The 72,089-nt window shown below is 34.1% G+C and overlaps 3 protein-coding genes and 1 long non-coding RNA gene across 4 annotated transcripts; all 4 read left to right on the forward strand.

Annotated features, from left to right (window-relative positions):
• The first annotated feature begins 7,928 nt into the window (after positions 1-7,928).
• Positions 7,929-9,972, forward strand: LOC144575054 (xyloglucan galactosyltransferase KATAMARI1 homolog). The gene is made up of 2 exons (XM_078325177.1): positions 7,929-8,504; positions 8,849-9,972. Exons 1-2 carry the CDS (start codon positions 7,963-7,965, stop codon positions 9,882-9,884), a joined length of 1,578 nt encoding a protein of 525 aa, XP_078181303.1. The 5' UTR covers positions 7,929-7,962; the 3' UTR covers positions 9,885-9,972.
• A 9,021-nt stretch (positions 9,973-18,993) lies between these two features.
• LOC144575203 (xyloglucan galactosyltransferase KATAMARI1 homolog) lies at positions 18,994-20,514 on the forward strand. Its single transcript, XM_078325317.1, has one exon. The coding sequence runs from the start codon at positions 18,994-18,996 to the stop codon at positions 20,512-20,514; it is 1,521 nt and encodes a 506-aa protein (XP_078181443.1).
• Positions 20,515-25,123: 4,609 nt separating this feature from the next.
• Positions 25,124-27,821, forward strand: LOC144574515 (uncharacterized). The gene is made up of 3 exons (XR_013518243.1): positions 25,124-25,347; positions 27,145-27,212; positions 27,552-27,821. It is a non-coding gene; the product is annotated as an uncharacterized LOC144574515 (long non-coding RNA).
• Positions 27,822-66,011: 38,190 nt separating this feature from the next.
• Positions 66,012-67,499, forward strand: LOC144574914 (xyloglucan galactosyltransferase KATAMARI1 homolog). The gene has a single exon (XM_078325017.1). It carries the CDS (start codon positions 66,020-66,022, stop codon positions 67,454-67,456), a length of 1,437 nt encoding a protein of 478 aa, XP_078181143.1. The 5' UTR covers positions 66,012-66,019; the 3' UTR covers positions 67,457-67,499.
• Positions 67,500-72,089: the final 4,590 nt, after the last annotated feature.

The following is a 72,089-nucleotide window of genomic DNA, read 5'->3' on the forward strand; positions in this document are numbered from 1 at the left end:
TTAGGTGAACGGTTAAATGAACCATTATATCAAAAAAGGACGGCGGAAAATACATTTCAAGATGACAAAGAGTGACAACAACCTCATTCTGCAGAGCATCCAGCGTATCAGGATCATTTACTTTGCAACATATAGCGTTAAAGAAAAAGCAAAGCTTCGTGATAGTCTGCCTAACACACTTTGGCAATATGCCCCGAATTGCAACAGGAAGAAGCTGTGTCATTAAAACATGACAGTCGTGAGACTTCATTCCTGTCAATTTTAAATCTTCCAGTGAAACTAGGTTTTTAAAATTCGAAGAATATCCAGATGGAACTTTGACACCATGAAGTCATTCCAATAAGCTTTTCTTCTCTGCTTTTGACAGCGTATGCATTGCCGGTTTTAGATATGTACAAGTTTTCCCATTTTCTCTTTCTTTCTGTGTTGGTTGTAGATCCGACCGTATGTTCAAGAATTGCATGTCTTTCCGAGCATTGATACCGTCTTTAGTCTTACCCGGAATATTCAATAATGTTCCAACCAGGCTATCACACACATTTTTAACCACATGCATCACATCGAGACAGTGTCGGACATCTAAGTGCTGCCAATATGGTAAATCCCAGAATATTGACATCTTCTTCCAACTAATTTTCGGTGCCCCTTTCTTTCTCACCGCCTTTTTTTTAAATTTCCCAAATTGAACTTTGATATCCTTTACTCGCGAGTAAACAGCTTTACCGGTCAACGGATAATTTGCTCTGGTATTCTCGGTATTTCCATTGAATTCTTTCTTTCTTTTTCGGTGTACGTGGTTGGCAGGAAGAAATCTACGATGACCCATGTACACGTTTTTAGAGGAGTTAGGTAGCCATACATCGACTGTATCGTCCAGGCAAACAGGGCACGCTTTCTCTCCTTTGACACTGTAACCCGATAAATTTCCATAAGCCGGAAAATCATTAATGGTGCAGAAAAGCATGGCCCGTAAAGTGAATTTTTCCTTACTGTATGCATCAAATATCTGCACTCCGGGTTGCCATAATTCTTTTAAATCCTCAATTAATGGTGCTAGATACACATCTATGTCGTTCCCGGGCTGTTTGGGTCCTGATATGAGCAAGGTCAACATGACGTATTTGCGCTTCATACATAACCAAGGCGGAAGATTATAAATGCACAATAGAACCGGCCAACTGCTATGCTTGCTGTTCATGCTACTGTACGGATTTATTCCATCTGCACTCAGTCCAAGCTTTAGATTTCTAGGGTCACGTCCGAATTCGGGAAACTCTCTGTCAATATTTCTCCACTGAGGAGAATCAGCGGGGTGCCGTAATTTTCCGTCTTTTTTCCGGTTATCGGCATGCCAACGCACTAATTTTGCATCTTTAGCATTTGAGAACAAACGTTTGAATCTCGGTTTCACGGGGAGGTACCACAATGCTTTTGCCGGAGGTCCTTTATTCAGTTTACAATCATCACTTTTACCGCTGGTTATCTGCTTTGGTTTGTAACGTGATACACCACATTTGGGACACTCGTGAAGATCTTTATACTCATTTCGATATAATATACAATCATTTGGGCACGCGTGTATTCTTTGAACTCCCAAATCAACTGGGCACAATATTTTCTTCGCTTCGTAAACATTAGGTGGTATCTCGTTTCCATCCGGTAGCATTTCTTTCAAAGTTTGTAATAGCTCAGTAAAACTTCTGTCACTCCAACCGTTAGATGCTTTAAGGTTATACAATTTTAATACACCTTTCAATTTTGAAAATTTCGAACAACCAGGATACAATTCCTTATTAGAATATTCGTACAAATTCTCAAATAAACAATACTGCTTATCATTATCAAAATCCTCTTCTAAATCACGTAACATTTGATCAAAATTATCACATCTATCTACCACCATATCATCATTTTCTTCGGTATGATATTCCTGGTGCTCGGTACGAGTGTCTATGTCGGTTTCCAATCCCTGTAGATCGTTCCCGTCATTTCCATCGGTATAGTATTCCTGATGCTCAGTACCTATGTCGGTTGGCAAACTCTCACCGTGCCATAACCAACACTTATATCCTTGCTTGAATCCACGACGGAATAAATGGTTCCTCACTTGGTTCGGGTTGGAAAATTTTTGACTATTGTTACAATCACGACAAGGACAAGACATCAGTGCACTCCCCTTGCTCGCCATATCTTCCATAGCAACTCGGATAAATTCCTCGACACCTGTCATATATTCATCAGATAGACGTGATGCTTCGTACATCCAACTGCGGTCCATCTGCAATTATAATAAACACAATTAATTAAGAATAAGGTTTGGGGTACTCAATTCTGTTCACAATAGGGCTTACATGGGGCCGGGTTACCATCCTATCCCACTCTCTGAATACTTTGTCTCAGTAGTGACCACATGTTAGTCGTGTTTTAGCATTTAAGAAAATTTCGGCAGCATTTCCCCTTAGTTCCCCGAATACTCGGGGAACTAAGGGGAAATGCTGCCGAAATTTTCTTAAATGCTAAAACACGACTAATATGTGGCCACATCCTAAATGAGACAAAGTATTCAGAGAGCAGTCCCAAAATGGGGACTATTCAAAATTAATCCCTAATGGATTAATTTTGAACGGGTATCATGACCTAAAGGCATTAATCATGCGGTTGTGGCTCATAAAACAATACTCAAGCTAAATATCTACACAAAGTATATACATCTACGTACTCTAGTTATCAAAATACACATTCATACACAAAACTAATTAATTAAACATGAGTTTTATGCATGTTGTACTTACAACTTTCTTAGATGTCGTACCGAGTGAGATGAAGATCGCTGCACCAAATCTCTCGATAATAGCCAATCTACAAAATTAAACCGGAAAATCGGAACCTAATTAATAGATGTACATATAGCATATATCCTACAAGTTGAAATAAAAAAAAATGCTCATATAGCATATATATAGCAAACTCAAAAGCATGTGCATGCAACTTTTGAAATAAGAAGATCGAGGTATTCAAACTTGTAAAGAAAATCTCAACATATAAATAATATATAGGTCATATACAGCTAATATATTTGCTCATAAATTACACATATAGCTTGTGCATCAAAATATCCCTATTTAAAAGAAACCTTGAAATGAGAAGAGGTATATTCAAACTTAAAAGCTTGTGGAACCAATAAAAAAGCCAAATGAAAACTTATAAGGTTTAGATTTTGAGCGGGGCCGGATCATAGCTAGTAACCCACTTGTATAGGCCGAATTTAGGGTTTAGGGTTTGAATCAAATCATAGCTAGCTAATAAATGGAGCATGCTTCATTAATATCAAATTTGAGAAAAGAGATGATCAAAAGTACCTGAGATAAGAGAGCTGAGATAGCTGAATTAATGGAGGGCGAAATAGTTATTGCGCTAATTAAGAGAGGCGAGACCTAGGAAGAGAGACGAGATTCTGACAAAAATCGGACTGATTTCAGCCTTATATGCACTATTAGGATCGGTTGTTAGAAACAAAACCGATCCTGATACTATCAGGATCAGTTCTTATAAACAATTGATCCTAATACTCAACTATTAAGATCAGTTTTTTCCAAGAACTGATCCTGATAGGCTCTGAATAATTTAAAAAATTTATAACATAAACATCTGGATCGGTTTTATACATTATAACCGATCCAGATACCTTCTGGATCGGTTTTGTTTATAATAACCGATCCAGATACTATCTGGATCGGTTATAAACAATAAAACCGATCCTAATAAAAATTCAGCAATTCAAAAATAATAAATATTTTCTAGATCGGTTATTATGTTCAGAACCGATCCAGATGCTTTTTTCTGATTTAAATTGATTTATTATATGTGGTTGAGATAAATCAAAGATACAAAAATAATTAAATAAATAACTTTACAAAAAAAATGTGGAATCTTAAGAAATATCTGTAGAAAAGTAATTTATTTTTAACATTTGGATCGGTTTAATGAATTCAGCTATTGTTCTTTATGAAAAAAAATAATAGATATTTTTTTAACAAACTAGAAAGATATAATTTTTTTTAATTCCATAGAATAAACATATGAACCAATGTGTACGGTCGTGATAATATAATCATGATATGTAAATGAATTCTCCAGTCATTTCCATTAAGGGCTGGAAGAGGGGACAAGTGGGTGGTTCTTCCCTTTTGGTGCCAGTAGGATTTACCGAGAGAAATATGAAGATACATACTTTAATAAAAAAAAGAGTTGAGTAAAAAGTTAGTTGAAGGATCATCAAAGAAAGGGGAAGAGATGGATGAAGGATCTTTGGAGTCAGATGAAGAACCAAATGAAGAGTCAGACTGAAAAAAATTGGTTCTTTGAATTTTAGATGACTGTAGCTCTGAAGATTTTTACTCTGTTTTGTAATTTAACACTGTTTCTTAATGAAACTGGACCTAGGCTTTTTACCAAAAAAAAGAAGTGTAATCTTATATGTTTTGGAATTCTAGATTTATGGTGGTCTTGGTGTGTGTTTTGTTTCTTTTGGAGGTTTGTCATCAGCAATGCACTTAATGAGGGGACAGGTGCTGTGATATGCTGCTTGCAATTTAGTTCTCTATTCTCTGGAAATAATGTATCTCTTTCTTGTTCCAATTTGCCAAATCTTACATCGAAATCATTTATAACTAATATGTATATTCATGGAATAAAAAAAAAAATTATCTTTCTAGTTTCTTAAAAAATATGTATTACTATCAGGATCAGTTTTATTTAAAACAGATCATGATAGTATCAAGATCGGTTCTAACCAATAACTGATCCTAATAGTTCAAACTATTAGGATCGGTTTTTGTTGGAAACTGATCCTGATACTATCAGGATCAGTTTCCAACAAAAACCGATCCTAATAGTTTGAACTATTAGGATCAGTTATTGGTTAGAACCGATCTTGATACTATCAGGATTGGTTTTTAGTAAAAACCGATCCAAATGATTGAACTATTAGGATCGGTTCTAAAATAAAACCGATCCTGATAGTATCAGGATCCGTTTCCATAGAAAACCGATCTTAATAGTAATAAACTAGGATCAGTTGTTACTAAAAACCGATCTGAATATTTTTTAGGATCGGTTTTTTTAAATAAACCGATCCAGATACTTATTAGGATCGGGTGTCCATATAACCGATCCAGATAGGCCGATCCTGATTCCTGTTTTTCCACTAGTGACAATATCCATATCATTTCATTTCACACAATCATATCATTTCTCAAATTCTCATAACACACGATCATATCATTTCACAAATCAAATTCGAACCACAGACCCGCTATTCCGTTAAATATGCATCATAATCCAAACCCAATTCAATTATCCAATTCAAAATGCAATTCAATTAATCAACCAAAACGAAAACACAGATTATAGAGAAGTCCAGTTACCTGATAGTGATCAATCCAGAAATCCAAATCAGATTGCAATAATTGTACATAATCAGCGCGACGTAGTCAGAATTTCAATCGGACGGATTATCAATATCATAACAATATTTCTTTTATAAAAATATTTCTATTTTTTTTTCTCTCATTCTTTCGCTTTCTGTTTCTTTTTATTCTCTTCTGATTTTATTCAAATGGAGAGATTAAATGTATTTAAGATATACAAATGAAAGTCGGTTAAGAGTGGGGGTAATTCATGCATGGGGCCCACGTGGTAAAAATAATGCCACGTTTTCTTTTCAAAAATAAAATGGACTATTTGTGTTTTAAACCTTCACATTTTTCATAATTATAAATAAGTAAATAAAAAAAAAACTAAGTTCAGAGGTATTTATAAAATTACGGATGTTACACATATGCATCAACAATTAAGCATCTTCTAAATTTCTAATTAATTATATTCTCTGTACAATAAAATTTCTAATTATATTTGCAAATTAGGAATAAATAGACAAGTAGGTAATGGTAACAATACTTTATTTTGGTTAGATAGATGACAAGGACAAAGTGCACTTTATTGCACCTACCCTAATCTCTTTAAGATAGTTTCAGATCCCCTAATTACTGTCTCAGATGCCTTTCCCAATAATTCCTTATCAATACAATTCAATAGACAACTCACTGGGGTCCTACTTATAGAATGGAACCATCTTTATGCATCTTACTCCCTATCCCCCTGTATTAGTAGTACAAGTCCATATACAATCTATTGGAGATGGTCAACAAAAGGCCAATTCACTGTCCATGCACTTTATAACTGGTTAGATTACGGAGGTATCAAGGATAAAGAATATAAAACACTTTGGAAAAAAAAAATTCCACTCAAGATTAAAATTTTCATTTGGTTAGTCAAAGAAGGTAAAATATTGACCAAAGATAATCTTGCTAAAAAGGGCTGGGTAGGAGATCACACGTGTTATTTTTGTAATGAAGATGAAACCATATACCATTTGTTTGTAACATGCCCTATTATATCAACCATCTGGTCTTAGATAGCAACCCATAACAACTTTACATTTGACTGTGTTACCATTAGTGATCTTTGGATACTGGATGCATTTATACCTCTCAAAGACAGTTTACTTCTAGAATTAATTAGAGCTGCAACCCTTTGGATAATCTGGTTGAATAGGAATAAAGTATGCTTTAATAACACCACAGTACCAACTTTAGCATCTCTAGGCTCTCAAATTATAGCATTAACTTCATACTGGTGTAAATCAAACAATGATGAGACCTTTTTAAACTAACCATGATTCTACCAATGGATGTTACTCAATTGTATCAAGCATGCACCATTATAACCCTGTCGGAGACAGATACATCCACAGGGGACAACAGTATTTGGGATTCCGAGGAAGATCATATTCATGGTTTAGAGGGGTCATACCTATCTGACTATCTTAGAGACAGAGAAGAGATTGATGCTATGGATGCTGCCTTCCTGCAAAACCCCACTGCCAACTCATCACTAGCTACAAGTTCATTGGATGATTAGCTACTACCTATAATTGGCTTAGTCTGTTATGCATATTTCAACTCTATGTTTTGTATGATTTGTATGACATTCCCCCCTATCTGTTAGTTGCTGATTAGTGTTTGTTCATTCCCTGGTTGCTTAACAATCAGATAGATATCTAGCCTACTAGCTTTGTTATGCTTTTTGAGTACTGTAATTGCCAACATGGCACATTTTGTAAGAACAAATATAGTTTCTAATGAAACTGGTGGCACAGGCCACTTTTATCAAAAAAAAAAAAATATCCGCAAATTTTAATTATATTATCTGTACTATAAAATTTCTAATTATATCCTCAAATTTTACATCTGTTATGTAACACCCGTAACAATTACAACAAACAACATGCTACAATTAAAAAAAATATGCCACACTATAACTATTTTTTATTTTTGAACAAAGTATTTGATTACGGACGTTCACTTCAAGTTCAAGGTAAGCCCGGGTCACGATGCCTAAATCCTAATAAATTACAGCACTAATCTTCTGTGATCATTACAGTACAACACAATGTGCTGTGAATTTGTGATGTTGAAGGTAATTAATGAACAAGTCAGTAGTCAGAACATATGAACACATGTAAACATTTTGTACTATGTTTTATTCATATATATATTTTTTCTTTTATTTTCATCAGTGTCCTCCACTAAATTAAATATATTCAAAGTAAACTGCCAACAGTACATACCCGGTACACAAGTTGCAGCATTTGTAACTGACAGAGAAGTAAACTTAGCAATTTAATTGGGATTCCCTGACCCTCATATATTCAAAGTAATCAGTCGCATGATATCAAGGTCAACATGATAAAAATATTATTAGATGGGCTTCGATCGAGTTTGAAGTAATTCCAAGCCCGGACTCATTTTCTTGCTCAGAATTCAGAACACAACTAAGTTTTATTTTGACTAAGTGGAGATGAGCAATAGCAAGGGCAAGGGCAAGAGCAAGGAGCGTATAATGAAGAATCTCTTCTCCTTTGTTCTTCCCCTCTCTCTTCTCATAGGCTTCCTCCTCTTCAATGAATTCCGATCCTCTAATCACCTCCTCACCACTTTTCTGCCCTCTGGCGCTACCGCTGCACCACCGAGTTTCACTACCACCGAGCCTTTGCTGCCCTCTGGTGTTACCACTGCACCACCGAGTTTCATTACCACCAAGCCTTTGCTGCCCTCTGGCGTTACCGTCACACCACCGAGTTTCACTACCACCGAGCCTTTGCTGCCCTCTGGTGTTATCACTGCACCACCGAGTTTCACTACCACCAAGCCTTTGCTGCCCTCTGGCGTTACCGTCGCACCACCGAGTTTCACTACCACCGAGCCGTCATGCTCCGGTCGCTACATCTATATGCACAAAATACCAGAGAAGTTCAACACGGGTCTGCTCCGCCAATGCCATAATCTTTCGTCATGGAAGGATATGTGCTGGTATGTCTCTAATTCCGGCATTGGGCAGCTACTTAATGATACTGACGGCACCTTGATTCCTACCACTGCATGGTACTCTACTTCTTTCTACATTATCTATAAGTATGATCATTTCTAATTAATAAACAATTTACTTTAAGTATGAACAACTAGTTTTCAATATATTATATCATAAAATTGCTTCCTTTTGTGGGTTTGTCAAGTCATGCAATCGATCAACTTTCTCATTCTTATAACATATTTAGTTAACCAAAAAAAAAGAACTTCACATTAATTAGAATTCAATTGGATGTCTAAACTAACAAAAGTATTAATTTTCTCTTTAATTAACATTAAGGTGTCTCCACTTCAATTTGTCCCCATGGCTCTCTCTCTCCGATTTTTGCTATTAATTAATTAATTGGAAATTAAAACAGGTACGACACCCATCAATTCATAGTAGATGTCATATTTCACAACCGCATGAAACAGTATGATTGCCTCACTGAAAACTCATCGGAAGCCACAGCAATATACGTGCCATACTATGCGGGTATCGACATAGGGCGGAACCTCTGGGGCAGACGGCCAGTGGCCGTGCGTGATTCTATGATGAAGGAAGTGCTACATTGGGTGAGAACTACGCCTGAGTGGGAGGCAAGAGACGGACGGGACCATTTTATCGTGTCAGGTCGCACCACATGGGACAGCTGGCGTGCAACGGACGAAGCTTCGGATTGGGGTACCAAGTTCATGCTCTTACCGGAGACTAGAAACATGACTGTGCTTGATGTTGAGTCTAACAAATGGCACTCCAGTGAGTTTGCTATACCGTACCCAACTTACTTTCATCCTTCTAAGGAGGCTGATATAATCGCTTGGCAAGACAAGGTACAACATGCGACAAGGCCGTACCTTTTCTCTTTTGCCGGTGCCAGGCGAAAGAACCATTCTGCATCAGGGATCCGGAACCTAGTCATTGACCAGTGTATTGAGTCGCCGGGGTGTAAGTTGCTAGATTGTGGGTCTCACTCTGAGAATAAGATACTGAAGTGCCACTCCCCTAGTAACATAATGGGCTTGTTCATCAGCTCAATGTTTTGTGTGCAACCAAAAGGTGACACGCTTACACGCAGATCACTGTTTGATTCGATGCTGGCTGGGTGCATACCGGTGTTCTTCCTTCCTGGTTCGGCATACGAGCAGTATAGATGGCATCTACCGAGGGACTATGAGAAATATTCAGTGTACATCCCGGAAGACGAAGTACTCAAAGGAGCGGTCAAAATACAAGACGTGCTGCTGCAGTACACTGTCGAGCAAATTAAAGAGATGAGAGAAGAGCTAATAAAGATGATACCTACACTAGTGTATAACAATCCGAGATACAAGGTACAAGGTGTAAGAGATGCTTTTGATGTTGCTGTTGATCGGGTGATTCAGAGAACACTGCAGTTAATCGCTACCAGCTAGCGAGTTATTTAGCTGATTATTTAAACATGAATGCTTCTTTTTTATGTTTCCATTCTTTCATATTTGTTTAAATTAAGAAGTCTATTTAAACATACATGTAGGGGATATGGAACATCTTAATTTTTGGCTCATCTAATTTGCACTTGTTTTCTTTGTATTCTATATTTTATGATTTAAATAGCAATGGATGCTTCTCTTATTTTGAAGTTCCTTAACAAATTACTAATTAATTAAAGTATGCTAATAGCTAATTGAATTGATGAACACTATATTTTTTTGGGTCTAAAATGCCCTTAGCTGATGGAACACTAATTAATTAAAGCAGGATTCTCACTTCTCTCTGGGGCCCGCCCGAAGCCCACTTTGTGTTTCGTTTACTCTTGGACCCAAATTTAAAGGGCCTATTAATCAGCTTACTATATGGATTAATTGCGATCCATATATCTTTTATTAATTATAATTAGGAATTTGGGATTCAATTTGAGTTGCCATTGACTTGGACCTCCCTGACCCTGCTTGCTTACGTACTCGGCTTTTATTTTATTTTAACTATAATTTAATAAGTGCAAGTTCACGCATGAAATGAAGGAAACATGCATATATAGCTGATTCATATTTCTAAAATCTACATTGTTTTGTTTGACATTGTCATCAGGTCTGTATAAATTATATGAACAAATTAAACGGAGAGTATTGGAATTCAGATTCCAAAAACAATCTCTGATTGTCATTACTGTTTTTTTTTAATCTTTTAATCTTTTTCTTTGAGAGTGATTGGTGGCGGCTACCAAAGTTTTAGAGCAATTAAAGCTCCATACAAATCATGCATGATTGTCATTAATGTTATTAGCTTAATTACATTGCGTAAATTTGTTAGCGGCAAACTTAATTACGTACATTGCATACATTTGCCGCTAACCATAAAAAAGAAAAAAAAAATACATTGCATGTATGTATGTGCTCTTCCTTCTTGTCTCAATACAAATCTTAATTAGTTTCAACCCTGAATGCAAATCTTAATTAATTTATATAAATTGACATAGCACCGGTTCCATCAAACAAAGTGACCAAGCTACAAGATTTAACTTGTCAGAATCATAACTAATTCTACCGTACTAGATGAAATCTGCTCCCCTGGTATTAATTACTAACCTAATTATCTCAAATTGTCATAAACCTTGGTGCAGGTACTTCCGTTACCATCATTCTGTTGTAATCCTCCGATTAAATTTAGGGAAAATTTCCGGTGTACCCATACAAAATTTTAAAATAGCCAATTCCCCATAAAATCACCATAATATCTAATATCTCCATGAAAACTTGTAATCCTTTCTTCTATCCCTTTTATTTATTTAATCTATTATTTTGTTATTTTAAAATTGAGATTGACAAATATATCCTCCTTCTCTCTCCTTGTCCTTCTCCTCCATTCTTAACTGCAGCAACCATAAATAACGAAGGTTAATTATACGCTAAATGATTAAAATAAGGTTGCTTGGTCCCAGTCTCCAGAGCTTCCTGTGAGAAATGGTTGTCAAATCAACTATTTACTCACGAATGGTTGTCAAATTACTGTACTTCGCTATTTTCAACTCAATTTTTGGCATACGCTATAAACAAAAATACTAAAACTTCACAAAATTATTTAAATGAAAATATTAAAATCTAAAAAAAAAAAATAGAGGACTGCCTGGCCCCAAGCAATCAGGTCCCTAGTGGACCGCCCCTGCTCCAGGCTGTCTGCTATGATTGTGGACCGCCCGTGGACCTGACGGTTGGAAAAGTTAAAAAAAAAACTAAAGTTGAAGGCAGTTTTGTAAAAAGCTTTTTTTAGGGTATTACTAAAAATGACCTTATATTTCGTTTTGTATGGCTACATACAGATATTATGGGGCAAGATATATAGGGTTCCAGCAGATGGAATAAGGATCGAAAAATGATAAAATTATATTTGTATCTATTTTTCTTTTTCAGATATGGGGTCAGATGTAAACGGATCCAAATACAAATTGAATATTAAATAAATATAAATACGGATATAGTTTGAATTTCTAATTTAAATATTGTAACAATATTAATATATTATTCAATAAATTATTTTCTCATTAGAAAATGAAAATAACACAAAATACAAATATAATTCGGATATTGGATCATTATGGTGAATTAAATAATTTTTTTTATTATAAACTTGTTATGTCACTGCAATATGTATATATATCTCGTCAATTAAAATTAATCACCAATATAACTATATTTTAATCAAAAGATACTAACATAAAAATATTCTTCCCTCTAAACATATATGATTTTAAAAGAAATGATATACGAAAAGTTAGAAAATACATAAAGATAATTATTTGTATTCATATCCATATCCATATCCATATCCAACATAAAGATAATTATTTGTATTCATACCCATATCTATATCTATATCCATATCTGTATATGTATACATATTCACACAAACAAATATCTAATTATAGAAAATAAGTACAAATAATTACCAATATATGTATTTGTATAATTCCTTCCAAAACTAAAATCATATTCACATTAATATTAGCCGTATCAAAATAGGCAAATTGTGAAAATTCGGATATATTTGCACCCATTCGGCGGGACCTACCTCCCTATGGTTTAAAATTGTTATAAATTCTAGAGAAATGTTATGGTATCCGAGTCATCATACTCGAGCGCGCCCTCCAAGTAGTTTAACAGAAAAAACCTTTCAATATTGTCTAACTTTCATTTTCAGCGCTAATATCCAAACATTTAAAACTATGTTGTTCACACATATAAACTTTTGTCTGAAAACATTTATAGATAGTTTTAACTCTTAACTACTTTTGTCGTTAAGTCAAAAAAAGAAATATTATTTTCACCAACTCTTTTTTATTTTTTCTCTATTCATTATAATTTATTTTTTCGACGATCCTGTGATAAATTTTATGAATCTAAAAATACAAATGTTTTCTATTCGATTTTATCTTTCAAATAAGATTAATGAAGAAATATTTTTGAGTAATTTTAACGTCATTTATTTTTTCTAAAAGTAAAACTCATGAGCACTTTAGCACTTTAAATTTTCAAGTTTTGAAATCTCAGTCTACAACCATTAAAATTTTCAAGGCTTTGTACATGAGGTTTATATGCTTTGTACATGAGTTTTTTAAATGCAGTGTTATTGTTAAGGTTTATATGCTTTGAAGTGTTATTGTTGAGGTTTAAATTATTTGTACATGAGGTTTATATGTTTTATTCTAGAGATTTAAAGTGTTATTAATGAGGTTTATATGCTTGTAAACAGAGTTTTAAATTATTTTGAAGCAAAAAAAAAAAAAACTAAAGGTCACAGAGATTTAAAGTGATAAAAAAATTACAACACAAATATAACTCGAAAGTTATTATTCATGGATCTCATTTGAAAGAGGAAATTGGGTAAAAAAACGTTCATATTTTTAGATTCGCATAATTCACCACGGATCGTCAAAAAAATAGATGATAATGATCAGAGAAAAAAAAAGTGGGTGAAAGAAATATTTCTGTTTTTTGCTTGAAAACAAAAATAGTTAGAAGTTAAAACTATACAAATTTAGAATTTTAATGTTTGCAGATAGATGTTTAAATGCTTGCGAGTAGCATTGTAAAATGTTATAAACAGAGCTTTAAATGTTTGGACATTAGCGCTGGAAATGAAAGTTAAATAACATTAGAAGTTTTTTCTGTTAAACAACTTGGGGACGAGCTCAGGGATTTTGTTTGAGGTACAATTATCAGGCTCCTAAATTCTATGTCCTTTCTGTTATTTTGAATAAAAAATTATAGTTTGTGCCTCTCTTATAAATATATTGTATTGGATATTATTTCATCGAATTTAACTTTCACTGCAATATATTTTTATGGTTTAATATTAAACTGATCGGATGATCATCTAAAGTTCATCAAAATTTGACTAGATTTCGTAAAGATTATGTTGCATTGGTGAGAGAAACAAATTCTTTAAAATAATAAAGGGTCAAAGTTAACAATAATATTAGTGATATTTATTAGTGTATGAACTTTCTATCACTTTATTTAATTTAGTCTTTCGGGCTATGACTATTAATTTATTGCTACCGACATCCAAATTCAACTCAAAGTGAACTAGAGAGTTTAATATCGATCAATGCATATATAGTTTTATTAATTGAGTAGATCTAGGGTGTTCTTAAGTTCACATTCTAAAATCCGTCAAATTAATTTTAAATTATGAATCTAAATCGTTGAGATCCGTCTATCTTACGAGTGATGTGTCTACATATGAAAATTTTAAACATTCGAAATTTTTTTTGGATAAAGTCAAGCAGTCAAAATTAGAAACTTAATAAATTAATTTTAATGCATTCATTTTTTGAAAGTTTTTTGACCGCTTAACTTTATACTAAATTAATTAAAATGTTTAAAATTTTCACCTGTAAATGCATCACTCACAAGATAAGCGGATTTTAACGGTTTGGATTCATCACTTGAAGCCGATTTAATGGATTTTAGACTTGAATTCACAAAAAAACTTGATAAACTTAAGAACACCTAGTTCTACTCTTATATATATTTGTTTTGTAGTGTTTACGGTTTTCATGGTGTTAATAAATGAAAGCGAGTTATAATTTGGACGAATTGATATAATATTCGAGTGTTACTTAGACTAGCTAGCTAGTAGATCAAGTGCCATAAAATTAAACAGATTGTCGATCGTCGCGTCAATTCGTTGTCATCGATTAAAATAGTGATTATATATATTTGTTGATATTAATTAACTATATATATTTCGCGATATCTATTGCATCATCAACTGGGTGAATATTTAATTCTCAGGGTGGACCTAGTCGTTGATTGGATCTCGGTTAAACGATTAATCTAACAAATAATTTTCTTCACGATAAATATACACACACACAGATGATGATGAGATCCATAATGGCCGGGTCAAAACTACAATGTGAAAGAAATTCAAATGCCGCATGCCTTTATTAGTTCAATGAAATTAATTAATTTCTGTATTAATTTGCACAATAAATTGTTCACCTCAACCAAATTAATTTATGTATAATAACTTAAATAATTATCACTTCCTACTGGACTATTATAGTATTATGTATCTAATTCTCAAAAGCATTAAAATTACTAATATATAATAGAGACATATAATATTGAAGTCCCAAAGGCTTAGGGCTGTAAGCATTAATAAAGTATTAAAATTAATTTATGATAATTTCCTAACTTTGTCAGAAATGAAAATATCAATAAATTTTTTATTTTAATATTTATCATCATTAATGAAGGATCGATCAATTTAGTTTTTTTACTGGTTATTTTAGATGCTCTGAGCATTAAAAAAATGTGAAAACCCCTTGTAGGTTTATTGAACATAAAGAAAAAAATATATATTGGCACTATAATTTGTTTGACCTACTTCCAATATTTTATGTTTCCACAGTAAACGACTTGAGCTAGCCATTTTCTCTCTCTCTCTATATATATAGAGAGCAAAATTAGAGTGTGATGTGCTCAGCAAAAGGGGTTGGTGAGCACACATTTAAAAGACTATCGGATTGACTTCGAACTACGAATTCAAACAGTTCAAATCCAAGTAATTCGTGAGTGATGCATGTACATGCAAAATTTTTAAAGTTCAAATTCATTTAGTACATGGTCAAGTGGTAAAAAAAATGATGAAAAATTAATACATATAACATTAAAAAAAATAACTTATAAAATGTTCATTGTTTTGACCGCTTGACCATGTACTAAATGAATTCAAAATTTTAAAACTTTTTGCATGTATATGCATCACTCACGAAGAACTTGGATTTGAACGGTTTAATTCGTAGTTCAAAATTAATCCAATAGTCTTTTGAAGGTGTTCTCACCAACCCCTCTTAGTGAGCACATCACACCTTAGTTTTGTTATATCTCCATTCTTATATTATGCACGTAGATATCCTGATCCGTCAACGTCTATGATTGAAAGATGAAATTTCAGATTTAATATCAGCCCTCCTGATAGGGCCATGTTCCCAAAACCCTTTTAGCTTCAATATGGGCCATGAACAAGGCCGAGATTAGGACCTAGTTTTTGAGAGGCCAACCCGGGATACAATACAAAACCCATGATTGAAGTCCATCGTGACAAAAACCCAGGATTGACCGACTTAAATGGGCCGAGATAGCTCGTATCTCGCGGCTTAAAGCCCTGAAGTCGCCTCTTGGACGATAACCGTTCATAACCACTCATGACGTCGATTACAGCATAACCATTCACGACGTCGTATAACCATTGGTTATGTCGTGACCACAATCACATGATTTCATAACCAACCCATGAACTGGCTTATCCTACATGGGTGAGGCAGTACGTAGGTCACACTATATAAAAGGGCGAACCACAAGCAATACACGCTTACACACTTACACCCTCAGAGATATCAGATAGAAAAGAGTTTGATATCTCCGAGATCATCCCTTAGTCTCCGAGGTCGCCCTCCGACTTTCGAGATCTGAGACACGAGATCATCCCTTGATGTCCCCGAGTTAGTCATTCCTCGGTCTGCGATTTCGAGCAGGACAAGCCCAATCTAAGCCCTTTTTAGCATACGGCCTGCTATCTCGAGATAACCCGTATCACCTCCAATCAAATAATCTGTCTTATTTTGATTAAATGCATCTTTTTTACGTGTAGAAGTCTAAATTTAGTTAGAAATATACTCACCACACATATGCCACACGATATGTTACAATTAAAATCGAATAGATAACAAAATTGGAGAGAAAATCAATTTATTCATTTCCTTATTTCTCCTCCCCAACTATCTCTCATTTATTATTTTCTTATTTAAGAATCATGATGGATGGTCAATTTATTTTTAAGAATATCAAATGCTGACATCTTTTAAAAATATTTTATCAACATTTGATATCTCCAAATTTAATACATTACTCGATTTAAGCTATAGTGAATATTTTTACAATTTTACTTCTCCAATTTTGATAAGATAAATTATTATTTTTTATTAGTATGTTCAGGTTCGTTCTTAATTTTAGTTGTTAATTATATAGAGAGCATTTATTGAGGAGGAATTTTAGTAATATTAACTGTAATTAGTGCTACAAAATGGAGCAACTAATTTATTTATACGAATTCACTTTCACTAAATATTTTTTGTCCATTTGGCTTTTGCATGTAATTTCTACAAGCTATTTGTTTTATTATTTTTTTTATCAAATCTCTTTACTTGCATCAAAGTTGGAATTTTAAATTGTAAATCAGACACTTGATCTTCTTCATTTTATAATATGTTTTTGTTGCAACGCACGGGTATGATGCTAGTATATATATATAGAGATTGACTTGGGTGAGCCATGGTGTAAAACATGTTTGTACTTCACGCCATATTTCAATTTTAAAAATTCAAACAATAGATTCGAACTTTCCAACATATTCTCTATATTGAAATGTGCTTGGAGACTATATTTTACATTTTTTTGAATTTTTTTTACTATTTATTAAGCCACTTTGAAAATCGTTGTTTTACTATGAACAGTAAATATTTCTTGACCAACAGATCAGCGATTTTCAAAGTGGCTTAATAAATAGTAAAAAATTCTAAAAAATGTAAAATTTGGTCTCCAAGCATATTTCAATATGGAGATCGTGTTGAGCGGTTCGGATTGATTGTTTGGATTTTAAAAATGAATTTATAGTGCCATGGAGCAAAAATTTGTTTTCAAAATCACTGTTTTTGATGGTCCAAAATTTTCTGAACAATACTGGTTTTAAAAAGTTATAAAAAAATAGTAAAAAATTTTCAAAAAATATAAAATTTGATCTCCAAGCACAATTTAATATGGATATCAACTTGAACGGTTCGGATCGATGTTTTGAACTTTAAAACTAGAGATATGAGCCCACTTTAATTTGCAAAGCATGGTAGCCTCTCTCTCTCTCTCTCTCTCTATATATATATATATATATATATATAGAGTTAGGCTGGGGTGCTATGGATAGCATAGTGGCCTCTATGCTACGGCTCAATATTCGAGTTTTCAAAATTCAAACGGTCGATCCGAACCGTTCATCTTATTCTCCATATTAATATATGCTTGGAGACCAAATTTTATAATTTTCTGAATTTTTTTACTATTTATTAAGTATTTTACAAAATTGTTGATCCAACGGTGGCTGCACAAAACAGTAAAACCGTTGGATTAGCGATTTTCAAAGTGACTTAATAAATAGTAAAAAAATTCAGAAAATTATAAAATTTGGTCTCCAAGCATATATTAATATGGAGAATAAGATGAACGGTTCGGATCGACCGTTTGAATTTTGAAAACTCGAATATTGAGCCGTAGCATAGAGGCCACTATGCTATCCATAGCACCCCAGCCTAACTCTATATATATATATATATATATATATATAATGAAAACTGATATGTAACTATTTGAGAATTGACAAATATAATCTGTATGAATAATTTCTTTATTTTTTAATCTAAATAGAAAGGTACATAAATTCCTCATTGTTGAAAGGACCTTCATATACGAATCTTAATTAATCACATCGCAACTCTGAGTTGAGGGTACTCCTGAATCAAGAACTCTAAGAGAAAAAAATGCTGTCCAGATTTTCACCAATTTTCTCATCAACCTACAAAGCAATTTGTTGGAGATACTTTGCAGCGCACCAAAGCAAATATACCGTTTGAAGCTTCTAATAAGATCGTATTATCAATTAACAGCTGTCGAATCTATCAGCAGATATTGTGATACTATGTATATTCTGTAATTTAGGAAACAATAACTGAAAATAAGCCTATATATATATAGTCTTCAATTCAGATATTTTGAATAATAGATATCAATCATTCTTTAATGAATCTCTCAATTTAATTAATCCAATTAATAAATAGGTAGGTGTAAATTAAGTTGACATGCTCATACAAATTTACTTGGAATGCATGAAAGAATAGGCAACGCCATTAATTTAATTTAATTTAATTAGAGTCAGTGCAAGCAATGAACAAGTCAGTAATCGGTTGCATCAACCTTACACTATAAAATAATGGCAGAGAGAGAGAGATCTAGAGAGAGAGAGAGATTCAGTACGAGTACCTTCAAGGTATATAAGCGCAAATCTAGGTTAAAAGCTATTGGGTATATTGAGCAAATCATGGTGAACTCTAGTTACAAGATGTTTGCTAAAAGCTCTGCCTTTTCTCCGCTATTTCTCTTTGCTGTCTTCTCTTTCTTCCTTCTCTTCGCATATGAACTCTCTCACCAAAGCTTTCTTGGCAAATACATCTCAATCAAATTCTACAACACTACTCCACACCAACACCAAGAAGATCAAGAAGTACCAGCTGCTGCGCCTGCGCATGCATCTGTCATTGACCCCTGCACCGGCCGCTATGTCTATGTCTACGACCTGCCTGACAGCTTCAACTCTGAAATTTTACAAGATTGTGGAAATCTCTCCCGCTGGTCTGACATGTGCAAATATGTCACCAATTCCGGTCTGGGTCCTAAGCTTGTTGACACCAGCTCCACACTGCCTGAAACCGGCTGGCATGTTACTAATCAGTTTATGCTCGAAATTATTTTCCATAACCGCATGAAGCAGTATGACTGCCTAACCACCGACTACTCCAAATCAACAGCAGTCTACATTCCGTATTATGCCGGACTTGACGTAATGCGGTACTTATTCGGAGACACTGCATTATTACAACGTGATTATCTCACGAATGAATTTCTGCGCTGGCTGAGGGCTCGGCCTGAGTGGGCAGCCAAGGGTGGCAATGACCACTTTATGGTCATCGGGCGAATAGCGTGGGATTTCCAGCGCACCACCAATGAAAGCAAACATTGGGGTGGCAAGTTAATGACTTTACCCGAGTCAAAAAACATGACGCTGCTTTTGATCGAGACCACTACTTGGCAAGAAAATGAGTTTGGAATCCCATACCCGTCCTACTTCCACCCTTCGGAAAAGAGCCAAGTTGTCGCATGGCAAGAGAAACTCAGGTCAACAAAAAGACCATGGCTCTTCTCATTTGCCGGAGCGAGGCGTCCCAATGCAATTCCCACGACGCGAGATTTGATAATTGCTCAGTGTGCCAATGCGACATTGTGTAACCTCCAAGAGTGTGGCAGTGGGGCCAAGGACTGCCATTCACCAAGTAACATAATGGGAGTGTTCACTAGTTCTATCTTTTGTCTGCAGCCTCCTGGAGACAGTCCCACGAGGAAGTCGGCATTCGACTCCATGATTGCAGGCTGCATACCGGTGTTCTTACAACCTGGATCGGCTTATACACAGTACCGTTGGTACTTGCCTAGCAACTTCAACAAGTTCTCGGTTTACATACCAGAGAAGGCCATTAGACAAGGGACGTTGAGGATCGAGGACGTGCTGCTTGGGTACAGTGATGAGCAGATACTTGAGATGCGGGAGAATGTCCTCGCATTGATACCGGCACTTGTGTACAAAGATCCTAGTACCAAATCTGACGATCTCCGTGATGCATTTGATGTCGCAGTTGATGGTGTACTTCGGAGGATTCATAACAGTCATGTATTGTAGTTTTCATAGAATTTAATTAATTTAATTAAGGTTTAATTAATGGTACTGTAATTCATAGATATTGCAAAACAATAGAAGCATGTAATGATCAAGCCATTCTTTTTTCCTTGAGAGGACAAGTAAAACAATATTGCTCAACTCCATTGCCAATCTGCGCATATTCAGCTTTAATTGTATATGTAACATGCATGCATTTATTTAGATCTTCTTCTATGGCACTATTATCGTAGAATAGCAAATAAGTCATAGCAGAAATTCTTTCTCGGTTTTCTGCACGGTTTCATCGGGATTCTAGCGTGTCTCGCGAAACAAAATCAAAAGTCAAAGGCAAAGCAATTAAGTATTTATTATATACAGCTATAGAAAGACTGAAAGTGTGTGGCTCGTTTACTTCATGTTCTTTAATTTGGAACGCGGTTCCCAATGGGCCCAAATAATGTTTTGATCATGGATCTAATCCGACCCGGCCCAAATATAGAGGCTTTCCGGCCTACGGGCTTTGAAATACAAGTAAATATAACAAAATAAAACAATAATGGAACCAATGTTATCAGAACCGGACCGGACATCGACCCGGTAATACATCGGGTCAATGGTTTACTGGTCGGACCGGTGAGTCAATTGGTTCAACCGCTGATTTTTTTATAACACTAAATTATTTAATAAAAAGGTTATTATTCAAATAAAACAAAAGTATTAATTAGTCCTTAATTCCTTAATTAATTTTAACTAAGTGTAAGGATATAAAAATGTGTATTGTTGAACTAATATATCAAATAAAAGTTTAATTTGTCTATGGATGAGATAAAAATCAACAAAAAAAAGATGAAAGACTAAAAATTTATTTATTGTGATAGAAAAGAACTGTTAAAAATTCATATTAAATTTTCTAAAGTTCAAAATTATTTAAAAAAAATAATATTATGACGCGTATCATGTTCAAATACATAATTATTTAAAATAGAATACATTATAGCAACACAAAAGACTACACAAATTTGCTCACAAAATATCACATGTTAGGTGCATTTTACCTTTTCCTTTTACCGAGGAATAAATGGCCAAATGGGCCCTGTTCGTTGCTAGTTCAAATTTAAAAAAAAACATGAAAAACCGGTTGGTTTGGTTCATTGGTTTTGAAAAAACCGTCCAGTTTTCTTATTTTTTTCCCAGTTTATATGTATGTTTGGTCTTATAGACGAACCGAACCGGACTTGGTTCCGTTCCGGTTTATTCCGGTCCACCCGTCCGGTCCGGTCCGGTTTTTTTTGAGTAAAAATAAGGATCAAAGTCCTTATTTATTTTATTAATTTGAGAAGGTTTTTAAAGGTTTCGATGTGAAACCTTTTACATATTTCAAAAAGTTCACTCAACCATGTTGAGTAACAGATTAAAAATAATAATTTTTTTTCTTTTTGAGAAACAATAAAAAACCAAAATTCTAAATTTAAAACTCGTCTAACTGCTCTTCAAGAGTTGTTATTTAATATCTGCCATTGAAATAGCACCTCTTGAGCCAACTCCTCCACTTCTCTGACTTCTTCTCTGAATATTCTTGTGCATCTCTCTCTAGCAGATAAATATGGATAATAATATTAATTCTCTGGACTTCATACTTCCTTTTGATGATACTGTCCAATTGATCGTCTCTTCTGCATTAAACTCTTCCTTCCAATTTCTTTGTTGGATTCCTGAAATACTTGCGACTTTTCCATATAAGTCCATTACAAAAGGGCAATGTGAAAATAAGTGAAGAATCGACTCCCCACTATTTCTGCACATCACACACATGCTTGAAAGATTCCATCCCCTTTTTGTAAATTTTCTGCTGTCAAAATCTTTTTGTAATAAGCTAACCATGTGAAGATTTTCATAACAGTGAATGGAACTCTAGGCAACGCCAATGCAGTTTTCTTTTCTGGTAAGTAGTAACTGGTCCTTATTTATTTTCTTTCTGGGGGAAATGGTATTATAGTGTGAGGTATTAGTTGCAGGAAGTGAAAATTTTTACTAAGATAAATGTGTTTCAGTAGTAAATATATATACTAAGGTAAATTTGCATATTTTTAGGAATACACTCGGCATACTATGTAAGATAGATGTCTGCGTAAATTTACCTTTGGAGGTACATTCAATACTTGGTCCCACCTGAATTCTTGTGTGGGAACGTTAGAAAAAACATATGATCTGAATTCTGGTATAAGCTAACAATTTGTTACAGCTTTTTGTCCCACCTGTCGAAACTTAGTATTTACGAGTGTTGTAAATAATGGTATGTGATCGTTAAACGGACAATGTACCGTTAAGTAAGTAATCGAGAATAATTGAGAATAATCGGTCACATTTAGAAATAATTATTCGATTAATAAAAAAAAATCTATAATAATTTGATCATTGTCAACGATTAATATATAGGTCTAAACAGACGTTTTTTACAACACTGCTATTTACTATTAATTTCATGATAAGGTTCGCTTCAAGATCCACAAACAAAGAAAAATTTAATACTAGCTGTAACTATATTGAACGCTTTCAATCTAGGAATTCAGCCGATGACAAATCATTGGCCCACTACAAAAAAGTAGACACTTTTTGCGAGGAAAAAAACACATTTATGAAGGTCGTCCGTCGCAAAAAGAAAAAACTGAACAATGAAAGTAGTCCATCGCAAAAAATCACTTTTTTATCCCCGTGAAAAGGGTCTCATTCTTGTTATGACAGTACTAGAACTGGCAAATGTGCCTGCTCTATTCGAGCTAGATTAAGCTTATAGTTTGTTAGTTTTGATAACAAGCGAGTCAACATTAGAGTCTGAGCTGAAAAAGTGGCTTGTAGCTCGTTCATTTTGACAACGATTGAGCTGAATCAGCTCATAAAAATTTGTGGATCAAAAGCCCAAATATATTAAACAATATATTATAAAGTCAACTATCAACAATTAAGTTTACAACTTTATACATACTAAAATATCAAAATTTTAAATTCATACAAATATAATTCACAAAATAAATTCATTAATACAAAATTCACACAAATTCATACAAATTCACAATTAATATCTGGACCGAACTGACTCGTCAGCTCACGAGCGAGCTGAGTTCCAGCTCACGAGCGAGCTGAGTTCCAGCTCAAATTCGTTAATTTTGAACTGAAATAGTGACGAACTGACTTATTAATAACTCGGTTCACTAACAAAAAAATTATTAACGAGCGAGTCACAATCAATCCACAAGCTACCATCATTTTTTCCACCTCTAGTATCACCAATTAATAAAACGAAAATGAAAAAATCACAGGGTTAACTACTTGGTCTTCATAAGTTGCCATTGATTTTTATTTATTTAATTTCCCAATGCCCTTTTTCTACAAATAAATTAAGTCAAACAAGGACGACGTGGTTCATAAATTGATATGATATTAATTACTGGTTTTCGAGGGGATCGACTTGCATGGAGTTACCGAGACTCGATCATGAATAGTAGTCAAATGCTCAAATTAACATACACAACACAATGATGCTTTCTCACGGTACTCCCTCGTGCATCTGTTGTTAGCTGTATCTTCAAATGTTTTGGACTTCTGGTTATAAAAATCTTAATTGTTTAATTAAGCGCATTTTGTTTAATGAAGCAGTTCATTCGAGTTTGTCATAACGAATTGCTGAAATCGGGCCGGCAATTAATTATAATGTCATAATGAATATGATTTTAATTTCAAATAATTGTTTATAATTTGTAGATCATGATTATAAAAAAAAAAATCACAAAATACCAAGTCATATCACAATGTCAAATCCATATTATGTTTAAGTAAAATGGAACTAGACTTTCGGCCTTTTTAACCAAAAAAAATATCACAATGTCAAATTTAACAAATTTTCTATAAACAAAATAATGACTTCGTACTTGTAATAGTATTTCCTATAGTAATTAACTTCAAAATCTAAGTACTTCATTTTTTTTTGCGTATGTGGACATGTGGTATGCACTATGTATTAGCTAGATAGAACAAGAGTCCAATTGACTTTTATAGAATAAGTCCAAAATAAGATTGTGGTTGAAATTGGTTATGTATCAATATCTAAGAGCAATTTGTAAAAATATGTGATCAATTAGTTTTTTCGTAAGACAAGAACATTTTATAGAAGTTTTAGCCGCGTTGGTAGCAAGCCAATTGACACACCTGTTAATATCTCCATTCCATTATTAAGCGGATATCTAATCCGCCAACGGCTATGATTGAGAAATAAAATTTCAAATTTAATCTCAGTCCTCCAATCACATAATCTATCTTATTTTGATTAAATGTATCTATTTTATGTATAGAAGTCTAAATTTAGTTAAAAACACACTCGCTCTACGTATTACTATACGATACATTACAATTAAAATTGAGCGGACTTTGAAATTTAGTTATATATTTCTCGTTTCCTTATTTTTCTCTCTTCAATTGAGCAGACTTCACCTTCTATTTTTTTTTATTTCTTTGTTTCCTTCTTTATTTCTGTATGATCATAATGCAAATCAATTTTTTTTATTACACTATCGTGGGAAATCTAGACTGTATAATTATACACTCATGCTCCATCTCGCGTCTCACTCTCTCTTGATCCCTCCAGCTGAAGGAATAAGAGATTGTGAATTGGATTATTAAGCTAACCCCCGGAGGCACTATGGCTATTCTCTCTGAAATGTTAAACATTTTATCTAATTTTTTGTTTTGTTTACGTAATTGGTTGTTTCACTCTAGGGAGATTTTTATGGAATTGTGTTATCATTTTGGAACCTAAATTCGGATTTGCATCTATTGACAGATTGGACTTGATAATTCATGGTATGGCTCATATGTGTAATGTTGTTGTTGTTGTTTTTATTTTTATTTTTTTATTTTTATTTTTATTTTTTTTTTTTTTTCTTTCTTTTTTCTTTAAAGGATCAGGTAGGTATTATGATTGTTGTAGTATTTGTCAGTGTTCTAAATAGCGCGCTATAGCGCCGCTATAGCGTTTTTGGAGACCAAACGCTATGCTATGGCATTAAAACACGCTATTTGCGCTACAGACGCTATAGCGATAATAGCGGTCCGCTATAGCGTATAGCGTATAGCGTATAGCGTGTAGCGCAAATAGCGCACGCTATGCAACATTTGTTGTTTTTTTTTTTCAATTTATACGAGTTTTAAAATAAATAAATGGTGAAGATATTGTTTAATTTTGATGAATATTACATTATATCAAATTCAAGTCCGCTATAATATTTTTTTCATTTTGCTCTTGATTTTTTTTAACTGATGATAAATCAAATAAATAATTGCTAAATTATGAAAATTTTAGGGACTAACAAGAATTTCTTCAAGGATCATCTGTTTATTTTACTAGAAGTATGATTTTTTTTTCTTTTCAATTTCTAGGTTATTTTGAAATTTAAATAGAAAAAAGATAAATTATGTTATGATGTTGAAGATATTTTAAATAGAAAAAGATCGATAGTTTATGATATTACTATTACTATAGATATTTTGAGTTGCAATTTGGACTTTGTATTGGTTCAATATGAATATTATAATTTTTTAATCAATTTGATATTATTTATTGTTCTATGAGACTAAATAATGTTGATATTTAGTACAAATATATAATATAATTTTTATAAAAATAAAAAACGCTATTTGGAATAGCTTTCGCTATAGCGTCGCTATTCGTTATAGCTTTTTTTGGAGGCTCCCCGTTATGACGCGATAAACGCTATTTAGAACCTTGGTATTTGTAAAGGATCAGGTATTTTTATTCTTTGGTAACTAAGTCTAGGTCTCTGGATAGATGATGTTTATGAGATGTAGATTTATACAAAATCATGTGCACTAATTATTATTACAAAATCAGGTGCATTTTTTTTTAAATCATTATAAGAATGCATATGTAAATAGACAAAACATAAAGGATGAAAGTGCAATGACCAACACAAGTTGATCTTATGCAAAGCACTTGGTGATTCTAAAATAAACAAGCTTACTGTTACAAATCATAGTAAAAAATGTAAATAAATAAGAATAAGGAACTTATATATGTGTAAGAAGTTGTTAAAAACTAAAAATATTTAATTTTCAGGTATTCTTTGATTGTCTTCAAAATATCTAATGTTGAATAATCTATACATTATACATAGATTCAAGAGATTTTGTCGTATATATATACGTACATAGCATTCTTATTTTCAATTAATGAAAGAATAGGGTTCTAAGTTTATCTCAATTGCATGCTTCTAAATATGAAATGTTAAAAACAGCACTGTACCAGTCCGAACAGTCCATTTAAATAAAGCATGTCAAAAAATACTAAAATACTGTTTTTATTTTTAGAAGCATGCAATATTTAGAAGCATGTCAAAATAAGAATGCTATGTACGTTAAAAAAATAAAAAATAAAAACAGTCCATTTCAGGTATTCTCAATTGCATGCTTCTAAGCATTTGCATTTAGAGTATATTTATTATTTTTTCTTTTAACAAATTAATTAGAATATGCCAATCAATCTAAACTACTAAAATTAATAAGAAAGTTAACAAAGGGATCGTGTTGATGATCATCTAGCCTTTTTAGAATAGAAATAAATTTTTGTCTGTTTTGAATTAGATGTCCAATCTTTCTATGCTTCTAGAACAAACAACGGAGAACCTTTTTCAATGAATGGTACTTTGAAGGTGATGTTAAAATTCCAATGATACTTTGCTTGAAATGTTAAATTTAAATTTTCTTATCTGCTGAAAGATGTAAGAATTCATGAGATATCATGTTCATTATATTATTTATGCTGTAATATTAGAAGATTTCTACTTATTTCTAAAGTTTTTATTTATTTATCAATTATCAGGCTACTGTTACATCAGCAATCTAGAAAAAAAATAATTGTTTCAGGCTACTTTTTATTTATCAATTGTTTATGCTACTTTTTTTATTTCCTCAGTAGTTTAATTAGGATCTTTGTTTCGGTTTAGTTAGCTTTTACATTGTCATTCCTATAATTTTCATTTAATTTCTAGGACATCACCATATTTGCTGGTAAGAGGAAAATGGATTGTCAGGACAAAAGGGAGAAAGTCACGAATAGGCCCCCTACCTTTTCCTATTTACCAAGTTGCAAAAGGCGGGCTGATAGATGTTTTTTCTATTTTAAATTAGAAGTCATGGATGCTTTAATTAAAGTAGGTAGTTGTTACTTGTATGATTTTCTTATAACGTTTTATCTCTTAGCAATGTAACATTTAGGCGGTTGAGATTAATATGTTCACTTTTTCTCTTTTGGTTTTTTTTTCTTTTACAAAAATGTTTTTTTGGTGATTTTTTTTCTCTTATAATATGTTTTCATTGCAATGCACGGGCACGATACTAGTAATATATTTAAGCTTGAATTTTAACATGAGTTCTAAGTGCATGAAGAAAGATAAAACTGAGAGTTTGACGTGCTTTTTTTTTTGGGTCAAGTTGATACCTATTGGGAATGGGCTAAAGTCCCAAGGAACTTGGGATATTATGGATATATAATACGGTAAGTTGCATGCATATGCATGCTATGTTATAAAATCAAATGAACTATTTGTGTATGGCTAGCCTACAGGGAGACTATCAATTAGATGCATGAATGTAGTTTACATTGCTATATCTAGCTAGTTAGATTACTTGCTTGATAACAGTGTTGTTTCTCTAAATATATACCGGGGTTTAGGAGAAGAAGAGTGGGGCATAATTAATTAATTGTTGATTGAGATGAAGATTTTACCATTGAGAGTCGTTATTGTATAATGGAACTGGTACAACTCACTATAACAATATGATTTTGTGAGTATAATAGAGAATCGCATAATTAATGAAACAGACAGATTCTTATGCTAGTATTGTGTATAAGAGAAAAAAAATTCTCATATAAAGCACATATATATTTTCATAAATAAAAAAATACTAACGAAAGAAATAATTATTTAACAATAAAAAATAGGAAGCAGCTAATAGTCCCTGGACCTCAGTCCCCCAAAAATCTCCGGACCTTTAACACTAATCCTGTAAACAAGTCTATCAGCTTCGGTAATGTTATGCAAATAATTCTGTAAACAACTTCAATTGATGTTACACATATGAAACCGCGTGCGTCCAAAGCAAAACGCGTGAAATCAGTCCAAACCGTGCGTACAATCAAAGTACAGCTAGCAGTTATAATGGGGACCACCTTCTAGAAGTTGTAACCGGGACCAGATTTTATAATTAGTGAACAATTTATGTGAATTAAAAATTTAAGAAAAAAATTATAAAAAAAAATTATAAAAAAATTTCATTTTTCAAAATAATTTTTTTTAAAAATAAAATAAAATAAATTAAATTTACGTTTCTACAAAAAAGTTGATAACTTAAACAATATAATGTAAAATAGTAAAAATTCTATAAACATTATCAGTAAAGTCTGTAAACATATATGAATTATTCTATTAGCAATTTAAATTGATTCAATAGTACTAAATCCTGTAAACATATATACTAAATCCTATAAACATATATACTAAATCCTATAAACATATATGAATTATTCTATTAGCAATTTAAATTCCTTCATCATTTTTCGAAACATATACAACATAACACTGAAAGAAAAAAAAAATTACAACAATTTTACATCATACAAATCACTACTTGCATACTCTTTAAAAATTATTCTGCAAGTGTCCAAACTGTAATCACAATAGTAACCAAATACTGTAACTATATGAAAGTAATCCTGTAAACAAAACGATATAATCCTATAACTATGTAATCCTATAAACAACTAGAATCTGTCCATGAATTGTGTCAAAACACCAAAATTTGACAGCAGACATCTCCCTTTTTCTATTTACGTATTCTCTGAAATATATTCTGTGAATGAGACAGAAGTCTCATCGCAAGAACAACCCTCTCTCCAGTTATGTCCACCTGCAAAAACATATAGGTTTTGAGAAATTGAAATTACAATAAGAAAACAAATACAAATAGATAATAAAATTTACCTGAGTAAAATTCATTGGAGTATCTGTTATAAGGCAGTATATGTAACGCAACATGAATATTGCACAGTCATGAGAACGGTTTTGTTTTGGACATGCCTGACAGTCATAAAGACGTGTCTTCCATGAAGGGTCACCTGGAAAAGATCAAAAACCCTAATAAGTCTATAAACATTAATAACAACAGTCCATTAATCCAATAATTTTTGATCCATAGAAATATTAAATAATAAGCACTCACGGAGACGCCATGCAACAAAAGAATCAATCCACATGGTTGTATGCCATGCACAATTGATGTATGCTCCATTAGTTTCCCCGGCAGAAGTGAAGTAAAGAACTTGCTTCCGTTTCAATTCATAAGCAAAGAGTACCCAGTGGTTCTTTGCACACACTGGGACAAAAAGCCACCTCACCTTCTCAAATTGGTCGGAGAAAAGTTGGGGAATATTTTTCAGAGCAGTCTCGTGATCATACGTATGCATGATATTCTGCATTATAACACACAAAAAAAACAATAGTAATTATAACAGGGCTATAACAACCTATCTGACAATTTCAATAAAGATATGTAAACCTATAATAACATAAAGATAATTCTATAAACATAAGCTATAAATTCTGCAAACTAACACTGAAAGATATGCAAACCTGTAACAATATAAAGATAATTCTATAAACACAATATATAAATTCTGCAAACTAACAGAGTTTTGAAACATAAACGTTGAAACTGACATAATATAAATCTGCAAACCTATGCAATTAAGTTCTGTATCTGGAAAAAAAAAACATACAACAATATATGGTGATATGAAGAACCATGGTTCTCTGACCGGAGTATCCATTTGCATGACGCTTAACACAACGTCAACAACCTTCATATAATATAAAAAGAATATTTGAACTAAGAAGATTCAAATTAACATTTAAAATGAACAAGTATAAAACAATTCAAAAATAACAAAATACCTCGCTCGAGAGATCTGTCTCAGGCATCAACAAATCCTTTAAGAATTGAACACAACAATAAACGTGCTGGGCCATCCGGTGCTCAAAAGCTGTTTCATTGTCTGTCAGCTTTTTTTGTTTTATTTCAACCCACCAATCATCCAAAATGCTTGTAACATCATAGGACATCTTCTCCCTGTGTTGGTACATGTACCGTTTGGGAAGTGGAGGTTTCTGAATGAGTTGGTCACCTCGATCACAAAACAACGAGTTTGAAAAAGTCCAGTCAGCTTCGAATTTTCTGAACCGAAACGGTCCAACCTTTCTTGGGCTAACATACTGATCTTTAAATTGTAACCATCGCAACTTTGGACGAGGTGGTGTGTAGTGTTCTGATACAACAATATTACAATATTCAGCTGGTAGTCCATTGTCACGAACATCATTTCCCTTTGCCTGATTCTTTCTTTCAATAACTGTTGTTACCTTCTTTTTCCGCACTGCCTTTTTCTCACCCTTTTCAAACACATCCTTGCCCTGAAAAAAATGAATTACATTATGCAAACACATCCTTTCACTGAAAAAAATGAATTACATTATGCAAACACATCATACAAGAATTTGAAATTCTAAGAAATGTGTATTCTTTACCTCCACAATCAATTCCACCACTTATGGGCTTTTTCCTTTGTCAACTCTTTTTTTCACGATTATTTCTTCAATATCACTATCCTGAAATTGATTCAACAGTTCTATAAACATAACTCTTGGATTCTGCTAAGTATAACTAACAATTCTGTAATATAAAATTAAAACTAATACTCAAACAGGAAAGAAGAAAACTATATTAAGAAGAACACAATACCTTATCATTCGGCTCAACGGCTTTCACTGGAATTTTTCCCTCATAAACATCTTTCGGAAAATCAGATTTCTCTTCAACTGGTACATTATGTTCTTCCATTGCTGTTACAAAATCCTCATTCACTTTCTCATCTTCTAACTCTGGCGAGCTTTCTGTAAAACCCAAACTAAATGATGGTAACAATTCATCAACAGCTCCTTTCTGACGCTTTGTAAATTTCTTACAATCTGTCGGTGTAGTACTACCAAATTCCAATTTCTTTTTTTGTAGAAAAGAAACAGGAGTTTTGACCATGACATTGGTAGTTTGTCTAGGAGGCTCCAATTTCCCTATATGGAACTTTTTTTCTGCTGCAAAAATTCATACAACATGCTTTTCACGTTCTCAGCTAAACATAATACAAGCAAGATGATTTAAAAAGCAATATTAGATTTTCTAATGAAAGCATGAAATGTAAATCTTACGTGTTTTCATGAGATTTTTCTTCTTTTTTGAAGTAAATTGCAACTCTATTTGATCCACTTCTTCAATTATTCTATCCATGACATCTTGGGGAATGTCATCTAAAGTAGGAAGTGCACGTTCCAGATAAACATACGAACTGATGTCTGCTATCTGATCTTTCAGATACGCACAGGGAACCACACCAAATTTCATATAAATAGGACACATCTCTAGCATAAACTTGGAGAGTGGCTGATTTCGATATTTGCGCAGATTATCCTCATCACCTAACAACTCCAAATATTGTCCTGCTTTAAACCCTTCCATCTGATACAAAGAATCGTACGGTTGCAGATCCAAATAATCCATAGCTCTAGAGACCGCACATCCAACCAATTCGTCTTCGAAAGTGCTCCTGAACCATTTCTTTGATAGAGTGGTAACCCAGTCTAAATAGTGTGGTACGTGCCAGTGTAACAACGTAGCTTTTGGAACTGGATTCTCTCAAAAAACCAAACCTGTAAAATTGAAATTGGATAAGATTTTGAATCCTACAAATACTATGTGTTGAATCCTATAAACATAAGGGATAAATCCTGTAATCATAAAAACTGCAACAAAAAGAAGCTTACAATTAGTGCAAGAGCACATCCTGAAAGGTAACCCGACTCTGTCCCTTCGGATTCTACTGACTCGTCAGATTCTTGTAGATGACACCATAGTGCAGCATTTGGAATATGCATAGCTAGCATATCAAACACAGCACCTCCCCAATTATACGAGTACAATCTATCCAGATTTTCAACATAAGGAAATAAATGGAACGGGACAGACCCAGCTGTATTAGGGAAAAGAATGGTAGTGAAAATATACAGCACCAACAAACTAACAACTTCATTTTCCGGGCAATTCATTTCTGGGCAATTGTTATCTAAAGCAGCCTCGATAACTTTTTCCAGTTGAATTCTTGTGATTGTTCTCATCCCTGGGAAAAACTTCTGACGTAGCCTTGTTGGACTTGACCTAACATTAGCTATATTTACCATATCTCCAGTACTCGGAAGGCACATAATAGTGGAAATTTTCTTTGAGTTAAGCATTAAATTCGTGTGATGGAATCGGAACAAGCTCTTCGCACTATCCCAGAGACACAGAATGTGATGCAGAATAGCATTTGGGGCGGTAACTCCCCTTGGAATAACAAACAGATGAAGGAATAGTGTTTTAATCAACAACTTGCGATGCTCCACATTTAGTAGGTGCATCACTTTTGTGTGGAACCACTTCATCGCCACATCAACTTTACATTTGTTGTTGATTATTGTGTACTTTGCCGGCTTCTTAGCTTTCACATTCCCTGTCAATAAGATGAATCCTGCGTTATGTAAAATGAACAATACATTTTCACTACATAATGAACAACATAAGACTATAATATAGATCTTATCCTGTAATCTACATATATCTTTCAATTAAATATTTATATATGATCCTGTAAATGTGAAGATCTGACACTGTCAGTTGTGAAAAAAGTTAAAAAAAAAAACTTTTAAATCTTTCAAAACAAATTTTATAGCTCGAAAAATGGATTCTGATAAACTGAATACAGAAACAATATATGTCCTCTTAACTACGCATATTAATCAAGTAACAGTTTGTGACGAATCCTGTAAATCATTCAATTAGTGTACAAATTTGAGATGAAAATTACTGAATCTAATACGATCAGTTCTAACACGGATGATGCTGTAAGCAAAGATTAAATCGATCCTGTCATGAATCAATCAATCACAATATTCTGAATAACCTTCGATAAAACAAATTGGCATTTATATTGATTCTGGCGAATCAAGCTTAGATCAATCACAGCGAATAAATACAAATAATGACGAATAAATTCGTTTGCAAGGGAAAATTTATGAAAAAACCTTCACATGAAGTTCTCTGCGAAATGTCGTCAGAAGATTCTACGCCAGCTCGACTGACAGCTGTCATGGAATGAACTTTCGCTTTCTTCATGGAAAAGAGTGATCAGGGACGATGAGAGAAGCAATAAGGTAGCAGTACGGGAAGAAAGAATTCACAGATAAAAAATGAGAGAGAGAAGAGTAGGTCGATCTAGAGTGAAATGGCACAAATGTGGAAACAATTCAATTCCCGCTTCTTATACGAGGGTGGTTTATTTAGAAGATCGCCTCCAGTTACTTAGATCTCCATTTCACTTACTTAACATACAACTTGTAACGCATTAATTAATTAACAACAACAAAATATTGATGGTCCACATATAACTCTATGACTACAGCAAAATGTAAAAAAACAAAGAAGACTTTTATTTTTTTTCTTCTTTTGTAAAATTTTTCCTTCAATTTGAAAAGCAAAATGTACATTTCTAATTGATTATATTGTCAGTTGTTTAAATTATGAAATTCCTTAGTATATATGTACATATTCGATATTATTGAAATCAACTGTTATCATCTAACAAAAAGCATTCAATTTTATAAACTTCAATAAAGTACTATGTAATTCTATAAGAAGAACTCCTAAATTCTATAATACTTTTGAAAAGATTTTGTGAACATATAAACCAGATATATATGATCATAGGATCTACATCGTGGATTTTAAATAGTAGGAATTCAAACTGCAAAAATTATAATAACATGTGTTAAATCCTATAAACATATTGTCCTAATCCTGTGAACATTAACGTATTATCCTGTAAACCACCTCGTCATAATGTAATAAATATTCTACTCTTTATGTATTTGGTTCGTTCCGGTTGAAACGTAAACATTTGAAAAAAATTATTTTTACATACAAATATAATTCATACAATCATAGATATTTACATGGTACTTCTGAATTTTCTTAATTCGATATTATCCAAATAAACTGTTATTATCACAAAAAAAACATTCAATTCTATAAAGAGAACTTCTAAATTCTATAATATATTAGCAATATTCTGTGACCATATCGCTCCGTATCTATTAACATATCACCATAATTCTTCAAAATGAAACACTCAATATCTATTAACATATCACAACAACTAGATAAGAACAATACATTCAGTTAAAACATTGAAACCTATATTAAAACAAAACACGTCTTTCAACTATCAACTTAATTAGAAGTACTCGCAGTTATACGACATTTATTATCAGGATGAGTTAACAACCGATACACCAGATTAAGACGTTCCTTACTTATATCGTCCTGAAAAAAAAAAAAGTTAACAATAAAAAGTAAAATTTACACTATATACCTAAAAAATAAAAATAAAAATATAGCTCACCTGATTGAAAAAGAAATGTTGTTTGGTTATCAAGCAGTAGATATAGCGCAAAATAAAAATTGCACAATCATTACCACTGCCATTTTGCTGAGGACATTCCACAATATTCGGAGATTTTAACCATGAATCATCCTCTGTGTGTAAAAATGTATTAGTAACGAGCTCTAAATAAATTATTTTCTGTAAAAATAACAACTATGAATATGTAAAAATCTATTCTTACCGAGACACCAAGCAATGAATTCTTTAATCCAACAAAAAGTATGACTTAACGCATTTGTGATCCTATCCTTTTTATCTAGTGGTAAAAGTGAGTTGTAATACTTAATTGATTTCTCGATTTTGTCTACAGCATAAAGAGCCCAGTGATCATCAACACAAATTGGAAAAAATATCCATCTACAGGTTCTGATATATTTGGTAAACAAATACGGAACATTTCGAGAAATATCAACCAACTCCATATGTTGTAGATTACTCTGCATAACAAAAAAAAAATATGTAACACTATAAGAAATATTATAAAAAAAATATATATATATATAATGGTATAATTATAAATTTTGCATTTAAAACTACATAAAGAAATTTCTATAAATAAAACATACATATATAAATATATATATATATATATATATATAAGTTTTTATAATTTTATATATATATATATAATTGAGTGAATATATATATATGTTAATAATCAAATTGGAAGGTCTAAGAGGTATTAAAAATGAATAGAAGGTTTTATGTGCAAGATAAACACCTTTTGTAATAATAGAAACTTAGAGGGGCTAATATGCAAAATACCCAAAACCTTGTCATAACCTCCCTCATGGTACCATTCGGTACCATTGTGTACCGTGAGAAACAGAAAAGAAAGAGAGGGGAGCGGGTGAGACGCAAGGGAAAGGAAGAGAGAAAGGGAGAGAAGGAAAATCGCGTGATCGATCGAGCCGTCCGTAGATTCGAGATCAGAACGAAGCCCTCTACGCAATAAAGCAATTAATTTGGTATAAATCTCTAGTTCTCAAATTCTATTTGGAACCCTAGATTTCGAGTTAAATTGCAATTCTTTCGTTTAAAGTTCGTATTTGAGTTTTGATTCGAGATTTCATGTAATTAACCTCATTCCTTGAACAATTGAGTTGAATTTATGAATTTGGGTTTAGGGTTTTTGAAACTAGGGTTTATATTTTGGAAATATTATAAGGGTTGAAAGTATAAAAGTTATGCAAATATTTAAGTTCTTTCGATTGAAACCCGAATTGCTATTTAAAACTAATTACCGAATATGTGTCGAACCTTCGAACTTTGAGTTATGAAATTAGAATTTGATATTAACTTGAATGGTTGTATGGTGTCGAAAACTTGAATGAACCAAGTAGATATACACTTTAAACTGCACCAAAGCATAGCAACCATAAGTCGTAACCGAGCATCGATCGAAACAAGTTCTAACTAAACAATTGAATTCTGCATGTGAATTGCGGGCCGCAATAGAAAGCCCTGCGGGCCGCAACATGATCTGGTACTTAACCAATTCTTTAGCTGTGATGGCTGCGGGCCGCAACAACACCATTACGGGCCGCAATTACTGTGCAGATTTGTAATAATTGAGTATTTTTAAACCTAATCGAAGGGGTATCGAATCGTAATTATATAATGTCAATTATATAGCAATTATAAGCTAATTAAACCCTAATGGTATATATTCTAAATAGAATCGATAAGGCAACAGCGTACGGAACCTCGAGGAGTTTAAGACATAAGGTTTACTTAAGAACAGCGTACTCAGGTGCGGGATTTCTGGACTTGTCTGATGTTTTATTTTCAGAATTAAATTGTAATTCTATTGACATATTGAATATTCTTGTTGATTGCATTATATGAATTGTGCATTTGCATTTCATGCCCTAATATTATCGAACTCGAATTTTGGTAAGTTGATTGACTTGCATATTGGTATTGAATACATTTGTGTCAATCTATTATGATCTGATTGTAGATGAAAAGTCACTGGAATTGGAAATGAGATGAAATGGTATGTTATGGATCACCAAAGTGTGACCAATTTGCAAAACCTGGTGCACGGGTTTTGGGAGGATTCTAAAGCTTTAGTCTCTGAGGCTCGTGTAAGTCCCCAGACCGGTTGGGGCAGGAGCAGTATGAAACTAGTTGTGAATGGTAGTAATATGAGTGACTAGTGTGAGATGTCGTATGCATAATTTGATAAGATATGCGTTTGAATGTTCGGTTGAGATTATGATTCTTAATGAATTTTCTGAATATGATCTGTAACTAAAAATTTAGGAAATGGTTAAGCCAAGCACTACCGATGGGTGTCATATACTGTTCAGTAGGGTGGCCTTCGGTAGGTGTCTGGAACCCTACCGTTGTCGACGGGTTTGCGGTACAGCTGGGTGGTACATCGGTAAGTGCTACCAGACTTATTGAAATAATTAAGCCCAATTGTTGTTGATTTGAAATTCGATTTAATACTCTTGTGTTGTAATTCATTCGATTATCTGCTGTCAGGTATGCATTCATGTTTATATAATGTTATACATGTACAATGCGTTGTTGATAATTTCTTTTTGAAAATAAAGTTTGATTGCAAGTCCAGGGGTTCGTATGTGGCAAATTATCGCACTGAGATTTTATTCTCACACCCGTTGGGTTATCCTTTTCAGGTTCTGATGTAGCAGGGAGCGGTGAGGCACGACAGTCTTAGGCCTCGGTATTTGTCCTTCTACCAGAGTTTCTATGATACCTGTTAGATTTTGGTTTTTGTGGTTGTGATATGTTATCTACGTATATGTGCATATACGTAGTTTTTGTACGATGTGATGTATATTGGTGTCTTTTGAACTGAATCAGGAGTTATGTTTATATTTGTTTTCTCAGAATTGTGTTGAATTGTTTAATTGCTTGTTGAATGGGGTTATATATTTGGGATTTATGGGAATTGAGTAAATGAATCGTAATTGCCTTGTAGGCATACGGGAAACTGTATGTTTACGGCAGGGACCCTGTCGCATTTTTGTACAGGTTGGCTACGGGGTGTGACAGGTCTCCCTCTGGTGGTATCAGAGCATGGTTAAGCCTCAACCTGAACCAGTCTAATAGGATACGTGAGAGTAACACGTAATAAGGGAATCGTAACGAATAACGAGGTATTTCGTATAATAATTTGAAATATACATTATTATAATGTTATTTTTGGTATAGTACAGAATAATGGAGACACGTAGAGGCCGAGGACGACCTCGAGTGAACCCAGATGTACGTATCGAGCCGGCTGCTGAAAGGGTTGAAGAACCGAATAGGAACCAAGAACTGGATGATCGCTTGATAGCGGCATATGAAAGGGGTCGTCAAGCAGTAGAAAGGCGTAATATAGTACCGGAAGCACCGGTAGCTCAAGGAGGTGGACCTGAGGATTTCCGCAAGTTGTATGATTCATTCATGCGACTAAATCCACCGCAGTTCGATGGCACCGGTGGGTACTCAGAAGCAGAGGAGTGGTTAGAGAAAATGAATGCAAAGCTCGTATTGTGTCGGGCACCGGAAGAGGATATGGTGGAGTTAGTAGAGCAACAGTTAGATGGAGATGCACGCTTCTGGTGGAATGGGGCCCGACGGAATTATGTCGGGGAAGCTGTCAAGATCCCGTGGGAATGGTTCGAAGAACAGTTTACTCGAAGATTTCTAAGCAATATTCACCGAGAAGCTTTGCGAAGAAAGTTTCTAGAGTTGAAGCAAAATAGGCGACCGGTAGCAGAGTACAACAACGAGTTCTTAGCATTATCCAGGTATGCTACCGATGTACAAAATGATCGAGTAAGGTATCACAGACAATATCTGGATGGACTGGAAGGGAACATCTCAATGATAGTTGATACTCCAATGGCTACAGAATTGCAATCGATAATGGATCACGCTGAACAAGTAGAAATGCATGCGAAAAGAAGGAATGAACAGTTTGCAGAGCGAAATGTGAAACAACGGGCTGATCAGAGTCGGCCGGTTGTAAGGTCAAGGGGAGACTCGTCAACAGCTAGACCCTCTCAAAGGCAAGTTTTTACACCTAGACCATCTTATGCACCAGCAGCTACCTCAGGATTTCGACCGGGATTTCAGCCTGGTTCTATGTGGTGCCGTTCTTGTAACCAGGCGCATAATGAAATTGAATGCAGACGCCGTACTGGTGTATGTTACTTATGCGGTAGTGCAGCTCATTGGGCAAATGAATGCCCGAATGCTATGGGAAGATTTCAGAGAGATAGTGGTGCAGGAGGATCAGCTAGTATGGGACGTGGCGGACCGTCATTCCGTGGACGAGGCGGTTCTCAAGTAAGCGGGGGCAATACTAGCCGAGCGGGCAGCGCCAACAGTACTGCTAGGACGGGTGGACGAGTAGCGGTACATGCTCTAGATGTAGCAGGAGAGGTGCCAAGTACTTCAGATGTGGTTCCGGAGGGTGAAGAAGAAACTGGATACCAGACAGATATGATGACAGGTATAATTTCTATATCGGATCATGATACCTACTGCTTAATTGATACAGGGTGCAGTCATTCTATCGTATCAAGAGCGTTAGTGGAGAGTTGTAAATGGCCCGTCGAGACGAATAGTCAAGTGTTAAATGTTCAGACTCCTTTCAGTTCCACCGACCAAACCATTATGATTTGCCGAAACCGAAAAGTTAGAATAGACGGAAGAGATTTTGAAGTGGACCTGTTAGTAATGGAAATTGCCGGGTATGATGTGTTATTGGGGATGGATTGGTTAACTCGGCACGAAGCAACAATTGATTGTATGCATCGTCGGATTTATTTCTCAACCGCAAGAGGTATGTCATGTATACTTAATTGTAGAAAAATGGGAGGGTTGATACCTTTTATTTCGGCCGTAGAAATGAGGCGGCTGATAGAGTCCGGATGTACTGCTTACTTAGCAGCCGTGGTTTATACTATTACAGAAGTTCCGAAAATTAACACTATTTCAATAGTATCTGAATTTGTAGATGTATTTCCCGATGAGATAGCAGGGCTACCACCCGAACGGGAAATAGAATTTGGCATTGAGTTGATACCAGGAACAACACCGATTTCGAAAACCCCGTACCGAATGGCTCCAGCTGAATTAAAGGAACTTAAAGCACAATTAGAAGACATGTTGGAACACGGGTTTATCAGACCCAGTACATCGCCATGGGGTGCTCCGGTATTGTTTGTGAAAAAGAAGGACGGGACGCTGAGGTTATGCATTGACTACCGGGAGCTGAATAAGGTAACCGTGAAAAATAAATACCCGTTACCTCGTATTGACGATTTATTTGATCAGCTACAGGGTTCTTCTATTTACTTAAAGATTGATTTACGGACCGGGTACCATCAGTTGAGGATCCGGCCGAGTGATGTAGACAAGACCGCATTCCGTACAAGGTACGGGCATTATGAATACCTGGTCATGCCGTTCGGGCTAACGAATGCTCCAGCAGCATTCATGGATTTGATGCATCGGGTATTTCACGACTTGTTAGATTCAACAGTGGTGGTTTTCATAGATGACATACTCGTTTATTCGAAGTCGAGGGAAGAACACGAAGTACATTTGCGCATAGTGTTACAAAGGCTACGAGAACATCAGTTGTTTGCGAAATTCTCGAAGTGCGAGTTCTGGTTGGAAAAAGTAGCATTTCTCGGGCATGTGATCTCGGGAGAAGGGTTAGCAGTGGACTCAAATAAAATTAAAGCTGTGACAGAATGGAAGAAGCCAGAGACAGTTACGGAGATTCGAAGCTTCTTGGGGTTAGCAGGATATTACAGAAGATTTGTACCCCGATTTTCGCAATTAGCTGCTCCACTTACAAGATTGTTACATAAAGGTATAAAATTTGATTGGGGTACTAAACAAGATCAAAGTTTCCAAGAGTTAAAGAATCGACTAGTATCCGCACCAGTGCTTACTATGCCGATAGCTGACAAGGAGTATACTGTGTTCACTGATGCATCCCGATCAGGACTCGGGTGTGTATTGATGCAGGATGATCACGTGATTGCCTACGCATCTCGGCAGTTACGACCGCATGAGCAGAACTATCCGACACATGACTTGGAACTAGCAGCGGTAATATTTGCATTGAAAATTTGGCGGCATTACTTATATGGAGTAAAATGCCGTATATTCACCGATCATCAAAGTCTGAAGTATGTTTTTACACAAAGAGAATTAAATCTGAGACAAAGGAGATGGCTAGAACTTATGAAAGATTATGACCTCGATATCCAATACCACGCGGGAAAGGCAAATGTGGTAGCAGACGCACTGAGTAGAAAGAGTCAGGTAAACCTGGCATCTATCATTACAACCGAAACTCATTTATTAGAAGAAATGAGAAGAATGAATTTATATGTTGGGGCTTCTCGAGAATTTGCGTTGGAGATAGCTGGCAAACATATCGGAGGTAGATCTGAAGCAAGTACATCGGCAGTTGTGTCGGTGATTATGGCAGCAGTTGAAATTCGATCAGAGTTACTAGAGCGAATCCGAACAGAGCAAAACAATGACCCAAAGTGCCAACACTTTCGACAACTCTATGAATCGAATCCAGATTCACCGTTCCAAGTTCAAGCAGACGGAATTTTGAGACTTCATAACCGCATATGTGTTCCGAATAATACTGAGTTGAAGGATCTGATTTTAGCGGAAGCACATGAGTCGGGATATGCTATTCACCCCGGAGAAGTGAAGATGTACCAAGACTTAAAGAATTATTTCTGGTGGCCGAAGATGAAACGAAATGTGCAGAGCTATATTGAGAAGTGTCAGACGTGTCAGCAAGTCAAAGCCGACCGAAGGACAAAGGCGGGATTATTGAGACCGTTGGAGATACCGATGAAGAAGTTTGAATCAATAACGATGGATTTCGTGACCGGACTACCAAGGACCGTAGGAAGGTATGATGCTATATGGGTTATCGTAGACCGATTGACGAAAATAGCCCATTTTATTCCACTTCGGATTGAGATTTCCGGTAGAGAGTTAGCAGACTTGTTTCTGAGATATCAATTCAAGTATCACGGTTGTTCAAGAACTATCATTTCAGATCGCGATCCACGGTTTACTTCACATTTTTGGGAAAGCTTCCAAGAAGCAATGGGTACTAGATTGAGGTTTAGCACAGCGCACCATCCGCAAACCGACGGACAATCTGAACGGACTATACAAACACTGGAGGATATGCTCAGAGCTTGTGCGTTAGAGTTTCGAGGTTCGTGGATTGATCATTTATACTTGGTTGAATTTGCATACAACAATAGCTATCACTCGAGTATCGGCATGTCGCCACAAGAAGCGCTAACGGGACAACAGTGTCGTACTCCGCTCTGGTGGGGACCAGCGGGTACATATGTACCTACAGGACCTCAAATGTTAGAAGAAGTGGCGGCCAAAACAAAAGTTGTGTTAAATCGGCTCAAATCAGCTCAGGATAGACAGAAAAAGTATGCGGATATACATAGAAGACTGTTGGAATTTCCGGATGGAGATCACGTGTGGTTACGGGTCTCACCTGTCCGAGGTGTGCATAGATTCGGAGTTTCGGGGAAGTTAAGTCCCCGGTACATTGGGCCGTTCCAAATTACTCGAAGAGTTGGACCGGTAGCGTATGAATTGGCATTACCACCAGCGCTGGATAGAGTACATCCAGTGTTTCATGTATCGCAGTTACGCCGGTATGTGAAGGACCCGTCGTATTGCATAGATCACTCGAATCTACATGTGCAAGATGACTTAACTTATCAGGAGGAACCAATGCAAATCCTAGATCGAAAGGAACAAAGGTTGCGAACAAAAGTGATCAAACTGGTGTTAGTCAAATGGGGCCGTCATTCGAATAAAGAAGCGACATGGGAAAGCGAGGAAAGCATACGAGCGAGGTATCCGGAGTTATTCGACAATTCAGGTACGTAAGTTCAGCGGACTGAACTTTATTTTAAGGAGGGGAGAATTGTAACACTATAAGAAATATTATAAAAAAAATATATATATATAATGGTATAATTATAAATTTTGCATTTAAAACTACATAAAGAAATTTCTATAAATAAAACATACATATATAAATATATATATATATATATATATATATATATATATAAGTTTTTATAATTTTATATATATATATAATTGAGTGAATATATATATATGTTAATAATCAAATTGGAAGGTCTAAGAGGTATTAAAAATGAATAGAAGGTTTTATGTGCAAGATAAACACCTTTTGTAATAATAGAAACTTAGAGGGGCTAATATGCAAAATACCCAAAACCTTGTCATAACCTCCCTCATGGTACCATTCGGTACCATTGTGTACCGTGAGAAACAGAAAAGAAAGAGAGGGGAGCGGGTGAGACGCAAGGGAAAGGAAGAGAGAAAGGGAGAGAAGGAAAATCGCGTGATCGATCGAGCCGTCCGTAGATTCGAGATCAGAACGAAGCCCTCTACGCAATAAAGCAATTAATTTGGTATAAATCTCTAGTTCTCAAATTCTATTTGGAACCCTAGATTTCGAGTTAAATTGCAATTCTTTCGTTTAAAGTTCGTATTTGAGTTTTGATTCGAGATTTCATGTAATTAACCTCATTCCTTGAACAATTGAGTTGAATTTATGAATTTGGGTTTAGGGTTTTTGAAACTAGGGTTTATATTTTGGAAATATTATAAGGGTTGAAAGTATAAAAGTTATGCAAATATTTAAGTTCTTTCGATTGAAACCCGAATTGCTATTTAAAACTAATTACCGAATATGTGTCGAACCTTCGAACTTTGAGTTATGAAATTAGAATTTGATATTAACTTGAATGGTTGTATGATGTCGAAAACTTGAATGAACCAAGTAGATATACACTTTAAACTGCACCAAAGCATAGCAACCATAAGTCGTAACCGAGCATCGATCGAAACAAGTTCTAACTAAACAATTGAATTCTGCATGTGAATTGCGGGCCGCAATAGAAAGCCCTGCGGGCCGCAACATGATCTGGTACTTAACCAATTCTTTAGCTGTGATGGCTGCGGGCCGCAACAACACCATTACGGGCCGCAATTACTGTGCAGATTTGTAATAATTGAGTATTTTTAAACCTAATCGAAGGGGTATCGAATCGTAATTATATAATGTCAATTATATAGCAATTATAAGCTAATTAAACCCTAATGGTATATATTCTAAATAGAATCGATAAGGCAACAGCGTACGGAACCTCGAGGAGTTTAAGACATAAGGTTTACTTAAGAACAGCGTACTCAGGTGCGGGATTTCTGGACTTGTCTGATGTTTTATTTTCAGAATTAAATTGTAATTCTATTGACATGTTGAATATTCTTGTTGATTGCATTATATGAATTGTGCATTTGCATTTCATGCCCTAATATTATCGAACTCGAATTTTGGTAAGTTGATTGACTTGCATATTGGTATTGAATACATTTGTGTCGATCTATTATGATCTGATTGTAGATGAAAAGTCACTGGAATTGGAAATGAGATGAAATGGTATGTTATGGATCACCAAAGTGTGACCAATTTGCAAAACCTGGTGCACGGGTTTTGGGAGGATTCTAAAGCTTTAGTCTCTGAGGCTCGTGTAAGTCCCCAGACCGGTTGGGGCAGGAGCAGTATGAAACTAGTTGTGAATGGTAGTAATATGAGTGACTAGTGTGAGATGTCGTATGCATAATTTGATAAGATATGCGTTTGAATGTTCGGTTGAGATTATGATTCTTAATGAATTTTCTGAATATGATCTGTAACTAAAAATTTAGGAAATGGTTAAGCCAAGCACTACCGATGGGTGTCATATACTGTTCAGTAGGGTGGCCTTCGGTAGGTGTCTGGAACCCTACCGTTGTCGACGGGTTTGCGGTACAGCTAGGTGGTACATCGGTAAGTGCTACCAGACTTATTGAAATAATTAAGCCCAATTGTTGTTGATTTGAAATTCGATTTAATACTCTTGTGTTGTAATTCATTCGATTATCTGCTGTCAGGTATGCATTCATGTTTATATAATGTTATACATGTACAATGCGTTGTTGATAATTTCTTTTTGAAAATAAAGTTTGATTGCAAGTCCAGGGGTTCGTATGTGGCAAATTATCGCACTGAGATTTTATTCTCACACCCGTTGGGTTATCCTTTTCAGGTTCTGATGTAGCAGGGAGCGGTGAGGCACGACAGTCTTAGGCCTCGGTATTTGTCCTTCTACCAGAGTTTCTATGATACCTGTTAGATTTTGGTTTTTGTGGTTGTGATATGTTATCTACGTATATGTGCATATACGTAGTTTTTGTACGATGTGATGTATATTGGTGTCTTTTGAACTGAATCAGGAGTTATGTTTATATTTGTTTTCTCAGAATTGTGTTGAATTGTTTAATTGCTTGTTGAATGGGGTTATATATTTGGGATTTATGGGAATTGAGTAAATGAATCGTAATTGCCTTGTAGGCATACGGGAAACTGTATGTTTACGGCAGGGACCCTGTCGCATTTTTGTACAGGTTGGCTACGGGGTGTGACAAAATAACTTAAGCATAACTTCATATAACATCTTTGAAATCTCAGCACAACATATTACAGTCATTTTTAATAGAATATAAAAGTACATTTTCAATATAAATACATAATAACTTACAGCCACAATTGAAGGGATGAAAAACCATTGAGACGAAACAGGTATGTCCATTTGCATAATCCTTAATACAAGATAAATAAATAAAAAATTGATAGATACTATAACAAATGATATGATTGAATTAATATTATCCTACAAACATCTATACTAAATCCTATAAACATCTATACTAAATCCTGTAAACATATATGAAGAATCCTTAAAACATCTATACTAAATCCTATAAACATACACATATTATCGTATAAACATAATAAACATACACATAAAATCCTGTAAACATACACATATAATTCTACAAACATACACATATTAACCTGTAAACAACATATTGTACTTGAAAATTTTCATTTTTAATATTTAATATGTAAAAAAACAAAATTTTAATCTGAAATTCATACCTCACTGGAAATTTTATTCCCTGATAAGAACACATCTCTGAGTTGTTTCACAGTGCAATACAAGTTGTCTTCTACTTTGTGATGAAAACAATACATTTCACCAGACAACTCATTCTGCTGAGAATTGAATAAAATTCCTGTTAACATAAATGTTACATATTGTAAGAATACAATCTAAATAATACAAAAAAAAACAGTAGTTTATTTAAGACTTCTTACTTGCTTTTATTTCAGTCTTCTTCTTCAATGTAACACGGGATTTACGTGATGAACTTTTCTGTGTCAGGAATTGCGAAGAAGACTTCATTGATGCATCCTTAGAGAATTCTACAATCATGGTTTGTATTTCCTCCGATGAAAAGAAATTACGCAATGGAATATATTCGTCAATGTAAACATAATTACTGATGGCCAGTTCAAATTTCTCTAATAGAAATTCGCACGGCTTTACCCCGAATTTCATGTATATAGGAACCATATCCAAAAGCAACTCATAAATTGACTTCTCACTTCTTTTATTCATTTCCTCCTCATTACAGATGATAAACATGAAATTCAAAGCCTGCAATCCTTTGTCAATCATTTTTTTCTCTTTACTACTAGGTTCAAGTGCACATTCATTCATCAGCGCTACATTGTGTTTCTCTAGTTCTTTGTTGAAACCTCTCCTCTGGAAATTGTAGCTTATCGTGTTCAACCAACTCAGATATCTTGGTACCCTTCTAAGGGTAGGCCTTAAAGATACTGTCATTTGAGCATGTTCAAGGAACCACACCTACAAAAAAAAAAAAATAATAATACTTCAAATAAATAGTACAATAAACAATGTACAATTCAATAAATTACTGTTTATACTCTGTACACTAACTTACAATAACTGCCAATGCGCAACCTGGTAGATAACCAGATACATACTTCTCTCCATTCTCCAGTTTATCAGATCTCTTTCTCTTCGCACCTTTTGTTGTAATAATCTCTTGTTTCTTTCCTTCTGTAGCCTTCTTTTCTATGCACCACTTAGAAACAGTTGGAATGTGGAGCATCAATAAATCAAACACTGCTTGCCCCCAGTTGTATAATCTAAGGTCAAGCACATTATCCACATAAAAGAATAAGTGCATCGGGACATTGCCAGCAGTCTGATGGAACAGTACAGTAGTGAAAAGATACATAATTATCAACCCTACTACTTCTTCCGGTGGGCAACCAGTATCATATAATGTAGAAATAATGGCAGACTCAATCTCATCTCTCTTAATAGTTGTCTTATTAGGGAAATGTCTGTTTCTCAGCACAGATTTCTTTGTCATTATCTTCTTATGAGAAACATAAACCCCAGAGTTCGGGAGGGCCATCACCAACGATACCTTCTTTGCAGTGAATTTCAATTTCTTCCCATGGTAATTAAAACAGGAAGAATTACTATCCCATAAAAGAAGAATTTCTTGTAGTATACCAATGCTGGCAACAACTCCCTTTGGAATAACTAGAAGGTGGATAAAAGGAGTCCTTAGTAAGAGTTTGATATGGTCAACAGATAGGCGATTTAAAACTTTCAAATTAATGAAATTCATCGCAATATCCACAAAACATCTGTGAGAAAGAGCAGTGTACTTTAAAGGTCCATATTTTGGCTGTTTTTTATCTGAAAAAAAAATGAATAATCCTAATTAGAAAAGTTTCTGAAAAAAAAAAATTAAATAAATATAAATTGAAGGAAATCAAAAATGCAAACTCAAATCTAAGTGAAAACAAAACAAACTAACAATGTCCATTCAAAATCGAACGCGCATAATTTACATATTATATAGAATCAGTAAATTACCCTTAGAAACAGTCGTCAATTTCTGGACAGATTCACTATCGCCAGAAGCGTCATAAGGAAGATCATTTGTTTTCTTCATTCTATTATAATTCCTAATACAAAAATATATCACTCGAATATATCCGACAAATGATCTCTGTTTATAGAACAACAGCGGAGAAAAACCTAAACTTCGAAAAGGTCGCGAGTTTATAGAAGAACGGCGGAATAAAACCTAAGTCGAAAGGTCGACACTTTTAGAAAATATTAAAATATTATTATTATTTTATTTTTATTTTTATTTTAAATGAAAAGACGGATGTGGAGTTGCGACCAATAAAACAATAAAATAAATAAATACATAAATACAGGAGCGATAATATGAACATACACATATAATTCTATGAAAATTCATAAATTGACCTGTGAACATTCACTTATAATCCTGTAAACATTCACATATTATCCTGTCAACATTCATTCAAACGAAGTTCATTATACAGAAATACATAAAATTCATATTAACAATGATATTAACAATAAAAAAAATAAATAACAGAGTTGAAACTTTTTCAATTTCACAAAAATTTCTAAACTAATATTTACACATCAACTTCTAAAATAACAAGTTTTCCATTTTCTGAATTTTCCATTTGATGTCTGAGATCAAACTTCAACTTATGAAAATGATCCTTTGGAAATTTTATTGTCAGCTTCAATTTGTGATGAACTGTTACATATTCAGCCAAATATCTATAGTAATCGTCTGCAGGGATTCGAGCACCTTTGAACTTCCTAACATTGCCATATGGATTGAAGACAGTAAGATCATCAACATTTGGTGAATTTAAAAGAAACCACCTGACAATATCATGTTGATAAGGAAATTCTGACCAAGTTGTTTCCATGCTCCAATCCTTAAGTTCAAAATATAATTTTTTCAAATTTGGAAAACATGCAACCTTTTCCAACTCCTCCTTCACATCAATCTACATACACAATTAAAAAATACAAACTAAACATGAGGATTATTATATCATAGAAAACATAATTATAGTGTTAAAGATTGAAAAACATACCGGTTCTCGAGGGGCATAAAAGTCAAGAACTTCAACACCGGATAAGAGCATAGATAAAGAATATACGGTACTCAAATCCAGTTCATATTCCATTGAAGAATGGCCAATGATTTTCAAAAAACTATCGTCATCATTAGGAACGAGGCCAATGAAGTAGGGATCAAATTCGGTGTTAGGATGAAATGTCGCCTCAATAAAAACAACAAATTTTAAGGTGAAGCTGTTTCTTCTAATGGTTGCCCTTTCAACTTTCCAGAAATCTTGGCGACCCTTAGTAGTTGCAAATACACACCTTTTAAGCGAAACATATTTCAACTTGTTCATAATGACAGGAGAAAACGTACCATGACAATTTTCAAACAAGACATCTTCTAGGAGGGGAGAACCTTTTATAATTTTCTGGATGCTAGAATCATCAACAAAACAATAACGTAAACTGAACTTTCGAATAAAAGGGAGGCTTACAACATCTGGTATAACATCTATCAAACTGAGTGTACATTCAAATAGACATAAAGAAATGACTCTCTGTTTGAAAACTGATGAAAAATCTCCACAGCAATTAACAAGAGTAAGATCTTCAAGGAAATGACACTTGTTGAAAATATCACTAATAGTTTTCTTATCAAAAGTAGCATAACTCAGATACAACTTCCTTAATTGAGGGAGGTTTATCTTAACATAATCAAAATCAAAATACTGCCCAGGGCTATCATGAATACAAACAGATAACTCATGTACTGACGGACAATCAAACAACATCCCAATGTAAAAAGAAAATGCCATTGTTGTTTCAAAGGATAAAACTGTAGGATTAAGATTCCTAATATGAGGAATTCATCTTTCAACAAGATGGTATGAATTAAAACTGCCAAGTTCAATATGAAATAAATCAATTGAAGACAGCAAAAACTTCTCAAACACATGGTCACCAAAATTCTGGAAATCTTGATCATCTTCATTATCATTCCCATAATAAAACTCACTCTGGTCAAAGATCAGACGAGGCACCCTCTTCCATACTGATAGCCAACGCTTTGATATCAGACATTTCTGAACATCTTCTTTGGTTGTTAAAAAAGATGAAATTTTTTCAAGAATTTCAAGAGGCAACCGTTGGGTCGGGTCAGTTCCAAAATCCATCGGAATTGCAAATTTGTTGATTCTGTAATAAATAAATAGAAAATAACATGATTATATAAATTAAAAAAAATGGAAATAATATAGTAGATTTATGATAAATTAAACAAATTTTATTTTTAAGGTTTCAATAAATCATTAATTCTATAGAAAAGTAAGATAAATTCTATAAACAACTACTAAAATAATAAATTACATTGAACAAAATGTAGATGAAGCAGATTAGAACCTTCTGATCAATAGCAATGGATTAAACAGCGTAAAAGCTATTTGAGAAAGCCGAAAATTATTAGAGAATAGTACTACTATGACACAAACAGCAAATTTATGATATCAGTAAAAGGATCAAAAGATTCTAGAAAGTAATGATGGATATTCTATAAACAAAAAAAAAAATTATTTCAAAACTTACTGAAAGAGTTGTCTGTGCGGAGAAGAAGGATATCGCGGAAAAAAACCTAGGTGAGAGAAAGGGGACGACGTCTCGATAATATATAACATTTCACCAGAAGCAAAAGCGGTTGTTTTTTTTATAAAGAGAAGACAGGAGAGTACAAATTTAATTTTTGAAAAATTAAATATATTCAGGAATAATCCTTTCGAACGAAGTCGAAACGACGCTTAGTCTGTTTTTCAATTTTCCGAATTTCGTAATTTGTAATTTAATAATTAATATGTTAAAAACTGTAAGTTAATGCGATAAATCATGTTAACATATAAAAATTATCCGTTGAACTTATTAAAAAAAAATTAAAATCTCTTCACGTAAAATTTCACATATAAAATTTCAAAATTATTTTACGTAATCCAGATATAGATGGTCACAGGATCTACATCGTGGATTTGGAATAGTTGAAATTCACATATAAAAAAACTATAATAACATGTGTTAAATTCTATAAACAAATTGTCTTAATCCTGTAAACATTTAGATATAATCCTGTGAACATTCACACAAAATCCTACAATTATCCATTGAACTTAGATATTATACTTGAAATTTTATTTTTAATATTTAATATGTTAAAAAACTGTAAGTTAATGAGTATATATCATTGATTTTGAATAGTTGTGATGCACATATAAAAAACTATAATAACATGTGTTAAATTCTATAAACATATTATTCTAATCCTGTGAACACTTACATATAATCCTACAATTATTCGTTGAAATTACTTATTATACTTGAAATATTAATTTAAATATTTATTATATTAAAAAAATGTAAGTTAATGTGATGAATCCTGTTAAGATACAAAAATTATCCGTTGAGCATACATATTATATTTGAAATTATATTTTTTTACTTCGTCCTTATTTTTCAATATACTTATTTTACATCTTTTTATTACAATAAAATATAATTCCTACAAATATATATTTCTATTTGGTCATTATTTTTTTATTTGGTCATTACTTTCCAAATGTAGTGATTTTATAAAATTCGTTTACCATAACATATAATTCCTAGAATTATATATACTTATTTTACATCTTTTTATTACAATAAAATATAATTCCTACAAATATATATTTCTATTTGGTCATTATTTTTTTATTTGGTCATTACTTTCCAAATGTAGTGATTTTATAAAATTCGTTTACCATAACATATAATTCCTAGAATTATATATATGTAACGTGGTAAATAAATAAAAAACAAATAAACATATAAAAATCTATGATAAGATTTATTAAATTCTATAAACATAAGATATAAATTCTGCAATAGTACATATCTTATTTGCTAAGATAAACTCCAAATACAATAACATGTTTTAAAGAATTGATGTTATTTTAACCAAAAAAATAATGACTTTACTTCTTCTTGTCCATGGGATTCTTATAAGCTGATTGCCGTGGCCGACCCTTTGAAATAGATGCAAGTGGAGGAAGAATTTTTTTGGTTGGTGCAGAATTCAAAACTTCATTCTCACTACTTGAGGAATATTGGTTCTCATTCTGCGTTGCTTTGGACTTCTGTTTTTTAACAGCTTCATCGACTGTTAAGATCAGCAAAACAAATTAATTTTAAAAAAATAAACAAAAACAACTTTACAAAAAAATGCAAATAACATGGAGGAGTTACCTCCTGCTGTACGTGTAGTCAACATGGCTACTGTTCGAAAAATGGCATCCCAATCACAATTTAATGTGTCACCTATTATATCATATGGAAAATAGCATCATAAATATCATTCTTTAAGAAAAAATTATCTAACGGTACAAATATATTACAAGTGACTGTTATACATACTTGATATTTTGCTTGTAGAATTATTAACAGCCTTACCTACAAAAATTTTGGCACAAGTTAGGTAAAGAATATAAACAAATGAATTAAATAGAAGAAAGTTATTACTGTATTACCCTTTCCTCTTCCTGTAGGTTTTTTCCTTTGAAGTGTTGAACAATGTTCTTCTATAATGCCACTAGCACTACCTGTTGTAGTAACCATAGCTTCCGTATTTTTTTCATCAATCAATTGCTCAACTAATATAAGAAAAAACACCAGTGCTAATTAAGCATACATACCCAAGTGATTCTGTAATTTATATTAGTTGAAACTACAAACTATTTCACAAAAATATGAAAATTGCTTGATATTAGTTGTGCAAATTCAGTAATATATTACCTTTTACTTTACGTCCGGACATTTTCTTTGGATTAGTGGAACTACCCTTCAATCTACAAACACTTTTTTGAGAGCCAACATTATTATTCCTGTTAGTTGCATTCACAACCTCTTCATCTCCAGACCCAGAAACAATATTTCCTGATATTAATTGTAAAAAATTATAAAAAAAAATACACTAATACACAGAAACAACTTTACCAAATCTTCACATTACTAAAATAAAATAGTATTAATTAAAAACAAAAAGAAAAACCTCTTAATAGGTTTCTAAAAGCTTCCAACCCATTGAAAACAATATTCTGCTGCTCATCACTGGCACACCCAAAGCTTATCAGGTCATCAATTATTGGATTAATTGACCTCGTCAAATCATACCTCCTACAAACAATATAAAGTAAACAAATGAAAATATATGTCTCATAATAACTGGTAACCACAATATATTAATTCCATATAAAAAATTAACATACAAAATCAGTAAAAAATAAGGAAAAAATACCTGTTATTCTCAACACTGTTAGTAGTGTCACATCCAGCCAAAATCAAACCTAATCAATTCTTGTCTTTCCCCCAACGATCAAGTATGTACTTATCATTAATACAATTTTGCTTTTCATGCTTTAAAACCATCAAAGCATGTGAACAAACTATACCAGAAGCCTCAAACAATTTGCAAATGCAAGAAAATTCTTTATACTCCTTGTTGTAACGCACCTCAAAAATATGACCCCTAATATCTTCAACTTCATAAATGTTCGTAGAGTCAGGTAGTTCCAATTTAAATACACAAGTCATATTAACAGAGGTTCTCAACTCATGTTGAAACCTGTAGAATATGGTAAGAGTATACACCTTGGCAAACTACTTCTCGAAAAGTAACTCTGAGTACATGGCAGTTGTTTTTGTCTTTGATTCAAAATCCTTGTCATTTTCTTTCTGCCATATTTTGTTCAAAGCACTATCAAAACTACCAACAAATTCAGCTAGAGTAGCCTTAGCTCTGAGATATTTGTCAAGAAAATGATTCATACCCTCCACACGTTGGGTAGTATTCATTCCAGCCCAGAATCGGTCATTTAAATAAATTGGAACCCATTTATGCCTCTGTGCAAACATACTTATAAACCACGGTGCATTTTCGTAACCAATTTCTGACATTAATGTTAACCAAGATTCTTCAAATTGTATAGGTGTTTTCGCATTGTATACAACATCTTTAACAAGCAGAATTATACCATCCTTGTTATCAGCACCACCCAATTTTTCAGGCAATTTGCGTAAAATGTGCCATGCACAATACCTATGCACTGTCTCATCACCAAAAACATGACTAATCCCTGATGCAATACTCGGACACTGATCTGTCAAAATGCCACCTGGCTTAACACCTTTCATACAAGCTAGAAACTTCTTCATACACCATTTATAGTCGGCCTCAGTTTCTCTTGAGAGAAGAGCACAAGCAAAAATCACTGATTGCCAATGATGGTTCACACCAACAAAAAGTACAAGTGGCATATGATACCTATAAGTTATAACAGTAAGATAAATCAGTAAAATTAATCTGTCAGATCAACTTCATAATTCTGCACAAAAAATAACCTGAATTAAGAATATGAACCATGTTACATACATAAAATATGTAAAGTAATACAAAAATATTACCTATTTGTAAGGTAGGTCGCATCCATGACAACAACATCATGAAAATATCTGTAGGCAGCACGGCCACGACCATCAGCCCAGAAAATATTACACAAATGTCCTTCCTTGCTATGCTTGTATGTGTACCAGAAATCCAAATCATACTTCTTCCTTTCATCAAAATAGTCAGAGAGTAACTCAGCATCATGTCCACCTAATGACCTCAATTTACTTCTCTTGTACTGATCTAAGTGGTTTTTAGCATCTTTTCGTGTAAAGGTACACTTCAAATAACCACCAGCTATCTGTGTTACAATATCTATATTATCAGCTGCTTTCATTCCTTGGTCTGCATTATATTCCATCATTGACTTATATCTCAATGGAATAAACCGATAACAAGGGATAAGGAAAGATGACTCCGGATTGAGATCATGGTTATGAGTTAGCTCCATGTCACTCACTTCCCATCTATCAGTAATAGTGGAATACATTATCCTGATATACACAAGGCATTTTGTATGTACTAAAGGTCTCCGTCTCTTAGGAAAAGGGGCAGTATCAGGAATACATTCCTTTACATCCTTGAATTTATTGCATGCAAATTTATAATCTACAAAAATATCACCATTCTTGTAAAAGGTTCTCTTGTTTACTCCAAAACCAGTTTGGTACCCATACATTTGCCAGTATAAGTAAGCTTCTGCAACAGAGTCAAACTTATCACCTATTGCAGGTGGAGGGATGAATCGGATCTCATCAGGATCAGGTTCGCTTTCTAACTGATGGCCAACACTAACAACTTGTTCCCCCTCATTCTCAGCCCAATTCTGATTTTCACCAAGATTCCCCTTCTCAATAGGCTTCTCATGAGAAAATTCAGAAGGATCCTTGTTCAGATCCCATTCATGAATAGATGATCGGGAAACTGTATCATTCACACATTCTTCATTCGGGTCAGCATCCATTATATCAACCTGCCTTTACACAAACACAAACAAACCTACAAGGACATATGTTAAATTCTATAAATACAACATATAATTCTATAAACATAACATAATACATATCATATGGAAACAATTAATCCTATTACCAAATAATCACAATTTATCAATTCATACTTCATCAACCAATGCATAATAAAGTTTCAAACTTTAGTTTATGTATACAGTACACATACAAATCACAATGTAAGCTAATTTATTAATTCCGTTCTACTAGAAAACTACCACACTGAATATGTAATTGAAACATAAAAATGACAATCTAATGTAATCAATCCTATTAACAAAAAAATTGAATCCTGCAAACAACAATGATCTACAAAGCAATATTAAATGAGAAAAATGACCTGTAATTTTCAAAACTTCAATGCTGTTCATCAATGCTTAATTCAAAGAACTATAGAAAACGCTACTCTTCGATTTCTGAGATTCAATACTTGATTGAAACAAAGAAGAAAAGGAAAAAAATTAGATCAGAAAAGGAATGAAGTTTCAAAATTATACGAAATTGAAAAATTACATCAATACCAGTATATAACGAAGAAAATGTAGCTCTCAAAAAATCGATGTTGTTCGTCAATGCTGATGCTCCTCGATTCTGGCACTAAATAATCGATTGAAACAAAGAAATGAAAGGAAAAATCAGATCAGGAAGGTTCAAAAAAACAATTCAATTTTCAAAAAAAAGGAAAGCGATACAAGAGGAATGCCTTAAATAGGGAAAATGTCGGCGGAATTAGTGGGGACCGCGTCGCTGCCGGTTATGGAAGTTGAAACCGCGTGCGCAAATTGTACTTCTTCCGTTATCGGAGGTTGAAAGCGCGTCCGAACGACGCTAAAACGGGAAGGATTTATTAAGCGGGGATTATCCGGGGACTGAACGTCGGGGGACGTTACCTTTTCTCAAAAAAATAGATCAACATATTCTCATACAAATATAAAGTTCATTCTTTATTGACATACTTATAAAGTTTTTTTTAGTGGTACATAGCAGTTTTTTTTTTTCTATTTTACTTAACGGTGAAACAAAAGAAAAAAAAAATCATCAAAATAAGTTGTATAATTTGTGGTTGTTATATTATGACTCTTGTTATTATTATAAGAGTTATCTTTCTCTTCTTAGAATTTATATGCATTTTGTACCTAAATTGATAATAGAATCATATTTACTTAAATAAGATCATTAATAACAAATAAATTTCTTATATGTTATAAAAAAAATGAAAAGAAATGAAGACATGATGAATTTAAATAAGATCATTAAATAAGATCATTAAATAACTCATTCGATAGTGAATCGAGTTCGAGTCAGCTCAAACCGGACCAGCTCAGCCCATAACTCATTCGATAGTGAATCGAGCTGTTAGCGAGTTAACGGACTTCGTTGCTTGTACAGTCGCGCCGCCTCGCACGCCTCACCTCTAGATGGCAAGAGACCCAGGCACCTTGCATCTGACCCGAACTCGCGTCGTCATTGTCGCTATTAGCTAGGTGTTTGTCATCGTCTTCATCGCCGCGCCCAGTTCTAGACGGCAAGAGACCCACCTTGCACTGGATTTAGTGAAATTTTGGCCGATTAATTTCAAGGTATCTGACTTATTAATTTGTACACCCATTATATTTCCGGTGCATATTAATTTGACATTGTTGTTTTTAGTTTTGACTTTTCAAAGATCGATACTTTTATTTCAACTTCCTCTTGATTTCTTGCAAAGTTAAAAATTCAACTTTGGCACATCTTTAAATTTGTAAATTTTACGGTGCATAAACTTTGGTTATCATAGGCTGAACAAATAGGCCCACATTATTACTATAATATCTATACTTAATTTGGTTATCAATTATCACAGGCTTTGTGAAACTTTGGTTATCTCCTATGAAATAATTCGAATTTATGTCAGAACTTAGTAATTTCATTTAATTGACATTTAACCATGCTCTGGGGACCTATTTTCACATGATGACTCATTTGGTTATCACTGTCAGAACATAGTTCGAATTTAACGAAGTCCCCAAATCAGAAAGTTCAAATCATATATAGGCTGACTTATCTATTTGTAAGAACTAATTAGTTCTGACAGTGATAACCAAAACCAAATGAGTCATCATGTGATATAACCTGTTCTAATTATTCTGACATTTAACCATGCTCTGTGGACTGTGTTCTAGCCATCTCCTCCTCAATTTAGTTGTTGGCATGTATGAATTTAGTTCTAACTTCTAAATTAATTGGCTTGGCTGTTGGCATGTTGCATGAATTTAGTTGTATGAATTTGTTTAATGTTGTGTAAATTTATGTTATTTTGTGTGAATTTGTGTGGATTTAAATTATGTAAATGATTAATTGGCTTTTTATTTTATATATATATATTTTTAATTTGTATAACAACAGCCCAATAAAGCCCAGTGAGCTAGCTCAGGCTGGCTTGCCACGATTTCAAGCTGAGCTTTTAGCTTAGATGACCTAGGTTTAGCTCGCTCCGTCCAAGTTCGGTTCAGAATTAACAAGCTGAGCTAGGGCCTAGCTAGGCCCGAGCCAGCTCGTTGACAGCTCTACATAGAATATAAAGAAGGCGGACTATTTGATCGAAGGGCTAATATTCAATCTGAAATTTCATCTTTTAATCACAATCGTTGGTGGATCATGACATCCACTACTACAAAAAACATATTTACCATCGCCCCTTTACTATTGGATGTGCTTCCGCACAGATGGTGTACATCACGAGTGGCAGTGTTGTAATTACTTTGAATTTTTTTACCATCGGTTGGTGTTTAACTAACCAATGGTGCTAATGGACCCCCCCCCCCCCCCCCCCTTGTCATCGATTTTTTTAAATCCAACCATTAATTTTGATTGACTATGTAACATCAGTTGGGTTATTACACTGATGGTGTAGATGTGGTGATCTTTACCATCCGTGATATAGATGTGTCGTCGGCATTAGTTTGATCAATACTAACCCTGGTCTTTTTTTGAATCGATAGAGATGTTCTAAAGGGTAATACTTGTTGGAACCTAGCTAGCTAATTATAAACTAGCTAGGTAGACCAAAAAGTATCAAAAACTTCTTCTCCATGTATTAAAGTACTGATGGTTATGTGTACTGTGTTATTAAGTTAATTCAGAAATATATAATATATGGTACAATTATAAATAATGAGATAATTATTTAGTTAATATCATACATGATATATCAAATAAATAGAAAATTAACTAAAGATTAATTTGCTCCTAATTAATATCTTTTGTGGTGTAATCATTAACAAAACAATAATTGTTAGTGTAATAATCTAGAAGTCAATAATACGATAAATTATCATAAAGCTTTGTTCATGAATTGAATGTTTATATCATTTTGTTGCCTTGAGTATTATTGCATTTATGGATCATTTCGAGTTCATGACTGAAATTGTGAAACTCCATAATATAGATGATATATACTCTTAAAAGGTCACTGACCAAGGTAATTAGCAGGAACACTAATTAGCGCTATAAGGTTAGTATGTGGATTAAAAGATGGTTAAGTTTTACAAACCACCTGACACGAGATGTCATTTTAATCACATAGATACATGTTCTAGGAACATGGTATTTGACAGACCCCGAATGAGACATTAAATAGAATTGTGTTCGTGTCATTTATGTTTTCATTCAGTGTCACGTTCTAAAGTATGAGGTATTTATCGTTCCCACTAAGAAATATGTATGTGTGATTGCTATCTACCGCTGTCCGTAAAAAGCAGTCATAATGGTAGCATTTCCATATGTAGCTTAGCTGAGGAAGTGATAGTCTGCCAAGAATACTATTTGTCCATCGTATCTCTATACGAGCTATAGCATCACTAGGCCCCTTGGTAGAGTTAGATTATCTGCATGCGGTATAATTACAAGAGTAATTATATTTGATAATCTACTCAAGATCAAGAAAAGATTCAGTTAGCAAGGATGACACACATCTATCTTGAAACTGATCTGATAGCTATGAGACAGAAGAACAGACACAAGTAAATAGTTTACTGGATCGTGATATTGTACAGTACAGCATCATCTGTGTAATTGGATGGTCATGATGTGTTGCCAGATACCACTCATGATTATAGAAGTTAAAACAGTTTTAACTCTGTTTACCAACATAACACAGATCCTATTGGGTCACACCATATGCTCACTCGGAGAATCTTACTGATTAATTATAAATTGATTATAATTAATATTAAGATGGTTATAATTAATTATACGTGATATAATTAAATTATAAATGTCATTTAGAATGACAAGCAGAAACAACGGTTAATTTATAAACGTACACGTTACGTTGTATAAAAGTTACCGAACAACAACCGAAAAGAAATATAATTGTATATGACAATTATATATATTTGATTTGGATTTTAATTTGTTAATTATGGATTTGAATTATGGGTTTAAAAGCCCAAAAATAATCAAAGCCTTAATTAAAATTAAAAGCCCAAAATCAAAGCCTTTTACTATTCATGCCTTAATGGGCCAAGGGCAAAATGGTCATTTCACACCTATGCCACCTTGCATGACACCTTAGGGTGTAGAATCATGGAGAAGAGTGTGGAAGGGGTATTTTGGTTATTTCACATATTAAAGCATGAGGTGTCAAGGTATTTTGGTAAATAGATTTGTTTTGAGGGGTATTTCGGTCTTTTGCGAACCTCCTCAAAACACTATAAATAGAGGGGTGAGGGTAGAGAGAAAACTTACTAATTCACGTGTTAATCTGATTACTTCGTTAATCGGTTTTTTTCTCTCTTCCCCGGTTTCGTTTATTACGAGATTCGGAAAAATATATTTTTGCAAACTCTGCGGTATTTCTTGTTTTGCTTTTAAGTAAAACGGAATAACTTGGAGTCTTAAATATATTTAATCTGTCCCTTTTCGGTGAATAGTGTTTTTGCATAATTCCGCGGTTTATAGTATTTCTGGCAGAAGAAATAAACTGCTCTCCGGTTAGTCCTGGTGGATAACCGATAGAGGTATCACACGTGTGATACTCCGAGTCGATTCCTTCCCTGGTGTAGCTCTTCTCGCTCGGTCTGCATTCCAACTGTGATTTGGAAACAAGGTATAAACATGTTATATTAATCTATTCAATTGATAAATAGATTTAAAGCTTTAGAAAATCAATTATGGAGTAGATCTGTAAATAGGATTAAATGGATCTTCCTGATTCATTTAATTCGTAGCTTAAGGTAGATGTAAAAAATTTTTGTTTTACTCTTTTCGCACCTTAAGCTAAATCAATGGGTTTGAATCGTCAAAAACCCAACAATAATAACACACATTGCATATGCATAAATGCATATAATTAATTTAGATTCATCATTCAACATTAATTGTCATAATTTCAAAAATACTGGAACATATATCTATATATACATGTACCCATTCAAACTTCAAGAAATATTAATTGTGTGTGTGTGTGTGTGTGTATAGATAGAGAGAGAGAGAGAGAGAGTAAGGCTACAATTATACAGGACGCATTATATGCATTTATGCAGGACGGGTACCAACTTACTGGCAGACCCGGATGGGAGATTATGGCTGAAGTATTGTAACTTGGGAGAGCATACAAGGATGGGTACCAACTTACTGGCAGACCCGGATTGACTAATGGGTCTGTTAACGGGTCTGTGGGAGACAGGGGTGTTTTCGCTTAAATTACATTTTAATTTTTCAGAATTTTGTTGTGTCATTAGTATATATGAATTTGAGGTGTTTTAGTGCCCCAATAGCTATGTGTTTATGCATGGGGAGGTTTGCTGAATAGGGCTAAGGGAACTTCATCTTACTGGTATGCATACTGGTAAAGGAGTTTTTTTTCTTGCCTTTCTATTCAGATGTTTTTTACTTTGAAGCTGTTCGTTTGATGTAATTTGGATAATTATTTCTAATATATGCATTGGCAGCTTCTGCCAATTTTTCAAAAAAAAAAGAGTAAGGCTACGATGCTTTGCAAATTAAAGTGGGTGTTTTAATTTGCGCTCATATCTGTAGTTTCAAAGTTCAAATAGTCAATTCGAATTTCTCAACATGTTCTTCATATTGAAATGTGTTTGGAGACCAAATTTTATATTTTTTTGGAAATAATAACAAATTCAGAAAAACATTGATTTTGAAAAATTCTAAAAAATAATAAAAAATTTCAAAAAATGTAAAATTTGGTCTCCAAGCACATTTCAATATGAAGAATATATTGAGAAGTTTGGATTGACTATTTGAACTTTAAAACTAGAGATATGAGCGCAAATTAAAACACCCACTTTAATTTGCAAAGCATCGTAGTCTTACTCTCTCTCTCTCTCTCACACACACACATATATAGAGAGAGAGAGAGAGTTTGGCTAATATCAAAATATTTGTTCCTAATTAAGCTATGGAACAAACGTTATTTTTATATTTTTAAAGTCCAAACAATCGATTAAAACCGTTTGATATGTCTATTCATGATATGTGCAAACAAATAAATAAAAAAAAAAGATGGAGAAAATAAGAGTACTGGCTATAAGTCCATTAGGGCGCCTTTGAGCTCGTCTCCCAAAAATAAAAAATAAAAATAAAAAAAATGGAAAGAACTTTTGCACATAACAACACATGTAGTCCGCGACTTTCTGACCTAAGCTTGCTCCAAGCTTGGGGGGATTTCAAAGAAAAACAAATCACCACAAATGAGGGCATAAACTTGGTAGAAAAATGAACTATTGATGCGTTTGATTACTTAGTTCTTACAAATAGCAATACATTCTTGAATAAAGGGTTTTGATCGATTCAATTGTGGGGTGAATCAAAATAGACCAAAGAAAACCAAATCACTATCCAAAATGACTCTAATAGGTTTCTAACGAACGCAAGACCATGCAAATTTTCCTCTTAGTAGATTAACTTGCATTTAGGTAAGTCCAACAACCAGAACCACACCTAAGTTAGAATTTTTGCTTGAGGACAAGCAAAGTTCAAGCTTAGGGGAATTTGATATCTCCATATTATGTCTAAATTACAGCCCTGATTTACACTAAAACCTGTGCTTTAAAGCCTATAAGTGTGGACTTTTTACTTATATTTCGATGAAATGTGGTACTACTATGCTTTGTTTGGTATTTTGCAGGAAAAAGGGCGAAAAACTGGATCTGACAATTTTTCATACGGCCCGTATGACATTCCCTACGGGCCATACAAGATCCGCCCAACCACACAGAAGGTTCCACAACAGAGGCACAAAGTCTCCAAGACAAAGCACAGGCATACGGCCCGTACGGGGTCCCATACGGCCCGTAGGGCGCTAATTCGGAAAATCCAGCTGGAATCTGAAATGAGCATAATTTAAGGAGGCCGAAAAGGAAGCCTCTGGGGGCGCGATCTGGGGCATTAAATGAGATATTTCCTCACCAAAAAAAGGGGGATTCACCACTGGAACTGGGACAACCTTTCTTGGAGCAAAAGACAAGAGGAGGAGAAGAGGAAGAGAAGTGAAAAACGCGAGTTTGCAACGGATCTTCGGATTTCTCCACTGTTTTGTCATGAACTCTTTTATTTCTTGTTATTTGTGTTATCTTATGAACATGAGTAGCTAATTTACTTTGTTTCTAGGGTTAAGATGTAGTTTCTAGTTTGGTTTTGTTTGCATGCTACTTGGATTTTGTGTTGAATGCTTTGTTTTTACCTTGTTGAGTAGTATTTTGATTGCTTTATTTGTGCTTGCTTGAATTGATTAGTCATCCCGTTAGATGAATGCGCACATCTAAGTGTTAGGAGCCAAGTCTATGACATTTAATCCAACCGAATAAAGTATATGAAGTAGGGTGAAACCAAGGAGTACCCGAAAGGTGAAACTTTCCTTGAGGCGAAAGTCCTTGGATACTTTTAGTAAACCAACAAGTAACTTAGATAAATTAGGCCAAAATGCGAAAGTTGAGGTTAGGTATCTAGATCTGGTCGATAGAAACCCTAAACATTAGCATCAGCGCAGAAAACAGTAGCTGCAGCATTAACTCGGGGTCCCCTACGGGCCGTATGCCTCGGGGCTGAACAGAAATGAAGTCTGAACCCTGGAAACGCCTTTCTATCAATTAAAAACAACTTTAATTTTCTTTTATTGTCTTTTAAACTTGTCATAAATCATTAGAATTGTTAAAACTAAACCAAACCAATTTCTCTCACTTCTAGAATCTCAAGTGATTTTAGGATAAGTCCGGTCATTTTCTTCCGTCCCTGTGGATCGATACCTGAGCATACTCATCGATAGGATAGTGCACTTGCTATCTGATTTGACAGAGTATAACAAAGGTTTAAAAGGTATAGCTTGCTATACTGAAACTTTGTAGCATATATTCTGTGCGAACACCGTTTAACATTCAATCTATAATAAAATGTGTTTGGAGACCAAATTTTATATTTCTTGGATTTTTTTTTTATTCACATACATGTATGGCCTCATCCCTTGACGTGGTATGAAATCATTAGACGTATAATACTTGGCGCCCTCTTACTTTTTTTTTTTGAAAAAGTGGATAACCACCTGTTTCATTAGAAACATAATTATTCATACAAAAATAGAAATACAAGTTCATAAGAGGAAGCTACAATGATAAGAGAACATCATAGAACCTAAAGACAGCTAATACAAAATATATGGCCATAGCTAATACAAAATGTGTCTAATCACAAGACTAAAAATGGTAATTAGAAGTAGACTAAGAAGCAACAGAGCTATTAGTCGAAGAAGAGCTAGAAGCCACAGTAGACGACTCAGTAGAGGAAGAGAGGGGCATTAATACTTCCTGATTGGCAATAGATTGAAACGCAACATCAATATCTTCAATTTCAGCTCGAACCCTAATATATTTAGATAAATCAGACCCTTCTAAACCATGACCAGGGTCTGTTTCCTCTGAATTCAATGGGTTGCTCGGGGTACTTGAATCTGAAATGATTATCAATGGGCCTTCCTGATGCAAAGATGAAACATCCATAAGCAAAATTAATGTTAATTTAAAGTAAGAATCATCCAATCTAGCCTCACACCAATAGAAAGTTAATAGAATAATAGCATAACCAACAGAACTAAGAGATGGAACAGGTGTTTGGTCAAAACAAATTTTATTTCTGGTAAGCCATACTAACTATAAGATAGCAGCTCTAATCAATTCTATAAGTAAAGAATCATTCAAGGAATCCAGTAATCAAAAAGTCATAACTTAACAATTGATGTACAATTAAAATGAAAGTTGTTATGAGTACTAATCCATGACCGTAAAGAAGAAATGAATGGGCAAGTCACAAATAAATGATCTACTATTTCAGAGGCTCCGCATAATGGACACCCAATGTCTCCATTTTAACATTTTTTAGCTAAATTACATTTAGTAAAAATCTTATCTTGTCTCAATAATCAAACAAAGATCAAATTAAAGATATTTTAGAATGTCATAAGGCAGTGTAACTTCTATTGGGGATACCCTAAAAGGATTTGGCGCCCTCTTACTTCATATCACATGCATGTAGTCGCCTAATACTTTCATACGCTATGGCCTATGGGGTCATACATGATAGTGAATTCGTGTGTAAATTGCATTTTTAACCGTGTGTATAATTACACTTGCTGTAGTAGAGATCAAGTTCTTCTTTCCAGAATTGTGAGAAAATCACTAGTTTTCATCCGTTTTAATTTGCTCAATTTGGAGGGAGAAAACGCATACCACTCCGCTTCGGGTTTTAGGTTGAGAATTAATAATGTTCGTAAAAATGGTTCAATTGTGAACATATATTCAAAAGAGAAATAAGACGCAATGGAAGAGTAATAAGAGACATTTGGACATCTCCATTCCATGTTAGAAATTGAGAGAATCTGTCTAATATCTCATTCCTAATTCAGAGAGCAACGGAATTATCTCTCCTGCTATTTTACAGCTAGTTAGATTTTGTTCCTTAATATAGCTCATAGGAGATTACCATGTAATAATTATAAGCTGAGCCTATTTAAAGGCATGTAAATCGTCTCTGTGTGATATATAAAAAAACACAATTCAGAATACAAATTATATTTCTAAAATCAAAACAGCACCTTGTGCTTATATGGAGCACCTCAAGATAAAGCTTTAAAGTTTAAATGACACAAATCAGTTCTTAGTGATAAGTAAGACTTGAAAATTTTAAAATTCCATCCACGTACATGATCCAAGCCGTTTGTTTTTTTAATATATATTTTGGTAGTATCAAGGCCGCCGATTAATATGGCAGAAAATCAGAATCTCAATGCACATGATTTTGAAGAGAGATGCTATCGCCCATCTATGTTTCTAATTTCATAAGCAAGATGGTACAGTGATAATTAAATAATGGTAGAAACGAACGTAGCCATGCATCCATCAGTTAGCACTTAGCAATATATATTAGGAATCTTCATTTACACGATATGTTGATACCTATATATTAGGATGAGCAAGTCAGCAAGAGATATAAAAATAAAATGGCTGTTTTTGTGAGAGAAAAAGGAGGCTGCAAGATGAAACCTCCTCAAGGTATCAACTACTGGATCTTTCTGGTACGGGTCTCCATGGTCATTTCCACTATTCTCCTTGTCTCTCGCTCTCCTCATCTCCCTCATCTCACCGCAAACAAAAGCATAACCGAAAACACTGACAACGTGGACATATCTTCAGCTTCAGTTTCAGTTTCCACAATGCCACTACCCTACATGGACCCGTGTGCCGATCGCTACATTTACATCTACGATGACCTGCCGGAGAAGTTCAATGAGGACATACTGCGGGACTGCCGCAGCCTCTCTCTCTGGACCAACATGTGCCCCTTCCTCACTAACTCCGGTCTTGGGCCCGAGCTCAAGAGCACTGATGGAGATGGAGTGCTACAAGATACAGGATGGTATCTGACCAATCAATGGGCACTCGACATCATATTCCACAAGCGCATGAAACAGTACGACTGCCTGACCAAGGATTATTCCTTGGCTACTGCCGTCTTTGTCCCCTTTTATCCCGGCCTCGACGTGACCAGGTTCCTTTGGGAGCCAGAAATAGCAAGGCGGGACAAATTAGGGCTGGAACTGATTGAATGGCTGAAGCAGAGACATGAGTGGGCAGCCAGGGGAGGCCGAGACCATTTCCTTGTGTCGGGCCGCTCCACGTGGAATTTACAGCGGGGACTAGATGAATCGTTTGCTTGGGGTAGCAAATTCTTGGTGATTCCAGAGGTGCAGAACATTACGGTGCTCACTGTGGAGAGACGGCCGGTTGGCAAGAACGAGTTTGCCGTACCGTATCCGACCTACTTTCACCCGTCAGGAATGAGCCAAGTGGAGGAATGGCAAGAGAAGGTGAGGTCAAGTAAAAGGCCTTGGCTCTTCTCCTTTGCAGGGGGGAGAAGGCCCGACCAGCCGGAGATGGTACGCAATTACTTGATAGATCAGTGTGCTGAGTCGAGCCGGTGCAAGATGCTCAAGTGCGAGATCGGAGGGGTAGGGTGTAACTCGCCGAGCAATCTGATGAGGTTGTTCATGCAGTCCGATTTCTGCCTGCAGCCGCCCGGCGACACAAGAGCGAGGCGGTCGATATTCGACTCAATGTTAGCCGGGTGCGTGCCCGTGTTCTTTCATAACGAATCGGCCCACATTCAGTACAAATGGCATTTTCCGAGCAAGTTGGAGAGCTTCTCAGTGTACATATGGGAAGATGAGGTGATAGAGGGGCGGGTGAGGCCGGAAGATGTGCTTCTCCGGTATAGCGAGAAGGAGATAAAAAAGATGAGAGAAGAGGTGATAAGGATGATACCGACACTGGTATACAGTGATCCCAGGTACAGGTCGGCAGATTTCAGGGATGCCTTTGATGTGGCTGTTGACAGTGTTCTTGGTAGGATGAGAGAAATTTATGTAACCGGTAGTTAATTAGCTGTGATTAAAGAAATTAAACCTTGTACAATAATTATAAAGAGATGCCTTCAATTTATTTCTCTCCTTCTCATTTAATTTTATTCTTTCCTTCTTGTTTTCTATGCTCATCTTATGAACCCAAATTAACTTCTAACTTGCTTCCTGCCGCGCCGGCACCTCAACTTAATTTGATGTTTATGTGGGAAATCTTTTCTTTCTACATTTTATCTATTTGAGTCATATTGGAGGCATGCATCATATATATATATTTACATCAATTTTTCCCTTTTTGGTCATCAAAATATCTCTTTTTGTATTTTGGAAACACTAATTCATTGAAAAACTTGTAATAACGCAGACACTGTTTTCTTACTAGCACCCTTCTTTGATTCCTTTTTACTTCCTTGTTGTTTCTCTGTTTTCTTTTTTTACTCTTTTTTTTGTAATTTCTTTTTCATGTATATATGATCATCCATGCTGGTAACTTTTAATTCAATATCAAAGAATTTAATAACCAACTCTCCTGCGTCTATTAATATTTCAGGTGATATTATAGTCACTCAATAGTACTTTAAGCCATCTAAAAGGTACCAAAAGATTTCCATGAATTTCACTAATGGCTCAATTAATTTTTTTTTTACAAAAAAAATGTTCATATAACATGTGGCAATGATAAAGTATGAATGAAAGACAGCGTTGATGATCATCAGATTCTTAATAAATGGCAGATTTAATGCGTATTGCTTTCTTGATTTTCCTTTTTCTGTTACGCCAACTTGCCAAGCCTGTATTTGCATTAAAAATAATACTAAAATTACAAATAATTAAACAAGGAGATTAACAAACATACACGATGAGCACTTAATTAGAGCACCAAAGTACAAGATTTTCCATGTGCCATCGATGTAAAAGAGTTTTACCATTTAATTATTTAGTGTTCCTAATATATAGTTGAAATCCAATGAAAAAAAGCCTGATCATTGGTCCATCATTATGTTGTGCTTTTCTTAATAGAGGTAGATAGAGACAGATGTTTAGTGAGGGAATGAGGAAAAATATAAATACAAAGAAATTAAAGAGAAGGTGTTTAGCATCAGGAAAGAATATTTTGTTGGTTAGATAATTCTGTTGGTTTTGCTTGAATACACACTCTGAACTATGCTGTAATGATTTGGTACTTTGTTTCTTTAATGAAACGGGCAAAGATGTCTTTTATCAAAAAAAAAAGAATGAGGACACACTAGATCATTCTTATAATAAAATATATGAATGTAGATTCCATCTTAATTTGTAGAAATAATACTTTGCAATTTATTATTTTCTTTATTAATTAAACATAACATAAATATTTCATTTTGTTTAATATATATATATATATATAGTTAGGCTGGGGTGCTATGGATAGCATAGTGGCATCTATGCTACGACTCAATATTCGAGTTTTCAAAATCCAAACGGTCGATCCGAACCGTTCATCTTATTCTCCATATTAATATCTGCTTGGAGACCAAATTTTATAATTTTCTGAATTTTTTTACTATTTATTAAGCCACTTTGAAAATCGCTAATCCAACGGTTTTACTGTTTTGTGCAGCCACCGTTGGATCAACAATTTTGTAAAATACTTAATAAATAGTACAAAAATTCAGAAAAATGTAAAATTTGGTCTCCAAGCAGATATTAATATGAAGAATAAGATGAACGGTTCGGATCGACCGTTTGGATTTTGAAAACTCGAATATTGAGCCGTAGCATAGAGGCCACTATGCTATCCATAGCACCCCAGTCTAACTCTCTCTATATATATATATATAGAGTACGGCTAACGCGCTTCCTCTAGCATATGGGCCGAAATGCTTCCGGTGGAAATTTGAAATTTCAAAATCCAAAAAGTTGATCTGAACCGTTCATCTTCTTCTCCATATTAATATCTGCTTGGAGACCAAATTTTACATTTTTCTGAAATTTTTTACTATTTATTAAGCCATTTTGAAAATTGTTGATCCAACGGTGGCTTACCAAACAGTAAAAATCAGAAGCTACCGTTGGATCAGCGATTTTCAAAGTGGCTTAATAAATAGTAAAAAATTTCAGAAAAATGTAAAATTTGGTCTCCAAGCAGATATTAATATGGAGAAGAAGATGAACGGTTCAGATCGACTTTTTGGATTTTGAAATTTCAAATTTCCACCGGAAGCATTTCGGCCCATATGCTAGAGGAAGCGCGTTAGCCATACTCTATATATATATATATATATATATGAGCTAGGTTACGGTGAGTTGCGAAGTAAAGTGACTATTTTATTTCACCCTCATATTTTGCGATTTTAAAGTTCAAAACGTCGATCCGAATTGTTCATCTTGTTCTTCATATTGAAATGTGCTTGGAGACCAAATTTTACATTTTTTGGAATTTTTTTACTATTTATTAAGCAATTTTGAAAGTCGCTGATCTGATGGTCCAGAAAATTTTACTGTTTTTTACTGTTCACAGCAAAACAGCAATTTTTAAAAATGCTTAATAAATAGTAAAAAAATTCCAAAAAATGTAAAATTTGGTCTCCAAGCACATTTCAATATGGATTAAATATCTAACAGTTCGGATCGGTAATTTGGACTTTCAAAATAAAAATACAGCGTGAAGTAGAAACGCGTTTTACTTCGCAACTCACCGTAGACTACCTCTATATATATATATATATATATATAGAGTTAGGCCGGGGTGCTATGGATAGCATAGAGGCCTCTATGCTACGGCTCAATATTCGAGTTTTCAAAATCCAAACGGTCGATCCGAACCGTTCATCTTATTCTCCATATTAATATCTGCTTGGAGACCAAATTTTACATTTTTCTGAATTTTTTTACTATTTATTAAGTATTTTACAAAATTGTTGATCCAACGGTGGCTGCACAAAACAGTAAAACCGTTGGATTAGCGATTTTCAAAGTGGCTTAATAAATAGTAAAAAAATTCAGAAAATTATAAAATTTGGTCTCCAAGCAGATATTAATATGGAGAATAAGATGAACGGTTCGGATCGACCGTTTGGATTTTGAAAATTTGAATATTGAGCCGTAGCACGGGAGGCCACTATGCTATCCATAGCACCCCAGCCTAACTCATATATATATATATATATATATATATATATAAGGTTTCCACAAAACTATATATACCTGAATTATTAATTGTATGAGAGAACGGGTATATATGCATAATGATACGGCCAGAAGATGTTGTTAGTCAAAGGTCGCATTGGATTAAAGCCAAGGTGAATGTATTGTGATTTCTCATACATACGAAGAAATTTGTTGCTCCCTCCTCGTGGCTGCTAATAAGTTACCAGTAGTAGAACCGATCTCAATAATTAATCTACAAGGAAACCTCGAATTGCGAGTAAGCATATAATTAATAAATTCATATGAAATAATATTCCCAACTATTATTATTATTATTTTCTCCATCATTATAAAAGCCTAGTCACTAAGAAGTGCAGGATTCGAGACTGACAAGTCAAATTTGTGCTCATTTTTTTTTCTATTTAAATAGTACAGAAAGTATTTGCGTGAATTTTAAAAATGGGGTGAATTAATGAGAAGTGGCGTGGAAGGAGAGAGAGGGATGGGATTCAGAGCCAAATCTTGGAGAAAGCTGTAATGGAAGATTGGGAATACAAAATTACAAATCAAGTTACTTAATATTTCTAGATTAACGGTCTTGATTTGATTTCATTTCATTTAATTTGGTGGTAATTATATACGTCTTTCAATTCATTGTTATTATGAATGGTCTTTTAAATAGGCTTTTAAAATCCATAAAGAAGTCACGGATCAAAAAAAGGAAAGAAAGGAATGACGATTGATTCAATAGCGAACTCTGTTACATTGATTTTGTGGCAATTGTACAGCGGGTGAGAAATGGTCGGTGAACCGATTAAAAGTTATTATGTTTCCCTTCGTGTTGTATGCGTATCTAGGGCTGGCAAAAAAATTCGTAGTTCGTGATTCGATTCGGGTTTGATTCAAGTTTAATTTGATTCGAAATGGGTTCGAATTGAAACAAACCAAACCATGTTCGGTTCGAAATTAATTCAAACCAAACTCAAACCTAGCCTGGTTCAATCGAAATGGGTTCGCGAACTTTTATGGTTCGAATCTCATAATAACATTGGTCGTTCATTTACCTGATGAAATTAAAACTTAAGATAGAGAGTCATAATTTAACTTAGCCGACGATCCATCGCTCTCAAATCTCAATAACCTAGTTTTCTCTCCGCCTCTCCCTAACTCACTCTCCCTCTCGCTCTAAAACCTAGCCGACGTTCTCGGCGACTGGCTGTCTCTCCTCCGCCTTCTCTACCTTTTGAATTCTCACTTCATTAGATGGTCCGATCGAGAGTTTGATCGAGTGAATACTCGAGGTACGATTACTTGTTTTACTGCATATTTCAGTTCTTGTACTTAATCCTCTTTTTACGATTATTTATTGTGAATATTTTCATGAACAATTTCAACTTAAAAACACTCATTTCATACCGGTAAAAGGAAGCCATGTGAATTTTGTCCCGCGAAAAAAAATTAATGTATAAACTACCAGTATAACTAGAGCTGCTAAAAAATAATTTAGTTCATGATTCTATTCGAA

Source organism: Carex rostrata, chromosome 23 (assembly GCF_964058835.1).
Source record: "Carex rostrata chromosome 23, lpCarRost1.2, whole genome shotgun sequence".
Taxonomy (NCBI): Eukaryota; Viridiplantae; Streptophyta; class Magnoliopsida; order Poales; family Cyperaceae; genus Carex; species Carex rostrata.

What these genes read in the sequence shown, in the direction of transcription:
- LOC144574914 (XM_078325017.1), top strand. Translation starts at nt 66,020, where the DNA reads ATGGCTGTTTTTGTGAGAGAAAAAGGAGGCTGCAAGATGAAACCTCCT.
- LOC144575203 (XM_078325317.1), top strand. Translation starts at nt 18,994, where the DNA reads ATGGCAGAGAGAGAGAGATCTAGAGAGAGAGAGAGATTCAGTACGAGT.
- LOC144575054 (XM_078325177.1), top strand. Translation starts at nt 7,963, where the DNA reads ATGAAGAATCTCTTCTCCTTTGTTCTTCCCCTCTCTCTTCTCATAGGC. An exon ending in TTGATTCCTACCACTGCATG is followed by an intron (nt 8,505 to 8,848) that starts GTACTCTACTTC and finishes AAATTAAAACAG; the next exon opens with GTACGACACCCATCAATTCA.